This window comes from Pagrus major, chromosome 7, assembly GCF_040436345.1.
Source record: "Pagrus major chromosome 7, Pma_NU_1.0".
Taxonomy (NCBI): domain Eukaryota; kingdom Metazoa; phylum Chordata; class Actinopteri; order Spariformes; family Sparidae; genus Pagrus; species Pagrus major.
In genome coordinates, this window is record NC_133221.1 from 17,364,811 (window position 1) to 17,436,899 (window position 72,089).

The 72,089-nt window shown below is 43.7% G+C and overlaps 1 protein-coding gene across 1 annotated transcript; it reads right to left on the reverse strand.

Moving 5' to 3' along the window:
- Positions 1–3,096: 3,096 nt before the first annotated feature.
- Positions 3,097–30,109, reverse strand: znf385a (zinc finger protein 385A). Its single transcript, XM_073470641.1, has 7 exons — positions 30,011–30,109; positions 22,678–22,788; positions 16,632–16,806; positions 9,422–9,781; positions 5,068–5,252; positions 3,839–3,931; positions 3,097–3,507 (listed from the first exon to the last, which is right to left on the reverse strand). Exons 1-7 carry the CDS (start codon positions 30,107–30,109, stop codon positions 3,259–3,261), a joined length of 1,272 nt encoding a protein of 423 aa, XP_073326742.1. The 3' UTR covers positions 3,097–3,258.
- Between the last annotated feature and the right edge of the window lie 41,980 nt (positions 30,110–72,089).

Here is a 72,089-nt window from a genome sequence, read left to right on the forward strand (position 1 = left end):
TGATAGAATGTGTTTTGCAACAAATTTCAAAATAAAAACTCTGAAGACATTTTTTTTTCATTTAATGATTTATTGACATTTACTTTTTTCCCACCATGGTTTCTCTTGATACCAATAGTATTTACCATAAAGTTTCTTTTCATTTAAATTACATTTATAATGTTTTACTCACATACACATTTATTGTTTAATTTTCTTATTGCAATAAACAAGAGTAGCCAGAATGAGTCAGGTATTGCTACAATTCGCCATACAAACTCGTTGTCCCCATCAGACAATGAAATTCAAAAATAACTTTATTGGCAAGACAAAATTACACCATAGCCTCTCCGTCTCTCTCTGCTCCGGGAGAGGCTGAGGGCAGAATAAGGCTAAGGCTAGTAGCCTAAACACAGCTAAAATGAAATACCTGCCCAGAAAGTAGGAATCTAACATTTATTTCCCATATGTGTGAATAATGAGGATGAATCAGTGGGGATTACCACAGTATGAACACATGGAAGACAATATGAACATATCTGTGGTGCTGCTACTTGGCTGACCTACCAGGGACAATATTGCAGTACTTTGATGCGGTTGGTCATTGATCAAGTCCCTGAAAGAATCCAGGGTGATTGATCAATCTTCCCACACCAAACGTGCAGGCTTTTGTCTCCATTATTACTGTGTTAGGCCACTTTATAGCTCCAGGTTGCATCTGTCTCCAATTGGTGGAAAGTGGGGAGAGAGCGGGTCCCAATACACACTCGAATACATATGGTACACACACCAACAGGAAGAGCAGGGATCCTGGAATAGTATCTCACTCACAAAATGAACTTCTGCAGAGAAGTTTTTTTCGTTCTGCAACAAAAAGAGCACGACGGTGGAAGCCGACACCGAGCCAGCTTCTTCTTTAAGTAATGGCATTGAAAATGTTCCTCAGGATTTTCACTTAAACTCTCACACACAGAAAAAAAATAACGCAACTCAGTAAGTCCAACTAAAAAATAAGCCTGTTGAACAAATCTAGCTTTAATCCCTTGATACCTGGCGTTGTACCCTGTTCCCCAAGCAGAGATTACCATAGTAAAAAGGCCCTTTAATATGAAGGGTCGGTCCCTAAGCCCAGCTACACCTCAGTCTTTCTCTGTCCCTCTCTCAATCCCTTCAAGGGCTTGTACTCCACATGGAAGAACAGAAAAGTCCGTCAGCTGGCGTGCTCCCGGTTTACACATGACTCCAGACAACATGTCACAACATGTCACAATGATAACAAGTCACTCTGATAAAAATTGCTCATTGCATTGCAATATTCAGACAAAGGTAAGACATTAGAGCTCATTGCTTCTCAATGAAAGGGCACAGTGTACATCTCGTTCAGAAAAGGGTGATAGTTTCAAGCTGTCGAGCAAGATAGGTCTGCTGCTGCTGCTATTTAGCTAGCTTCTGTAGTTCCCCTGCTGCCTGTATGTCACTCTGTCTGAGTCAACACTTATATAATACCACTATCCAGTAGTTATACCCCATTCTTCTTTCCCCCTCATGGATGCAGTTATTAACATTTTCTACCTACAAAAATATTTTTATTGTCTTTTCTATTTTGCCATTTTTTATGTGTGATACAAATGCAAACCAACAGTCCAAATCAAACAGAACAAAGTGCTCACCAGTCTTTGTAAAAGAAAACAAATCATGGTGCGTTTCATGGCTTTCAGTTGTAAGACAGGAAATATCGATAGATGCCTCGAGCTGGACGTCTCGGCTCCCGCTCTGGGCGACCTCACTATAGGCCTCCGGCTCGGTTGTCACTCCAGCTAAAGATCATTTCTCCGAGAATGTATTTGGCTTTCATCTTCCTCTCTATAATTTGTTCCCTTTGAGCATTATGGTTGCCAGTGTGGATGTGCCCTTCACTATAGACTCATGTGAACCTTTGGAGATTGTGGGGAGGCGAGGAAAAGGAGGAGGGTAAGGCAAGAATGGAGGAGTTCAACCCAGTGATGCAGAAGCCTGACCCTGCAGGATCTTGTTGCGAGGCTGCATGCAGAAACAACTTGAATACATCGGTACACAGGGTCACACTGAGGCCACACCTCCCCACCTACACGGTGAATCAGCCTGCTCATGAAGACCAGGGTAATGTAAGGATGTCGATAACCTTTTTGATGGCTTAATGTATCACCAAGTACATGTGACTTATGGCCTCTACCTTACAGTATTTCTCATTACTGTAAGTCAGAGGGCAGATTGTTGCATCACACATAATCACAGCTAAAGATGGGGATCAGATAAAGCAGTACAGTATGTACCAATGCGTGACTTCTGCTTGTTTCTCCCACCCTCTCTCCCCTTTAGTGAGGCCCTTGTCTGATTGTAATGGAGGTTGGCAGATGTGCCCTGCAGCGATTTCTGTCGGTCCAGTCTATTTTAAAAACACAGATTCGTTTGGGCCTGTGTGTGTCTGCATGCTGCCTGGGGTCAATCCATCCACTGACCCGTGCCAGCCCTCCTCTCACCTCACCCTCTCAGGAAATGACAATCCCCCACAGTCACTTTTCTGCTCTCTTAACCCCCCCACCCACAACCATCAGACATGTTCAGATGTGGCTACCACCTGCCTGTCAGCCGAAGTCATGTTGTTTCTAGCGAGGACCTAGTGTCACAAACTGAAGAGTTACTGGCCTGCGGCGGCAGAAGGGGACATGTACAGTACCGTGGAGGCCGCCACAGCTACATGTGGCGCATACAGCGAAGACCGATGGAAGCAGCTACCCTACTGACATAACATTATTGTCTTGGTTTTTGAGGTGCATAGGATGAGAAGAACACGTTGAGCCGTGATGACAAGAGAAAACCAACCTGGCCCAGAATAATTATGTAACACTACATGTGGTTTAATGTTTCTAGAAAGGTCTGTTTCTTCTGTAGCTATCGAGGCGGCCATGACAGGGCCACAGTGCAAGGGAAAGGGACCAGGGGAGGTGAGAGATGTACAAGGGAGTTCAATGCATAATGAAAATCTCTCCTCTGCTCATTCCGTCTGCGGATCACTTGGGAGTCTTTGAAATGAAGGGAGAGTTTCAGGTAAAGGGAAGAAAGAGACACATACTTCTACTTCTTTCAGCGGCTCCATTCCCTTCTGTTCTCTCAGTTCGATATTTAAATGGTTGGATTTTTTTTCCCACTATCAATTGCTGTTTGTTGATCATGTTTGTATCTTCACAGTGTGCTTTTTGAGTGGCTGTTCCTGACTGGCCGAAGTCAGACGGTGATGTGTCAGTACGGTGAGAAGAGGATTGGCCCGTGGGTGGTGCGGATGGGCCCGGGGGCGGGTCTCAGGATGGCGTGGCTGAGAGGCGGGCCTTGCAATAGGTGATGGTGCGGGTGGGGTGCGGGAGCTGCTGCGCGGAGTGCCAGCTGGTTCGAGGATGCCGCAGCGGCCATTGCTGCAGCAACAGCCAAGGGGCTGGGCAAGAGCCCTGCACCCAAAGCTTTGGTGAGATCCTTGGAGAAGGTCAAAGAAGACTAAACGCAGATAGGGTGCACAAACAGACACAAGAGAAAGGGGAGAGAGGGATAAAAAGATTAGTTCCAGAAGGTCAACACATGGAGGGGAAACAGATATAGACCTTCAAACTGTATTCACATGTTTCAGTTCAATCGAGTTAATATTTTCAGAAGGAGGACACAGCCAAAAACTGAACAACTGGCAGGCTTTTGCAGGGATCAGAGCAACACGCTCTAACCACTCCAAGACCTTGCAGACCTCATCTAAATCATCAATGTCTGTGGAGCTCAGGTTTGCTGACTGTGTCACAGGAGGAATCAGAATTCAACAGTGAAACTTGAAGGTTACCGTCAGATCAGCTCCCCTGTGCTTCTTGTGTCGGCTGAGGAGGGGGTTAGGCTTGCCCGCCATGCCGTCCCGGTGCCTTCGACTTGATATGTGCTGAAAGGAAAGACAGCAACACATATTATTCCTGCTTTCTCTAAGTTAAAATATTTCCCATGTTAGACAAAAATGGACAAAGAAATCCAGCCATGTGAAAAAGCAGAGTTATGTACACTTGCGGTACTGATTATATCTTGAGACTATTTTTGAGAAACCGGATTCTAAAATGTGCAAAACATGAGAACAAATTCTGATCCATAAGTCATTATTTATAGCAAATGATTACAAATTCCCTCACAAATTATTGATAGAATGAAAAAAACATTTTAAGACTTATTTCCGAAGAGCCAGCTACGTTATGTTGTATATTAAAGGCCCAGTGTGTAAGATTTAGTAGCATCTAGTGGTGAGGCTGCAGATTGCAACTGGCTGGACACCCTTTGTCTCACACTCCATAACAGTGGCTGCTAGAAATGCAAAAAAAAGGCAAGACACTCTTGAGAGTCAGTATTTCATTTGTCTATTCTGTACTACTGTAGAAACATGGTGGAGTCCGTGAAAGATCACCTGCTGCCACTGTAGAACAAAAGGCTAATTGTAAGGTCATGAAAACACAGTTACTCTTAGTTTAAGGTGTTTATGCATGCATATGAATGAAAACTTTCTTTTTTTGAACATTATATTCAATTTCTGCCAATAGATCCTACTCCGTACTGGATCTTTAAAGGAGACATTATGCTCATTTTCAGGTTCATAATCTTATTTTGGGTTTACTACTAGAATAGATTTACATGTTTTAATGCTCTTAAAACACATCACTTTTCTCATTCTGCCCATTGCTGCAGCACTGTCTGAAACACTCTGTTTTGGCTCCTGTCTCTTCAAGGCCCCTCCTCCTGAATAACTCTCCTCTGATTGGTCATCTCACACATGCCTGACCCAGCACCACTAACAGAGCAGCTGTGCTAAATCGATTCTTACGTGCCAAACTAGCCACTCTGCATAAATTATGTAAATGTGTGACATGTGTCACAAAATAACAGAATTACGGGCGGGACTACCGACGAGGTGTTTCAGAAGCAGTGTTTTCTGTGGGAGAGAGGAGCTTCTTCTTCTACATAAAACTATTAAATACAATTGAGTCATAACGTTTTGGCTAAAATTACATACAGAGCATGACTTCTTCCTCCTACCTGTTTGAGTTGCAGTTCAGAGTTGACCCGCACATTGCAGATCTCACAGTGGAAGGTTCGTTCCTGAGTGTTGGGGTCCACCGGCCCCCCTCCCTGCTCTCCACTGGGCTTGGGGCCCAGGCGAGGATACGCCTTGATGGGGCCCAGCCCGCTCCGTGCCTCCAGGATAGTTTTGTGTTTGGTACCTGCAGGCAGACACACACACACATAAAAGCAAAAACTCAGGTCAGTAATGCCATTAACCAAGATGAAATTACATATTTAGAAGCTAATAGAATCAAATCTCTATAATATATGAGTCATACTGTTTCCGTCCATCTGAAGTAAAATGAGTCTAGACAGCAACTCAAAGCACTGATGGAGAAACAGTGACAGTGACAAATATTGGGCTCTGGCTTGACTCTCCAGTAAATTACCACATACTGTATGCACAACACACAGAATATGTCACTGGATGAAGTTGTAATGCTGAAGTTTTACCACTAGAGGGCTGCAGTCAGACATCTCTTCACATGATGATGTGGAGGATGGTCTCAAAGCCCTCTCTCATTATAAAACGTTGATCACTTTTGATTCAGAGGAGTGTGTGAGGTGAGGTCACACAGTTTGGCCTGTAGTAAATTATATCACCACATGTGCCGGTGGTGGACCACTGAACCCTCACTGTCAAGATCCATAATTCTGACTGTAAATGTCAACGTCTGGAAATTTATGGGCGGATTATTATGAGAAGCAGGTTTGAATGGTCTTAGGATGGATCTGCAGTCGAACACTTGCTACGCTGAACATGACACCGTTACTTTTTTAATGGTTCACTAAATATTTATGCGATCAAAGAGCATTATTTTAAGGGCATAGCTTAGTGTGTCGTCGTACTGGGAACAAATTAAAATATCATTCTGTAGATGTGTTTCTTGGCAATACCAAGTAGTACATTACGTTTGAACTCAGGTCTCTTAATGGGCTGATCCCCTATATTTCACCTTACACTGTGCTATTAATCATGATTTCAGCAAGTAACGCAAATATTCAGCAATTCAAAAAAGGTATTCTGTTGTCCATAAGAGATGTCCACTCACCAAAAGGAATTTACAAGAGATTTTTAGCTGTGGGGATGTATGTTTTATAGAATAGACAACTATAACTTTTTGGTGTTGGAGAGCAATTAATTGATAAACTACAATTATTTCAGAAGTCTGTTGGCTTTTAACAAGAATGACACAGCATATCACCCCAGATTAAGTTAACCTGCACTGTCTCCCTCTAAAATTTCTATTAATCTTTAATGAGGCTCTTAATGGTTTGGGACCAGCCTACATTACTAATTCTTTTTCATTTGCCAAATAAATAATAAATAATAACAAAATTGGCAGCTCAGCCTTTTCTGACTTCACAACAAACCATGGAATTCCCGACCTGCCTGTTTAAAAGACATCTGAAAACATATTCAACATTACCTTTACTGTTGCTCTTCCTTTGTTTTATTTTTATCTTTTACATATTTTATCGTTCCTACCACACCTCGTCTTATATTTGTAGTTCATTTGATTGCTTGGTTTTATCGTGCAGTTTGTGCTCTTATTTTGAATATGTGTAGCATTTCTATATGCTGATATATGATCCCTCAAATGAAGTTATCACACACTCACAATTGTGCTGAAACAGTAAACTTACTGGGGATTTAATAAATATAAATAATCACAAGCATCTTTTTTTTCTGCCTTATAATCTCTAAAAAAAGATTTTTTCACACCAGAGCATATCAGGCTACATTTATGCTGCTACCAATATAGGCCGATATCATCGATCATTTTACCGATATATCAGTCGGACTTACACAATATTTTTCCTTTTTCCTTGTGCTCGATTATTTTTGGCCCCATCAGCCCTCCACCCCCTTTACTGCTACATGTGGATGTCTTGAAGTAAAGCATCATACTGTCATTGGCTCTGACTTTTTTCTGAATTTCTAGTCACTCTCTAAAATCCCTTTGAACAAAGTTAAGGTTACAGAAGAGATAGACATCAGCGGGACGGGGTGGCTGGTGGGGAACATGGAGGCTGTGGGCTCCAGTGGGGAAGAAGTGGCTGGAGTGACGGATTTCGCTTGTGGCCAGAAATGTGCTCTTGGGGTGTCTGTTTGTGCTTTTGTTCTATTTTTGTCTGACAATGGATGGCCCAGTGGATTTAGTTGTCTTTGTTAGGTTGACTCATGGCGTAAACCAACACACAAGCAGACAAGGCACATTTGAAAACACAAAAATAGCCATTGTGTAGACAGGAAATAACATTACGTACATAACATACTTTCTCTCATTCTTTTCTTTTCTGCTGCCACGCACACTGCTCATGTCTGCACGACATATGCTTTTATTTTCAAACCAGGCTAATATGCACAGTTTTGATTTGAGGGTGATTGCTTCCAGATCGTTTCCCTCTTCGAGTTTCAACTGTTTCAACTTAGTCATCCAGGGGTTGAACTTTGGAGCCAACTAGCTGACAGCAGGCTGTGACCTCGGTGTGATTGATCTCTTTTTATACTGACATGTATGATGTAAGACAAATGTACTGTGTGTAGTCGTTAGACTGATAAACAATTAATCAGTGCATGGATTCCGAAAGCCCTATGGAGCTTAATCTTACCATTATGGTGGCAGTGATTGCAGCTTTATTGATTAATACTTTATCCAACATTAAGAGGTATTTATTGGCTGCTTTCATGGCTGAGCTGGCCGCACCAAACATTACTCAAAGCTAGGGGGATACAGTTACACTGAGACTGTGCCTCATTGTCTGTTGTGTCTCTGAAGTTTTCCTTTATGTGAAGGAGAGTGCAGAACTCCCCAGAATAAAGAGTGGAGGTCAGCACATAGAAAATGTCCCCAGAGGGAAGCGAGGTCAAAGGGAGAGCTAAGTTGGTAGGGCATGAAGGATTAAAGCAGGCAGCGGGCACCTGAGGGGTATTTGGAGCCCTGAGAAAGTGTTGTATTGTGTGAAAGCTGTCTGGCTGAATGAAGCTGGTACTGTGGTGAGCTCACCCACATAACAACCTATTTTTCTCCTATTTCCCTGCTTAAATCCCTCCTGCAGTGGTTACCCGCCTTCACCATCCTCCTCTGCAGCTTTTTTCAAAGTGGAAGCCTTCAGGCTGTGGGGAAACAGTTTTTATGCTGCATGCTGCAAATGACAAGACAAATCATGAATGTTTGATTGAGGGAGAGTTTTTTTTTTTCTTCTTCAGTAAGTGTGGTTGAAGAAAGTGTCTGTTAGCAGAGTGCTGTCTGAGAGAACAGCATAGGAGAGGCACCTTGAGAGATCAGTGCTCGGTTACACAGGTCTAGCCTGTCACTGTTCAACAGATCAGTTATCTGCTGATCAGTGTTCTTCTCAGTACCCTCTGCAGGGTCACAGTCAAGTCATCAACTCAGATGGTAGCAGTTACAGTATGAGAGGACAGTAATAGACTGTGTGTTTGTGTTTCTTTGTGCAACTGGGAGGTGCCAAAAAAAAAGACCTCCACGTTATATTGTGTTTGTTTTTGTTACACTTGGTGTCATAACTGTAAAATATGAATTATCCTTTTAATCTATCATGTTCTGAAATTGTCTGAAAAGCAGCAGTAATCCCTGGTGCACATAAATAACCAGACACTATTGATATTAAAAGGAGTGTAAAATGTCATAAAATATGTGAAAATATATGATATATGTGAAAATGTTGCCTCACAAATATTATTTAAAGATGCAATATGTAAGGATCTTAGATGAAAACATTCAAAAAATGAACTAAAGTTATCAAGTGTGAAGAAGAAACATCAACATTATGACATCTATGTTTTTTGTTGCAGAGATATCTACTGAAGTTAGCATGCTAATCAGCTAGCCCCAGCCTGTCCGAGTACACACACCAACAGTAAACACCATCGGTCCCCTGGTGCTCCAAGCTCCCAGTCTGGACTGCTGGCACGGCTACACGGCTAACTGAGCTAACTAGCTAGTGAAAAATTCTGAATCTCACAAATGTTTTATTTGATACTGGATTAGACTTGACTGGGTTAAAGGGACCTTGGTGGAGGTATGCACTACACTGAGTGCCGTTTAGAAAGTCATAACAACATATAACAAGTTGCTGAGTTGTCTTGGTAAGATTCCTCTGACTCACAAGTTGTAATACATTCCGTTTGCAGCAACAACAACAGCTGTGCGGTTTGAGTTAACAGAGAGGAATCCAACCTTCCTTCTCCAGAAATTCATCAACAGTAGATCCAAGGATAACACAAGTTAATCCGCCATGGTTTCATTACCAGCTACGTCCTGCAAAGTTTCAGCCTATCAGAGCTCACAGATTAACCCACCTTTGTTGTGGGCCTCAAGCTGTGACAAGGAATTGACTGCAACCTTGCACAGTGAGCAGTACAGCAGCTTCTTGGCCTTGTCCTCCTCTGTCTCTGGATTGGACGGGCTGCTGGAGGCCGTGGTGCCGACGGCCCCTGAGACCGGGGGTCCAGACCCGGGCTGCTCTGAGCTGGAGCTGCCACTACCGCAGCCTGGGGAGGAGGAGGACGGGGGGATCAGGGGAGGAGTGGTGGTGGGCAGGAGGGGGCACACTGAGGGCACCGGTGAGTCCATGGGTGGGGTTGGTGGGGTGGTAAGAGGGGGAAGGGGCCCCGGGGCCAGCAGGGGCCCGTTTAACTGTGACAGAGGCCGTGGTTCATCTAGAAAATCAAAGAGAAACACAGAAAGTAGGAATAAATGTCAAAAGCAATGCAGAGGAAAATAAAAGAACTCATTTTGCAGTCAAAAAGTGCATAACTCAAACAATAAAGTGTTATACTGTTGACTTCGTTGTCTTTAAACTCTGCGGTGAGGCAAAGTTCCCATGAAAAAAACACTCTGCTATGTCAAACCACACCGCTTACCACTCCCAGTCGAATGTTGACGGCTCGGTCTGGTGCATAGATCAGACAAACCAACATAAAGCGCTTGCAGACGGAAGTGCTTTTTATTTCCTACTGTACAGGCCGTAATTGGTTAAAAAGAGTGCCTTTTAATTTAAGATACATCTTAAGTGGAGCCCAGAGGGGGTGGGCGCGTGTTTAATATGTTTTGAGGCTTTTTGAAGCTTTCAAGCCGATCTTTCACTGATGTGGTCTCATCTTATTGAAATGTTTCCTGTCGGGAGAAATAGGAAACAGATACCTCTGCCTTTGCATGTTTTGATTCTTTTCCACACACCTGTTGTTTCTGGCAGGGGCTGAATCAATATGGCATTTGCTTTGTCATAGGGTGAAGACATAAGGTCCAAAGAAAATAACATTAAGTGAGCTCTCCTCTCACTTTTTCCTCTGCTCACTCCCTCTGTAGGTTTAATGTGTTTGATCGTGTGACAGTTAATTTTTCTTTTCTTTCCATCACAGAACATGTTTATACGTACATTTCCAGACACATGGTTCTGGTCAGCCACTCCCATACGCAATCATTTTGGTATTCACTAAGCAGTGGGTGTTGGCTGAAAAAAGACCCCCTAAATTTGGGTGGGGTATTCAGAACTCCCCCCATCCTCTCCAACTCTCCAAACTCCACAGGATGTAGCACCGAGTGCAGGGAATGGAAAAGCCCCGATGGATTAAGGTATTAAAGGGATAACATGTAGTATTCCAGGCAAGAAAACAAATGTTGACTTTAACTGCTCAATTTCCTTTTAAGGATTCCCATGAGCTTTGTCATGTCGTAACAAGTCCATAGGGGCTGTGATATATTCATGATTTCATTCCATCCTGTCACTCTTATGTGACTATGATGATATAGTATAACTATATATAACCATTGCATCATCTCTGATGAAGATGCCATTGTGAGTGCTTTCCATTCCTCTGCTGTCCAAGATCAAAATTCTCTCTCTTTCCGTATTGGAAGTTTCCAGCTGCAGAGCTGCTGGCTGCACAGAGCGTTTGTCAAACAGATGTTTCATTGAAAAGAAAAAAAAAAAAAACCTGAATATTTCTTACTCTGACTCTATGTGGCATTGAGGAGTCAATAAACCCGGCCTGGATCAAAGTGCAGTGTGAGGGTAAAAGCTTTTCGGAGAGGTTTGTGACCCATAATGTGCTTATGCTACCACAGCGCTGACTGAGCTGGTTAAGTTGATTGCAGAGTTTCTACTTTACCTGCAAGTGCAGGAGGCCAAAATGACAGAGAAGTTAAAACAGTTCTCTCCAGCATTGTTGAAGTTTGCCCACACGCAGGCAGGCACGTACACGTGCACATGATTTCACCACAATACCGAGAAACACACCATCACTGCGTCCGTAACATGTGGTTTGAGTTAGAATCAAGTGTGGAGGAACAGAGGTGGTTGGCCAAATAGTAATGAGGGATTTCATGATCCATGATGGCCTGGAGGTCTGCCTACCAAACCCTCACATCCAGTCACTGTTTCGACTCATACCACAGTGAGCGTCACAACACTCATCCCCCTCAGAACAAGTTCAGCTTGAGGCTAAACCCTCGGGGCCTTCGTAGCCACAGTGATTCACTGTCTGTCTCAGCAACCCCAAATTATAAATCTCACGGAGCAGCAAAGTGTTTCTTTTTGTCATATTTACTGAGCAAAATGAAAAGTGTGAAAGATTTGCTACAAAGTAGAGAATTTTTTCCTTGAGAATTCAGAGGCACTTGATTCTCCAGAAACTGTGGATATGCTGCAAGTCTAATTAAACATTGATAAGGCTGTTAACTGACCTTCTTCCCGGCTCGCCAGCCACATAGCCAAACAGTAGAAGGCATTATTCACTGGAAGAGGTCAGCAGAGGGAGATAACTCAGTCCAGATGCTTTACACTATAGCCCGGTGTGTCTGCGTCGCCCTAATCCACTTCAGGAAATTAAAGCTATGTATAGTATGCAGTCCACGGGGAAAGGTTTTGTTGATAAAGCCGTGGGATTTAATACAGATTTATTCAAATTCAGACCAAAAGCACTTCCGTTGATTGTCGCGAGAGTGAAAGTTCAACTCGATCCCTGAAGACTTGGCTTCTTGGAAAAAAAGGTTCTGATTGTGAAATTAGTGTGGAAGGCATTATAATAAGGAGTGCCTGTGTGAGCAAATGCTCCTCATTGTACAAGGAATGTAAGTGATCCCAACACACAACGAGTAAGCCTTTTTGTTTGTTCATAAGATGTAAAGTTGAAGGCAGAACAGCAGAGTTATTGCTGTAATCAATCCTGTGTGTAGGTGGAACATTATGCCGTGATGAATACACTTTGTTTATCGTAAGTGCTGCAATTTAAACCAGCGTAAAGAGATTACAGAGGCTTGCATTATGGTGAGTTACAAGTCATCAACAAACTGTCCCAGCAACAAATCCAGCAGGTTTAACACACAGTGACCGACTGACTGTGTGCACATGATAGCTAGCAGCAGCAAGAGTTACTTAGGGAGGATGACTCCGTCTACCACCAGTGCCCCCCATTCTTAATGATTAACGAGCTACGAAACCCAACCCTGGCCCTACGAGAGCCGGACCACATTCATAATGCAGTTGGGTGCTTTTTTCACAGTCTGGCCTGCATCCGAACTCTGAGTCACACACCAATGCTCGCACACATTGCCACACACATTCGCGGACATGCAAATTATGTTTTTTCATTCCTCAAGTTTATTATTTCAGGTAGATTTCATCAAATACGCCGAACAAACAGGCGAATTCCCCGAAACTTCAACTCCAAGACCAACAACAAATACAGACAGAGCGTGAAAAGCGTATCAGCGCCGTGTAACCCGACACTATAGTCGCCTCATAGCCACGCAACCCTAGCCCGCACATGAAAGTCATCTGTTTAATTGACCTTGGGTGTGTGTGTGTGTGCACTTGTGAGTGGTTGTGTGGACTATAGAGTGCTATAATGTCAGGGTGGTTTTAAGCGGGCCCTTCATTAGAGTGGGAGTGTCAGAGGGATAAAGAGAAGGGGGAGGAGGGAGGAGGGAGCTTCTCTTCAAGTAAACAGCTGCCTCTGCATCAACCCGCAGGCCCAGCCAAACCCTCAGCTCACTGGGCCAAATCCCCCAAAGCCAAGGGCCTCCTCTTTGGGGGCAGCTCTGACCACAAACCCTTTGAGGACTGACAAATGCGTGACGGCTGCAAGGGTTAAGCATTCAGCGTTCAAACAGTACTGACCTTTTGTTGTTTTAGCCTTCAGCAAGGTCCTGTTTATGGCCATCACTGTTGATTTTATTTGATATGTTAATGAGAAATGATGCCGTATTAAAGAGAAGGTCACAACAATGCTAGACAGGACTGTACTTGTAATTCATCGTGTCTGAATGTCTCAGAAGAACGTGATATTGCGTGAAATTGTAGATCAACAAACAGACCACTGAGAAGAAAAATCTCCCAACGTCGACAACAACAAATGCTGCTCTGTGTTTAAGGGATGTGCACTGTGGGAAATCTTCCTCTTGCCTGACCACACTGTTTGTGTACGTGTGTGCATGCATTATGTGTATAGCCTATGTATCTATGTGTCAGTTTCAGTCTAACTGCCCCATAGTGACCCACGTTAGTCTCCACAGGACAAACCACAGTGTCCGTCCTCCTGACTGCTTTCCCAGTCGTAGCCAGGCACAGCTGCCTGCTCCCAGAGATCTGTCCCAAGGGACCGTGGAGCAGAGGGACAGGATCACACTGAGGACACACACACACACACACACACACACACACACACACACACACACACACACACACACAATCACACAATCACACACTCACACACTCACAAGAAAGCAGGCATGCAGGCAGGCCAGGAAGAGACAAGGCTCCAGGGTCACGAGACAGAGGCTTGGATGGAAAAAGGCATTCTTTCACATGTTGCTACTTTCAGATCTCGATCATGGCAGGATTGTTTTGGCTCCTCAAGCTCTTGGAGTCTCGCTAATGGCAAGTGGCCTGGAGCTGATCTCAGATCCCCCATGAGGGAAGGGGAGTGAAAAGGACTGGCCCTCTTACTACTCTGGGATGGGCTAAAAGAATTTTAGCTTTAGTGTTATTTTACTGGATAAAATAAAAAGTCAAAGATAGTAAAAGGGATTTGCTCTGCTGTTTTGGCCTTTACCTGCCCTGAATTTCATCTTTCCATTCATCGTGTTTGCTCATGTGCCCTCTCGTCAATAAGCTGGAAATGTCTGGTAAACAGTGAGCTACAGGAACTTTTGTAAATGTCAACAAAACATGGCTGGTGTATTCGTTGCCTCATGTGTGATCCAAGGACAAAGTGGTGACACTGAGGGAATGGAAAATTCTGGGTGGAGGAAGGAGAAGGGCAGAGACACACAGAGAAACACCCAGACTCCGAATTATAGCTAGAAATAGGAAGATGAGCAAGACAGAGCGAAAATAAGACTGAGACAACACAGACTAAAGAGCTAAAGAGAAAGAGCTAAAGAAAGAGTTTGCCACACCTTACCAATTAACAAAATAAATCTGCCAACAGTAAATTGCTTTTCATTAAAGTCACATCAGCTGCTCTGTATCAGATATTGGCTTAGACCCTGCCCTGTCAGACTCTTCCATGGAGTCATCTTTATTTTTTTTCAATCAGTCTTAGCACTCATTACCAACACCCTGGGCTCAGGCAGGCAACATGGTCTATTTTGACTCTGTGGCAAATGTTGTTGCACATCAATATCTCACTCAGGAGTGGGCAAACACATATGCAAGCCACAGTGGGGTTCCCTGACAAGATGCCAAGAAACTGCCGCGTGTTTGCCAACTCACTTGCTCACAGTCTAAATGGATGGACACAAAACTAGATTTGCATTGCTGTGGTTAGACTGGGCTAATACAGAGGATTGTCCGTGGTGCAGTAATGATGCATCGACTTTGATCAGCCTGTCACTCAAGCAGGAAACCAGACGTGTTGGTTAGTCGACTCCGCTTTTTGCAACTCAGCTGTTGGACGCACAACTAAACACTTTTATCTCCATATTAAACAAGAAATGGCCTGTGACAAAGGTCTGCGAAAGTTAATCTATTAATTGATTGATTGTAATCGAATAGATAAACTTTTCTAATAATCAATTAATCTGTTAGAGTCATTTTTAAGGAACAAAAGTCAAAATTATCTGATTCCAGGGTTGTGGATTGTGGGTTGTGGACAAAACAAGACATTTGAGGATGTCATCTTGGTCTTTGGGAAACACTGATGAACATTTTTCACCATTTTATAGATCAAACAACTAATTGAGTAAAGCAATATTATGTAGAAATTGTCATTTTGTGCGATTTGGCACCCCCCATAGTTTCTGAGTGCAACACCACTGTCGTAAATACAAAAAATTGAAAAATTATGAAAATATGAATTTCAGATTACTCAGCAATGAAAATAAACGTTAGTTTCGGCCCAACTGTGATGTAAACTAATGAAGAAAGAGCATAAGCATTTATTTATTTGTCCAGTCACTAGCTGATACAGTTGATACACATACTGAATATTATACATTCAATCAGGTTTGTGCTATGATTTCAATTTAGGCTTCTCAACCTTCTTGGAAAATCTGGCCAGACTCCTTCAGTTTTCACTTAATTTTCTACCCGCTTGCCTTCCTCCATCTGATCATCGGCTGTTTTCATCGAGCCTTTGCCAGAACTCACTAACTGTAGCTGCATTCACTCTGACTTGCTTTGAAGTTAAGGCTTAATTGAATTTCTTAATATAATTTAACGTGTCCAGAGCCACAGAAAGGAACTTATTCATCTGCGTCCCACTTTTAAACTAACTTCCTCAGTATTCAGAATTTAAATACACTTTAACAGCCATTAAAAATAGTTATCTCAGAATGAAGCAGACTGTTAAACTATCTAAAGTCCGGGAAGCAAAAAAACTTATTCAGCTACTTATCTTTCATGAAAGAAACATCTCTGAATGTGAGTGAATCTGTGAGACACAACTGTCACTTCAAATAGTTTCTTGAGGTTTGTGGGACTGTGTTGTTGACCATAAGTTCTGCTGCAGCCACATCAGACCACACAGAGAGCTGAGATGTTCACAAGAGGAACAAAACACAGCAAAGCTGCCGTGATAAGCTGTTTTTCTTGCATATTCTCCATTAAATTCTTTCAACAAAACGATAAGCCTCTGAACGACCTGCACAGATTGAAATGATTATTTCTACAATAAACTCACAGAAGTCACTTTTCTGTTTCTACTGAATACCCAGTCTGCTCTCATTGGTCAGCTCACACATGCCTGAGCCAGCACCGTAACAGAGCAGCTGTGCTAAATCAGTTCTTATGTGCCAAATTGGCCACTAGGCATAAATTATGCAAATGTATGACATGGTGATGTAGTGTGTCACATATGTAGTGTGATGTCACAAAGTCTCAGTTGTAAAGGAGAGACTACTGACGAGGCATTCAGGACCAGTGTTTTCTGTGGGAGAGAGGAGCGTCTGTTGGTGCCGACCCTAACCCTTTTTACTGTTTTAACGTAGAACCTATATAAAACACTGAAGGAAAGGAAACAAAGAAAAAGCATTATAGCTCTTCCTTAATATTTTCTGCTCTCTCACCTGCTTTGCTGGACTCGCTGTCTGGGGCAGTACCAGGGGCTCCGGGCGGAGACGGGGAGGAGGTGGGCGGCACAGTCTGAGGCTTGTCCCCCTCCTGTGGACGACTCTTAGAGGTCTCTATGCCTTTGACTCTCCTGGCATGGCGGTTTCCTTTGTAATGGGCTTCTGCCTGGCTCTAGAGGAGAACAAGTGAAAAACAACATGTTAACGTTGCCAATCTGGTGCCAACAGGTGAATAAAACATTGCAGGCTGGATTAGATTAACTGTCACATGCATGCATGTCATTATGATAGCATGTTATTCAATATACTCTGGGGACTGGAGCCACAGAGAGCAGGCAGGTTTACAGTGGGTAGACAGATGGATTACAAGCAAGGGAACAAAAAGATGCAGTGATGGACACAAAGACCTGTCGGTCCCTTTTGTCCCTCCATCTTATTATCAGGTTGTCAAATTAACAATACATTTTCATGCACTACATTCGGACTAACAGTTCATCTGTTTCTGGATCATCTGTTTGTTTTAACATACATCCCCTGCAGTCTAAACCTCTACATACACCCTGACAGTACTTGGCTCCAGTGTTCATTACTACAGCCATGCTGACAGACATGCCAAAGGGAGTTGAACTCTGGGTCACTGGGATGCCACATATCTGCCTGGAGGGCCCATAAGTCCTACCCTCGATGCTACAACACATGCACGCACATTTCTACAGTACACATTATCAACGGGAGGCTGGCATACATGGGTTTCTACGACAACAATTCTGTCAGCTGCTCACTGAAAAAACACCGGCTCTTGCACAATCCCAGACTTAATTGTTGCCTGTGGCGTGGTCTAAAATCTAAATATACATGCTAGCAGGCAGCAAAGCCCCTGTCTGTTATATCTTATAGGAAGATAACATAGGGATGTGGATTCTGAGTCTGGAGATCATCCTGCATTCCAGAGAAGAAAAAAAAGGTGCAGAGATCCATTACAGAAGCTAGAGTTGCTAATCTCCTGATGAAAGGCTAGCTACTAGCTAATGGGTTTGTTCAGACTGTAGACACCAGAGGTGAGTCATTCGTCAGGAGACTACTGGGACATCAGGGGAGTCTGTCTCTAGTCTGTGTGTGTTTGTGTGTCTGTTCAGAGGTATGTGAGCCAGGGACAACATGGCGGATGGGATGCAGGGTTGCTATACTGAGCTGTCGCCAGTGGTCTAGCTTCACAGCATGGTGGCTGTAGAAACAAAACACACACATGTACACAGACATGCCCAAAGGTGGGCAGGGGGTATTCATTCTATTTGCCATCTGTTCGCCTGCTCTTTATCGCCCCTCTATCGTGGTTTAAGTGTCTCTCAATTAAAAAAACAAACAGGCTCTGTGCTGATGCAGACACGTAATGCGATCGTTCCCTGCTATCTCCGCAAGTACGCAGACTGAGCAGATGTTTCATGGCCAAATAACATTCATATCAAGGGACCGATGATGAAGATGATTATTAAGTGGCTGGATTACATTTAGTTGCCAGGGAGAGACATGGTCTGAAGAGCGGCTGACAGCTGCCACAGGTGCTGAAAGGCTTGGAGGATTTGACTGACACTTTAGGACATCACAGTGACCACAGGCTCAGGCGTGGGGACAGACTGGATTGGAGAAGGAGGCAGGGGGTGATGAGTAATGTTTGCGAGCCTGTGTTTCGTGCCTGACGGCATCCAGGCAAGAGCTGGCACCGTAAACCAGGTGAGGTGGCAGTAGAGGTTTAGAAGATCACATGTTTCTTGTAAATCATGATGACAAACTGCGCTCTAGATATAGCTGACCCTTCTGTAACTGTAGCCTGTCAAAGGGGTCTTAAGGAGCTGCTTTAGCAAAGCCTGGAGATCAAGGAGAAGAGCAGAAAAGGGGTGGGTCGGTTGGCTGCTGAGAGAGACGTGATCTCTCAGATGAAAGGAGGAATGAGGGGAGATAGTAAGGTATATGTTGGTGCATGGCGAAGCAGCCACAGAGGCTCACTTATCCTCTAACGCCAAGCCAAGGGGATCAACAGCCAAGCAGCTGCAGTGTGAGGTCGCGGATGGAGAGACGGGAAAGAGAATGAAGGGAAGATGAAGGAGAAACGGCGCCCAAGACAAGGGAGGTGATGTTAAGAGCTGGACTCAGAATGTGAATGATAAAAGAGGAAAAGCTGCACCACATCAGCCTGTGATGCCTGTGTTTCATTATGCAGGGGGTTCAAACTGATCGAGCGCTTTCCAGCATGACTATCATTCTGAGGGGAAAGCTATGATGTTACAGCCACAGCTGCAGCTCCAAACGAGACAAAGAGGAAGAAGAAAAGGAGAGGAAGTTAACGTGAGAGAGAATAACAGATAGACTGGGACAATAAACAAGCAGGAAACAGTGAAGGAATGGTGAAGTAGCAGTGAAGCGGTGAAGTAGAATGCAGGAGAACAAGGGATGCATATCAGCCTGGTCTTGCTGCAGCAGCTGTGACGCTGGTCAATGCAGCGCGACGGAGCCTGTGATGTCACTAATGCAGCACGCCACCAAGGTTATTCTGCATAAACCACCGTTTAACACCTCACACCACCACACGATGCACGGACAGTAGGGCACAAACCCTCCCCCCATCCATCCTCTCCTCCCCCTCCTCTTCTTCCCCTCCAAGTCTCCTTCCTCTCTGCCTCTTTCCCATGATGCACCGGGGCTGTCAGAGCCAGACACTAATCCATGCCCTTGACGAATGCATCTTATAATAAGTAGTGGCAGGCAATTTTAGGCATTTCCACACTGTAAATAATGCAGCACGAGAAAGGGGGACAGATAGAAAAAGGGGGAGAAGGTTGCAGAGAGAGACAGAGCGAGATGCACAGAGGGAAAGATCAAATGGGACGAATGAATGATGGCAAAATGATGCGTGAAATGGGGGAGCACGGGGTGGGAGCAGGGAGACAGAACTGGATCCTTTGAAGACAAGTACATTGATCATGACAGAACATGGTAAGCCCCAGTCGCTCTCTCTGACCCAAGCAGCCCAATCAGCTCACAGATCGCAGATAAAGACGGAGAAATGTCAACATCAAGGGCAAAATAATCTTCTTTTTCTTTCTCTGGCGAAATGAGGCAGAGAATGCAGCACAAGATTCTTCGAAAGTCTTAAACCACTGTAAAATTTTTATCCATGAAATATTCATTCCGACTTGACGACTTATGTAAAAAAGAACGCCGTGGGTGGGGAGTCATTCTATGGCAAAATGGAGGACAGTTTTTCTCCAGTCGAGCTTAGTGGGACAGCACAAACTACACACAGTTTGACATTGCTGATGTAGTGCAGCGTGTGCTTTTTTCTCTTGTGCACGCTTGGAGGTGAAAGTGACAATGACAGCAGAGTGTGTATATGTATGTCTTTTATCTGTCTGGAGCCAGGACATAAGCCATGATGGCTGTAGGTGTCACTATTGTTACCTCTCACACACGTGCACAAATAAACCTGACGTGAGCTTCAGTGGGGAAACCAAATTCTCATAAAAAGCAAACCTGTGCTTTCATATTGCTTTATTTTAGATTGTTTGGAAAATCATACCTTTTTATGAATCCTACAGTAAATGGATTTTGTCTTCAGTCTTTTATTGCATGTTAACTGGATGTATTGTATTATATCGGGTGGCTGTGGCTCAGGAGGTAGAGCGGCTGTCCTCTAATCGGAGGGTATGTGGTTGGTTTTCTGGCTCTGGCTGCATGTCGAATTATCCTTGGGTAAGATACCGAACCTGATGCATCAGTGAGTGAGTGCATGTGTGAATGGTTGAGCACAGAAATATCATGGGGTGCTTTGGAGTTAAGTTGCTGTATCACTCTTGATTAGCAGGGCAGCCTCTGCAATCAGTGTGTGAATGTGTGAGTGAAAGGGTGAATGTAGCATGTGTTGTAAAGCACTTTGAGTGGTGGGTAGACGAGAAAAGTGTTAACATAAAGGCAGTCCATTTATATACTCATTTGTGGTTTGCAGTTTATGTTGTTAGTGTTCATTTTCTTATTGTTCTCAACTGACTTGCTCAATTATTCATACTGTTGAAGGCACCGTGAGGAGAAGGACAGGAGCAGACTATAGCCCCTTCTACGCAGCCTGTTCAAGTCGGGAATTCGGCACCTTTATTCCGCCTGCAAACTGTCTGCAAAGTGGGGAGACAAAGAGGTCTGGGAGCTCCTTACCCTCCGAGCAGAGGGTGAGATCAACCATTATATAAAAGGGATGATGCGTGATTGTTATCGTCATGTTTTGCATTGTTCTGAAAGCGCATATGTAAAACATCACGCTAAATGCCAACGCTGTTGTGTTACACGTCATGCGTCTTCTGTTTGTGAAACGCTGACATGCTATCCAACTTCCCACGTTGGGGTGGCATTACGCCGCTGTTGTTTTGTTCGGTGCAAACAAACAAAGGCAGCGTAAAGAACAGTCTTGGTTGTGGTGGTATTGTGTGATCTCTTTTATCTGTCAGGAGCCAGGACATAAGCCAGGATGGCTGTAGGTGTCATCAAAACAACACACTCGATGCAGACCCCGTTGTGTTACACGTCATGTGTCTTGTGTTTGTGGAATGCTGGCATGCTATCCAAAGTCAAACACGGAGGTGGTATTATGCCGCCTTTTGTTTGTTCAGTGCATATAAACAAAGGCAGCGTAAAGAAGGGTCTTCGTTGGGGCGGTATTGTGAGATCTCTGTGTAAAGAGGGATTTTCGCCAGATATCACTCCCCATATAAACAGTATTGATCCCACAGTCAGAATTACTCTGCCTTGCATGACAACACATTTTTGTTGTGCTTGTATTGGTTATATTTTGGACAGATTGTCTTCTCTTGTAACTGTATCTCTTTTCTTTTGAGCCGTCACCATTAAAAACATTGTTTTAACCATTAAGTTAAATATTTAAATTCTTTAAATTCTTCACAGATTTACTGTATATGCCAACTTATCCAACAGGACATGTCTATACTGAAGAAGCCTCTATCTGAATGCTAGCAGAGGGGCTCAAAGTATTTCATCACATAAACATCTCTGTCTAACTGTTTCCTGTGCCTGTGAAGACATACAGCAGAGGCCTCTGCAGAGAGCAGGCTCAAGATTACAGGCCTGCAGCTCCCTGACCACACGGAAACCATGATTGTAGACCTGAAGAGTATATATAGCACCGGCCCTTTCCTTAATGTTATGTATTGTGGATGGATGCACGCCCTGGCCCTGATGTCCGCACCACTGAATAAGGAGAATCACAGCCAAATTATACACTGCACACATGACATTTGTCATGTGTCCATCCTGTTCATCCACAGAAAGGAGAAAAGACTGAGAACGGGTTGGCACCGCTTCACATAAAATACCTCCATATTGTTTTGTTTTTGTTCATTTGTCATCAGTCATGTGTGCAAGTTGCCCGTGGGTGCAACGTGCCATTAAACTCTCATTATGAGATTTTATACACCATATGGACAAGCAGATTAAACTGCTGTTAAAAATAATTGATAGAATTATACAAAAAGTATGAAAAAAAAAAAGGTTCTTACTTCATGACACGCAGATGTAAAATCAACGTTACACATGTTCAAGATCTGTCACTCTGGTCTCTGGTCTGCTCTGCAAGTGTTGTCAGTGTTGAGAAAGTGTGAAAATGCAAGCAAAAACATATATATATATATATATATTCTCCTATCCAGTTTCTGCAGCAGCTCTTGTGCCTCAGTGATTGTTGTTTCTTCTAACTCCACACTGTAACTGAAACAAATTAAATTCCAAAGGGGTCGCCACTGCCAAAACAAAGCCCAAACAAATGCACCACATCCTCCGTGTCAATACCCGCTCTCGGGAGAGAAAACAGGAAAAGAAAGCCTTCCAACATCCAACACATTCCTAAAGAAATACTGCATGAGGTGAAAGGTGTTTGTGTATAAACAGCGAGACACATGTGTGTCGCCACATGGGAAATGTGAAAGATGGAGCAAGCAAGAGCAATCCACGGTATGTGTTGTTTTGCTTTTTAATGTTTCTGTACCTCTGAGTTGAAGCGGATCTGGCAGACGTTACAGGAGATGACTGGCCGCTTGGTCTTGATCAGCGGTACCCCAAAGGTGTGGTTGATCACGGCCTTCTGCACTGGATCCATCTGACGGAGAAATGACAGAGAGAGAGAGAGAGAGAGATAGAAGAGCAGAAATCTGTTAGCTATAATTCATACTCAGCTACTACTACAAGGCTGCGCTCCAGACATCCCGGTGCTACAAGTTGACAGGTCAGTCCATCATCATGATGTAAGCGGTGAATAAGCTTTGCCCTCTGCCTCGGATGGTGGGTGGAGTAGAGAGGAGCAACAGGTTTTTCTGCTACAAAGACTAAACCTAATAGTCCAAATGACCACATGTAGTGGATTTTCACAGTGTGTTTATTGTACTGCATGTCTGTGTTTACTGTATGTTCTGCAAACTGTGGTCAGTGTTGACAGCGTGTTGCTACAACTGAAACACCTGTTGCATCCTACCAAAGCTCAGGCTTCTGATGCTCACCAGGTTGCTGCCTCATACCGTCCCTATGCTAATTATTTCAGCTGGGACGTTCCATCATCTATTAGCAGCTCTCCAGCGTGTTCTTTGCTAAGCTGTCCTTTTAAACACTGTTCCAGACACTAAAGACCCTGCCTGTACGGATCTAAAAGGGCTCCATTCCAATTATTTATCTATGTTTGAAGCTGAGTTTATCTAGCGATCTTTGTTAATTGACCTCTGGAGTCAATGACGGGTGTGGATTTCCACACCTAGCAATTGTCCGGCACTGTGTCTGCAGCTAACACAGGGAACATGTATAAGAAGATGATGTGGCACTGTATGGGTATGCAAAAGGAATGCAGGGAAAACAAAAGACCTGGCCTGAAGAAAAAAATGGATATAATGCCTTGAATTTGTACACCGGAGAGGGAATGTTCCAGCGAGTCCTCCAAGTCTGATGCAAGCCTGTTGGTTTGGAGAGCCCTGACAGACTCTAAATTACTCAATTTGGCTCGTCACTACAATTAATGTGGCTAATCACCAAGCTTTAAGCTATCTGTGCACCCAGAGCCACATCTGATATACAAATGGCTCAAGTGTCTGGCCTGAGGAGAGACAAAGAGAGAGAGAAAGCAGCTAAAATGAATATTCTCATAGCTCAAGCACGAGCAATTTGAATTCTGCACGGTTCTTGTTACTTGGCAACTCCAAAGAAACAGGGTAAACAGAGAAAAGAAAGAAATGGGGAGGAGGCCTGAGACATTTAGCTGGGTGACAGGACGGTGCAGAAACACACCATCTGGAGGAGCGAATGAGTGAGGGAGTGGGAGAGGAAGATGAATTGGGACAGATAGACGGAGAAGAAGGGGGGAGACATGGGAAAGAGCCCAGAAAGAGAAAGAGAGAAAGAGGCCCAGGCCGGACATCCTCGCATTGCACATTCTTATCTCATTTGGCTTTCATTCCCATACTCCACGATCCATGACTCCCTCTTTTTCTCCCCCCAGAAACAGCCTGAAGTAGGCAGGGCAGATATTGTGCAAAGACGTTGGTGGATGAATAACTCAGCAGTGACTATGCATTAGCCATCTGAAGATAACAAAGCAACTGACTCCTGCCTGATTGCACCCCGACTCCCACATTACAAGCAGACGTGACTAAAGAACTGCTCGTTAAATACTGTACGTGGGTGTCCATGCCCTGACCTACCATCACCCTTCTGAAGAAAGTTTAACAAGAACTGAGCAGCCATAGGTGGAGTAACTGTATAAACGGATCCTGGGCTTCTCCCCAGCCAGTCAGCTCATTGCTCTGGGTGTGGGTCAGCTATGATCCATCCAGTTGATTCAGCTGTTAAAAACACAGTCCAGCTGCCAACAAGCCTCTTTGGACGGCAGCTCTCATGGCCTCTTACGAACGCTCTCCAAAACATGTCCTCATGAAATAGGAGCAGAGCACTGTGATGTAACTGCACAGGGATTTTCCAAAACAGGCTCAGTCGCATTGACTGATTACACACAATCAGAGTTTATGATTAAATCAATATCATCTCTAAATCTGCTATGTAAATGACGAGTGATTTTTGAAGACTTTCATGTCAGTTTGGAGTTGTTTCAATATGGTGACAGCTCTGGCTGGACTTAAACCACAGAGACCAGCATCACTCAGCAGTTATGTCAACAGCCCCTCAGGGCCCGAAGACCCAAACACCCTCATGCCTTTTATTAACGCAGAGCACAAGCAAGCATCTCCCGGCACATGCACCCAAACATCCTCTTTTGTGGTCTTTTATTTCACGTTCCCTCCTCCCGACTCTTTATCTTTCAGTCTTTCATCCTTTCTTTGTTTCCGTTCCCTTTTTCTAACAGCGTTTGATCAATCCCCTGCAACAAAAAACTTTGGAAGGGTTGAATTCCAGCAATGAGGAATGCACTGCGCTGTGACTCTCACTGGGACCACTCAGCTGGCAGTCACAGTAAAGTCTGCACTGTGCCAGATAAAAAACAGCCTTTGAAGCTCTAACTTCTGCAGTGCTTTTGAGTTGTGCCCAGATTAAGACACGGTTGGCTTGAAAAAAAAAAAAAAAAAAGCGAGAAGCTCCAAGCATTAAGGTACTCACCTTCTTCTCCTCTGAGTCTGTAGTAGCTTGGAGCTGCATTGGTCCTCCAGTGTGTGTGCTGCTGCTGGCCGAGCTGTGTGTTTGGCTCTCAGCATGTGCAAGACTGAGAGTGTGTGGTGCACCTTCCTCACTCATTCAGCCTCTTGCTGGTTGTCAATGCTGAATACAAACTAACTCACACACACAAAGAAAAATCCCTAGTGATGCATTTCCAGCAAAGATTTCTTTGTTTCTCCTTATTGTGCACACTCTGTGCTTTCCCTTTGATATGCTGTGAGAGAAGAGGTAACTGTATGCTGTAAGGTTTTGCTCAAATCTCTGCCTCACTGTCTACTTTTTTTTTCCACTGACACATCACCTTACAAGTGCCTGTCCCTTTTGTTCAGCCTCCCTCTCCTCTCTTCTCAGCTGCTTTCTCTCTCGCTGCTTCACGCTTCCCTGTAGTGAGTTTCCTTCACTCTGCTCACCAGTTTTCTCCTCCCCTTCTCTCTCTCTCTCTCTCTCTCCCCTCTCTCTCTCTCGCCCGTCTTCATGCATCCTCGAACCATCCAGCTGCTAGTCCTGCTCGACCCCCCCTCCCTCTTCCCCAAAGTTCACACCATCTATCAAATGTCATCATCAGCCACTGGAGCTTTTCGGCCCGACCCACCAGCCCCCGAGCAAACCACACATGAACTCACATTCACCCACACAAAACTCCTCTCTGGTTTCTTGCTGTGTTGTAAAAAGTACCCAAAAGTCATACTTGATTAAAAGCAAAGATATCATGTTGAAATGTTACTTTCATAAAAGTCTTGAAGTATCTGATGTTAAATGTACTAAAGTATGAATAGTCACTAATGTAAAAGCAAAAGAGAATTATACAAATACCTAATGTTAAAGGTGTTACTGATAACACTCAGCCACTAAATATGGCATATATATATTTAGTATTATATTATATATATATTATATATATTCATATATATCTCCCCTCTACCTTTGCATTCACCTGACAACACCGCTGTTGTTCAAATCATCTGCCCCTATCAGTGACTGTCAGTTCGTTCTAGCTAATGTTATGGTATATGTAACAGTAGCTAGCTGATGCAAACTTAGCTAACAGTAGCTCAGGTTGCTAATGTTAACGTCGCTAACGGTAGGGCAGCACAGTATGCTGGGCGCATAATGTAGAACTCAGCCTTTTTAGGCTACTTTTTAGGTTTTTTTGTCCACAAACTGGCAACTACCAGGCATTTTGATGCTGACAAAACATGGATACCATGATACCAACAGAGCTATACTATTACCAGACCTTGTTAGACGCTAGAAGAAGAATTCTTACACAATGATGAACAAAACAATCATTTTGGACCAGAAGAGATACTTTTATTCTGCACCTTTCTGAAAGCTCTATCGATGTATTATTTTTTTAAAAAAAAAAGATTTGTCTACATTAAAATGTGCAACATGTAAGAACTGGCCACCTGTCACAGGTCACTTCAAACAAATCAGAGAGCAGCACATCGGCAGAGGAACCAACTGCTGCTCACTGTCCTCTTTTCTGATATATGTTTGTAGCTACAAGCTGTCGTTAACTAGTTAGCTCTATTAGCCATGCAGCTAGTGGCATTACCTAAGCTGACTTGAGTGTAGGTTGGAGCAGTGGGGGAGTCTTGTCGTTACACCGCTGGCAACAGAACGGGGGTCAGCAGCCTCCATCTTTGAGGCATACTTGAGTTAATTAACTTAGTTACACTACGTCAATGGTTTCTTGCTACAGTGATTTGAAGAAATGTGTGATGGCTTTCAGCCAGATATCAGTGCACATAATATCTGATAAATCCCCATGACCAAGACCTCGACAAAAGATATTCTTAATATATAAAAGATATTCCTTTTTTTTTGATTGATCAGTCTCGATCAGCAACAGGTGTGATGAAACATCAGTCAGTTAATCTAGTGCTGGAATAAAAGAGTTGAAGGAGCCTGCTGGAGAGTGAGTTGTTCAGGAGCGACAAAAGAGATGAAAGGAGCAAAGACAGCAGGTGAGATCCAACAAGTCTGCACGCGGCTTTGCATGATTAAACACCTTCATCGAAAATCCCTGACTGTGCAGCCTGAGCGAGTCCACATCGGGACGGGCAGGCTGCATGACTTGGAGTTGTGTGTGTGTGTGTGTGTGTGTGAGAGAGAGAGAGAGAGCACGCGTCTATATCAGGACCAGCTGCTGCAGATAAATAATTCAGTCTCGTCACTGTCTAGAGGCACATCGGGTGAGACAGGTAGGTAGAGGACAAATCACATCAGAGGACCATTAAAGCTGTATATGGCTTTAGGAGAGGCCATTCCTCTACTATGGAGCTAATAACCCTTGATGCGAGTCTCATTAAGACTGTACAAACTCAGCACAGATCACTTATTAAGAGAGAGCGAAAGAATAACTAGCTGCCAGCTGAGTGCGGGGACATTTCTCAGTGTTATTGCTGCTATAACGCTGTGTCTTCATTGAGGTATTGTGCATATCAGTGTGTCGGTGCAGACAGACACCAGAAGGCATTTAAAACATGAGGAAGGGTACCTCTTATGTGAAATAAACGGTGTTCATCCTCCATTGTTGCAGTTAAATGAAGGAGATGAGACATAAGCAGAGTCACTGGCTGATTGTTTAAACATCCTTCTGCCTAAAAGCCCAACAAGCTATAAAATATAGTCAGTGATGTAAACAGAGCAGCAAACACTTACTCTCTTACCCTCGGTCTTCCTGTATAAATTTACTCAACTGCACACTAATACTAAATTAAACATAAAAACATCTCCGGGAAAGCTGAGGGCCATGACTTCCTCCGTAGGAAAACATCAACACAGAGCCTTCATTAGCAGCAACCAAAGTTTATTTGGTTTTATTTTTGCATTTTTACGGCTTGAAAATGTTTTCTTCAGGCATTTCCCCTGGACTTTTCATTCAAATATCAACTGTACTATCATTAAGTGTCAGTCAGTGGTTTCTCCATTTAATGCGCTACTGTAAATGTGTATGTGCCAGAATGCAGTGGAGCTATAAGGTCAGAATAACCTCCGAGCCTCTCCTATGGCCCCATCTCCTGGCCACTGGGCTGTAAAACACCACTCAGGGCTGGCTCACAGTCATCACCGGCAACAGCTATTAACATTCACAGCGTCCCTCTGGACCTTCAAACGTAGTTAACGTTCTGAAGAAGGAGGACGGGAAGCAGAGGGATGTTACAGAATGAGTAAGAGAGAGAGAGAGAGATTCAGAGGGAGAGACAGAGGGAAGAAAGAGCAAGCAAGAGTGATTTCAGGGCTGTGCTACAGCAGACGCGAGGGTGGAAAGTGAGTGCCTGCATCATCTCAGTATCTCTATTAATCCATGTCTGCTGGGTGCACTGCAGTTATAACATCAGTGAGAATGCTTCCACTTATGTCATGGCCCATGGAGGGCTATTAAAATGACTGTATCATTAAAATGTGTTTAACAGCGTCTGGCCTCATGTTACTGTCGCTGTCGTGCCATACGTCGTTGAAACAGATGCCAGATGATATCTAATTAGTGGCAGGAGATTTCTGTGTCAACCCTTTGTAAACCGCAGCCAGACAAACCCAGAGACTAACTCTGTCACAGACATGGTCCAGGAATAGCACTGCCCCACATACAGTACATGCAAAGTTCACTGATTTTACATATTGCTGATGAGAAAACGTGTTGACATTCCCTAATGGAGTCTTGACGTGCAGTCGGCACATTATGCTGAGCTGGCGAAATGCTAAATGTCTCTCCGGTCTAATCTAAATGATAAGATGTTAGTCAGGGCCCGGGGAAACAGGAAGATCCCTCTCCGTTTAAATAAATATCACATCAAACAAACTGTGGTGTTTGAAGTGCACAGCTATAAAGATGGCCTGAGAGCTGCTCTTTATTACTGTGCTTTGAATTAAGGAATGGGGCCGAGTGTGTGTACATGAATCAATACAGTCTCAGTGATCTCAGTCTCTTCCTTTATAGTGAGGCCTGACAAAAACACAGCATGCTTTCTTGGTTGTGGTTGGCAGCACCTCAACAACTTAAAGGTACACTGAGACATGTTGTGCTTTTTTAGTTTTTATCCTTTCCTTCAGTGCGTCATATAGGTTTCCCACCTAAAACACTGCTCCATAAACGCCTCGTCAGTAGTCCCGCCTTCAATTCCTTCTTGACATCACACTACGTCACCACGTCACACATTCACATAATCCATGCCTATATTCACAGTAGGAGTGAAGCTAACTGGAAGCTGAAAACATGACCAAGCCAACTGGAGACATGGTGAGCGGTGCTGGCTCAGGCGTGTGAGGGCTGACCAATCGGAGCAGACTGGGTATCCAGGAGGGGGGTTTTAAAGAGACAGGAGCTAAAACAGAGGGGCAATACAGTGCTGCAGCATGGACAGCATGAGAAAACTAATGTGTTTTTCGAGCATTGAAGCATGTAACCTTATTCGAGTAGTAACCCAAAGCAAAATTACGAGCCTGAAAATTAGCACAATATGTCTCCTTTAAAGCCAGTTAAAGTATTAGAAAAATATATGTTACACACGGCAGCAATTAACACTTCATGTGGAAGCATCACAGAGGTAAATACACAGGCATCAATCAGTTGGTCAGCTCCCTCTTGTGTGTTTCCCTTATTGCACCGAGTGAGTCAAAAGACTGCAGTATGCGTATGTGTTTGTGTCTGCATCAACTCTCACCGTGTTGAAGTTGTGGAAAAGGTTCATGCTGTGTGGAGGAGGGGCGGTCTCTATGGGGAACTGCAGGAAGGGCTTCATGTCCAGGTGGGGCTGGATCATAGTGGGGGTCCGCAAGAACGTCGGCACCGCCGCTCCGGCCCGGTTTATGCCTCCTGCACAAAGAAAAAGACAGAGGTAGATAAATGTACATGCCATATTCTTGCAACTAATGCGTCTAAAATAAGAATGAAAAGAGTTAAGACAATTGCTGACATTGCATGTTTCTGGTAATGGACTTGAACAAAGTATAAAATAGGGAGATAAAGAGGAAAAATGAATTGAGTAGCTTATTACTGATTGCATGCTGTTGTTTCACAATGAGCCGTAATTGCACTGCAAAGCAATTATTTCTCTGCAGACAGAGCAAAGCTACGTGGCACCCCAGTGCAACACGCAATCTCCAAACTGAGAGAAAAAGCAGCATTTGGACCGTTAAGGACGCTCGAATGATTGCTGTGGACAGACGCTCTGGTTTTTCCTGACAAGTTGACAAGACTGAAGCACTAAAGTGCAGCGGCACTGCTGCGAACAAATGGTGTGATACCGAGGCTTTTGTGGGCTTTGTAGAATTCACGTCAGCGAAGCGTTTCATTACACTGAAAACATTCACATCAAATGAAGCAGGAATGCCACGGAGGCGGTGGGGGATTCCTCTTATCCACCTGCCCGTCTCCTCTCTTCTCCTCTCCTCTCCTGGGAGATATCTGCAGCTTGACGATAATGAGTTTCATCTCAGCGTGTGTTGCTTTGTGTCATCCTGACTCGTGCATGAGAGTTGGATCACTTGTTTGTGTCTAATTACGGAATGACTGAATCATAGACTCTGATTCCTCTGCTCAAATCTGACACATGCTCCCTGGATTTGACTGTATCCAACATGCTGTCTGAGTGGATTTCCACAGGAGCTGATAAACACAGTCACTTCTGAACACCACTGCAAGGGTACCCTCACACACACACAGAGAGAGACACACACACGCACCTGTGCGCTATGTCAATGTTTAATTCTCCTACAAAAGCATGCAAGGCTGTCATAATGATACACGGCTCCCTATTCTCGTCATTGCTCCCATCTGCCTTCTCCTCCTCTCCTCCTTATCCCCCCTCGTCTCCTCTTTAACCTCTGTCAAGGATGATAGTGATGGGGCCCACACAGCAAAACTCAGCCTCAGCAAGCTCTTAGATTAAGCCTCTTAATATCCGCAACTGGATTTCTGTGGCTTTTAAATTCCCCCGAGACTTAAAGCTCTGCTGCTCTCCTTTTTGGGATTGCTCTAAGCTACTCTCTCGCTCTGTTACTTGCTGTCCCTCGCTCTGCTTCCTACTGCTATTCGTTTCTACCTGCCTCCACACTTTCACATGGTAATTTTGTGCATTATTTGACACCTCTGTGTTTTCATCAAGCTTTATGTCACCCGAATGTGATCAGGGAAAATAATATGGCTGCCGCATTATGGGGGGGTTTGGTGTTAGCAGATGCAGTCACCAAAGTTTGGATTAGAGGGAGCTGGAGAGAAAGAGATAGAGAGAGAGAGGCACTGACTTTGTCAGACTGAGTGAAAGTGCTGTCTCAGCTGAAGCCCAGCTGCCTTCTGCTGCGCATCTGTGGGCCTCGAGGTAGAGAGGACTGCATCATTACATCTAGTTGGGCATGAAAGTGTCTTATGCCGAAACAAACCACAAATATATATACACACTTGTATGAAGGCAGACTCATCGCTCACACACAGATCACATTCTCACAGTAGTTTGTGTTTGTGAGCTTGGGCCTCTTGGTTTTCTTGCTGGTGGATTGTCTCAGGCTGACTCAGCACTCATCAAAAGCATACAAAAACATTTTTGCAACGTTTCAGTACAAAGACTGAAAAGTAATTGTGTGTTGTTCAATCTCACACTTTTTAAGCATGCACAATCAAAAATTTCTCAGAACTACAAACATCCTCAGTTAGCCTGTTAAGCTGAGCTCCTCCTGGATGCTGTTTGTTGTGATGAGAGAGGATGGGAGGTCCTGTAGCTGCTCTCTCCTCCACCTCTACCTGCATGACTGATGAAAGCAGCTCCTCCTCCGGGGCTGCACCACTAACAACGTGACTAATGCACTGAATCTTGAATGCATTTATCATGACACTATACCACATGTTGATACATGGCCTGCGTTTGTGTCTGTGGCGCTTTGTGCAAGCATGTACGCTCGTGCGTGCTTCGCTTGGAATGAACGACACAGTGTTAGCTGAAGTTGCACAGTAGTAATGTTTGCGGCTCCCCAGTGAGTCTGCACTTGAACATGAAGACTGTTTCTGGCAGTGGGTCAGCCAGCCTCTGGCAGGCAGACAAACAGAGAGATTGGCTGACCTGGGAACAGAACGTGTCTCTGCAGCAGCAGCAGTTGGAGCTGAAATCTGAAGAGCTGAGGCCCAGAAAACGGAGAGAGGAGCAGCCGTCCTTGGAGCAAAGACAGAGCTTGATCCACCAGGGACACTATCTGCATATGTGTGTGTGTGTGTGTGTGTGTGTGTGTGTGTGTGTGTGTGTGTGTGTGTGTGTGTGTGTGTAGGCATGTGTTTGTCAGTGTGCATAAATCAGAGTCTGGTTGCTTTCTTCTCTCACTGTATAATTACCCCATTAATTTTAACCTCTCTTTTGGGACCTCCTCACAGTGTAAATCAAACAAATCACTGTATGGCGAAGGAGTGTGCCTGCAACCTGTGCGAGTTTTTGTGCATACAGTGTGTGTGTTTGTGGAGTGTGTGTGCATAAGTGAACACTTGTATGTCGTCCCACCAGGCTCTACTGTGCACATTGACAAAATCTTGCATTAGAGCCAGAGCTAATTAAGTGATAAGTTGTGAGTGTTCCTTATTAAACAACAGAACAAGAGAGCATGACACAATAAAACCCCAGCCAATGTTTACACTTCATCAATTCAGTGCATAAACTACATATACAGATGTAACACTAATGCTGGGTGGACTTTTGATTAAACAGGGAATTAAATGAATTAACAATAGTTTTGATTTGGTGAGGTTGTTACCATTAATAGTAGTTTTATTCAGATACCATGTAATACCAGGGCCAGAATCGCCCAAATCAAGAAAGATATTGATACTTTTATTGTTAAAAGCAGCCAATGTACTATAATTTAAGGGAGCCAAAAATTTCATAATTCACTACTGTTCTACTTAAAAAAATATTACCACCAAATTTAATTTAATAACTTGCCAAACTTGAGGCATTTCTGTTTGTGCTTGAATAGCTGTTCTTTTTTATTGTGGATTATCATGTTTACATTTCTATTTGTTTTATATTTTAATTTTTTTTTTTTTGGATGGCTGCTATGTTGGACAGAATGGGACTTTTGGGTAAAGTAAAGGTGAAATACATACAAAAAATATATACATACTGCTCTCTTTTAATTACTTAATTAGACACATGCTTACACAAAAGACAGTTTTTAATGGTAAATAAAGAAATATTTATTATGTGAATGATCACTCCGCATGCAGCAACAGAGAGCACTAAGGAGAATGTTCATGTGGCCAGGATGTCAACATATGAAGGATTTATTTTTTGGTGTCAGTCCAACTTACCTTTTTTTTTTGGTATCAATTCTAACTTACGCTATCAATACTCAAATCAAGACTTCGTATCAGTAGCATCGATACTTTGGGGAATTTTGATAAGCGATTAAAAAGTTAAATGCCAATTATTCACTTGTTGAAAATGTGAGGGTTTGCTGCTTTTCTCATTTTGATATGATGGTGAAATATAATATTTTTTTTATAGACTTCAGGTCATTGTGATGGCTAATTTACACAATTATCTGGCATGTGCACGATTACTGTTTAACTGAGAAAACTATGGACAGAAATGATCAAAAATCAATAATAAAAATAGCTGCAGCCCCGAAAAAAGCTAAAGCTAAATACTGCATGTAGAGTGTCTGTCACATGTATTGCCATATTCCCTCCCTCTGCTCTCCCTACTGGCTTTTGGAGGCTGATCTGTGTGAATGTCAGAGTGAGGCAGAGTGACAGACAGGCCAGTCTGGAAGAGCTGAGAGGACTCGGACAGTGATGTGGATGTTGTTAAACCCTCTGACACGCCAGGAATCCTACCAGGCTTGCGGGGGCCATAATCGGAGCTCTTAAACGGCCTGCGGGACACCGCCAGAGGGCTTGGGTGTTGCAGCCAGACGCTTTAACGGGTCTATCTTTATGAGGACCGTTTTGAGTTTTGGACCCTGGGGTTAGAATTTTGATTGAGGTTCAAATTACGGTTAGACTAATGGTTTGGGTTACACATTTAGTTGTAATGGTCTGCGTTGAGGGCCAGGAAATGCATGTTAATAAGAGCCCTACCACTTAGAGACGTATTTGTGTGTGTGTGTGTGTGTAAGAAGACCACACTTGCACAAAAATGAGATGCCCACACTGCCCTTACTCAAAGATTACAGTAAGAGAGGCAAAGGACAAAACAGGCTATGTGCAGGTGGAGGCAGAGGAGACAGAGTTAAAGATAGGAAGTGGTGCAGTATACAGCAGATATACAGAGAGTAGGGAGGGAAGGAAGGAGGGTTAAAATTAGAGAGCAGGCAGAAGACAGATCAAAGGCTGGAGCAGATGATTCTCCTATTTGGAATAATTCGCCAGCCTGCGTGGCCCTGATAAATCTGCTATTGGCCACATCCCCGCCTCCACTGGGGAAATACATATATACAGTACACACACACACACACGCAAGTCAGTGCTCCCCGAGTCTATTTCCTCATGTGAGTCATTTTAATTCCTTAACTTTATATATGTGTGTGCGTGTTTGTGTGTGTGTGTGTGAGTGACTGTGTTTGGGTTTGAATAAGTGGAGGAAAAACAGAAGTAAAGTGCAAAGAACAGATGGAGGATCGCAGCGTTTTCATACGGTTACTGCGTGTGTTTTGTGTTTTCTGTGCCTGTTTCCCACCTAATGCAATATTTATGCTTGATGGTGAACAGAGTAGCTCAGAAACTTTTCCAAAATAAGAGACAGGCACATAATGAATACATCAAAATCAACGAAAGTCAGAAAACATTATGTTTTAAAGGGGTTTCACATGATTTTCACATTAAAAGCAAAAATATATTTCATCAATACTGTGTGAGGTTAGGGAATGAAGGATTATGTTCACTCCAGTGACTGTCTAGAAACTGGAGCTGATGGAGGAAGAATCCTATAAAAATCACCATCGGGTGTTTTCCTTGTCTCTGCTGCAAGACAAAAAGCTGTTTCCAGAATCTAGGCTAAGAGAATCTTTTCATGTCTTGAGATTATCTAACAGGCTGTGTAGGTTGTGCCACACTGTGTTCAGCCTTCGTTCCCATGGGCGTTGGGTGCATTCAGGAGAGAACAATGGGAGCAGGGTAGTTGGCACCAGGCACGCTGGACGGCCACAGATGTGCCAGGGTCCTTGGCAGCGCAGGCAGGGAGAAGGAGGTGGTAACAGTCAGGCTGCCAACTTGCCTTTCTGCCGTGAAGCGGGCACCTGTCCTCCACATGGCCCGGAAAGGAGGGAGACATTAGGACTACATTCTTAGTTATAATCAGTGCTGTTGGTGTGTTGGAATATTACAAACAGGAACCCTAATGAGATTCACTACATTTGATAAAACAGGACCCGACTGGGATTAACATAACACGGTGACAGCTAAGAAATATTTTTTGGCATCTCAAAGTTTTGTGCCACGCAGCAGCTTTAGTGATTATCTGCACAGCGTTCATAATTTACTTTATCGACCTAGTGTGTGCGGCACATTGAGACTTCAGACTAACTGCTGGCTCTAAATCTTGAGAAAACCTGCCCTCGGCTTATGTATGCATTATTAAGAGAACTCTGAGTCAGTGAGATGATTTAAAGAGACCGGGGGCTGCACTGGGAGCTTCCTAAACATAACCCCCAACATAGTCTCCCTCATCAAACCTCTTTTTTCACTCTCTCTCTCTCTCTCTCTCTCTCTCTCTCTCTCTCTCACACACACACACACACAACTGAGTACACCAGCCTTGTACTGTAGAAACACCATTAGCAGCTCCTCAGACCATGTCTGACAGTTCAGAGGATGGTGGCTGACTAACTCATGGAGGAGATAAAAAGTGGGGTTGCCAGATTATTTCACAACCACTGAGGAGGAGAGTTCTCATGACCTAGAATAACTGGCTTATTATTATTACAGTGTTTGTGGTCAGGCGAAGCTGCTAGATTTTTCTGTTATGTCCCTACTGGTCTACTGTTTCATATGGGCTGTAGTGTGAAGCGGATGGCTGGCCATCTGTCTGTCTGTCCCCGCTTCTCTTACCATCGCTCCCTCTCATCTGTCACTCTCATTCGCCCGTTCCCTCCCTCATGATGAGCTCAGTGTGTATTCTGTGCTGTACACAGCTGTGCCCGGGCCTACAGGAATAGCCAATTCATTTCAGCGGTGGAGGCAGCGTGATAGAGCACGGACACACCGGGTACAATAGGGAGAGAAAGAATGAAAATTTGGCCGTCTTCCACTCAGTATTCCCTTCCAGTCTCAGGCCCAGCAGGACAGTGTGCCTCCCTTTCACCTGACCACAAGGGCAATCAACAGAATCACAGGCCCGGCCAAACGTCCCGCTCAAATGCACAGAGAAAAAGGCACTCACACACTAGGGCTGGCATGAGCACACATATCAAAGAAACACACAGGGTGTTCCAGAAGATTTAATTCACTTTTTCTCTAACTTACACTTACACATCAGTGCACCCACTTTCACACATATAGGGGATTATCCAGCCAGGCTCATGAAAGGCAACATTCCTCTGACTCACATGTCTCCCTGCCTTTAAAACTGTGCCCATCATGAAGCAGCTGACTCTGTTTTAAGCTCACATCCACGTACACACACTCCCTCGCAACTCATTTAAAGCACAGGATCGGCCTGAAACCTCACCTGTCACCTCGAGATCCTGCAGCAAGGAGGGCTGCGCAGGTCATTAGCCCTGAGTGTTTGTCTGGCGGCTGCATCCTGAGCTGCTTACCTTCCTGGATGCTCCCTACACAGACAGCTGTGGCAGCAGCAGCCCTCCTCCAGATAGCTGCCTCAGCCTCTGCTACGAATGAATTATGTACTCACAGCCTCTGACTCACAGGTAGTGATGCGCTTCAACGGAGAGAGCACTGAGTGCAACAAGGCCCACATAGTGCTGGGAGACACACGGTGAAGATTTCTACCTTCATGACAAGTGTGCAAACCCCCCCTCCCCCCCAGAAAAGAAAAGAAATAAAAACCCTGAGCAGGTTTGACTGTGAGTGACCACAAGAGTGTGCTGCTGAGCTCCTCTCAACTTCAAAGCAGCCACAGTTCTTTTTTTAGCGGCTGAAAATGATTATGAATGTAAAAATAAAAAACCACATACTCTTATCGAACTTTATCTTCCCCATCTATTCTAATCATGGCATGCTAATTTCTAGCTTCCTGTGAAGGTTAATACATGCACACAAGGTAGGTGGATGCAGATAAAGATCTGTTTGATTTGCTGCCTGGAACTGCTGGTGTTATGCTACGCTTTAATGGGAGGATTATGCAGGGGAAAGCGAGTTGGCTTCTCTGTGTATTCATGTTGCATGTAAGGTATTTGTGTGTGTGTGTGTGTGTGTGTGTGTGTGTGTGTGTGTGTGTGTGACAGGTAGGGTAAGGTTATGAGGGCTTGGTTACTGTGAAATGATGCAGCGGCCGCAAACTCAAGGGTTCAGCACAGTGCTGAGTATTAGTCAGAACATGTCTCAGTCCTTAATCCCAATATATACGCACTGCAGTGAGTCTCATGAAAACACACACACACACACAAAACTGCAAACTACCCTATATAATGCAGTGCCAGTAGTGAAATATGATGGGTTATATAAATGGCTTACACATGAATGTCGGCTTTGTTTCCGAGGGTTTCTATCTGCATAGGCAATGTGTTTGTGTCTGTGTACATTTTTCTGCATCAGTGGGAGGGTGTTAAACTTTCCCCTCTAATTGTAGGGCTTTTAGATTTTACCCAACCTACCAATTTGAAGAACAGCAATTTTGCTAATTTCATTGTACTGTAAGGTACCAGTAAAGTACAGACTGCAGCATGTGTGGTATCACGCTCTGAAAAAATGCCCAGGCGGCAACAACAGGAAGATCAAACGAGGCAAAACCAGCTTCCATTGAGTGATCAAAGCTTACGACACGGCGCGTCTCACACGCATAGTTTACATTTTTAGGTGAAAGGACAACAGAGCGTGAGTTCATCATCCCCCTCCCATCCTTTCACAACACACACGCAATCACACACACACACGCACACACACCAGAAACTCAATCTGTTGCCCTTTGCAATCTTAATTCCTCACAAGGCCATTTCAAGAGCAGCTTCACATCCAAAATATTATCACATGTAAGAAATAACTCCAGACACACACCCGCTCTTCAAAAACACACACACACACTAGAAAGATAACACAGGGTAAACCTTCAGTCTCTCCCAAAGGGGAGTATTGTGCATAATGACAGAGTGGAAGGGGTGGTAATGACACCCTAGTGAGATAATATGACAGTGGCAGGCCCCAAAAAGCCCCCCCAAAAGATCCTACCTTGATCTCTCCTAAGTAGCTGAATCAAGGCTGGGAGGATTTAATTGCCAGTCTGCCTCTTTGGTAGACTCAGAGGAGTTCACTGGGGATTCCAAGAGAGACGGAGAGAGGAAAGATGGGAGCTAAGGGAGGAGGTATGATGCAAAAATAATGGGATGGAATGAGGGTGCAGACAGCCCGCCTCTGATAACCCCGGCCTACTTTGTCTGTCAACTCTCAACTCCATAACACACAGCGTCTAGGATACACACCAGGACCAATGCACGTGCTTGAGCCATAGAAGCAGATGCACACCCCCTTTAATCCTTCAGATAAATCTCCTGCTGGCTCCTCGTACGGCAGCAACTGAACTTTTGGAGGCTGTTTGCTTTTGTTACTTGTGGGGTTGAAGGGATTGTGTGGCGGTACGGCACACAAACACAGAGGCGCGCCCGCACACTGGCTTGCACATACATGCACACACGGATCGCGTAGGCTGATCTCTCCAGAGTAGGCTGCAACCTTCCTGATTCATGCTGTAGATATGCTGCTCTGTTATCAGCTTTGCAAAGCTAAATCCTTTGACTCAGTAATTTTCCCTGTCTTTTTTTACACTGGATCTGTATTATCTATCCATCCAAGGGCAGTAAAGGTGGGCCAGTAAAATGATATATCTCTATTCCTTCCCACATGACTGATATCCTGTTTGTCTCTGGTTCCACCTTAAATCAATGACAGCTCTTGATAATGATGCTGCTCAGGGAGAGTAGCCGTATGTTGGTCTTCGTGTTGCAACTTGCGCAAAACCCATTCAGGACAAGATTAAACGACTTAATGAAAATATGTCTGGATTGGCCCCAGTCACATTACATTCCAATGTGATATTTATCTCTATAGCACCTCATGTGATGAAAGCATGTAATTATATTTGAACTATGGTGCAGGCACCAAATGATTTTGCCGTGCAAGGCTCGGCTAGTCTGCATTCTCTGTGTGTGCGCTTGGTGACGGAGAGTGTTTGTGCTGTTTTGAGGTCAGTAATGACAGACAAATAGCTGTCAGGGCTAATGGGAGGGGACAGCCAGGGATGATGGGAACACAGAGAGAACAGCGCAGCTCAATGCAGTCCGACTGTGGTGACAGAGCGCTGTTACAGTGTTCACACAGAGAGAGGGTCACAATGAGAGCACAAAACAAACACACACCCCTGTGCGGTTACCCTTGTCAGGGCACAGGCTTACATCTATTCCCTATCTTATCACTAATCACTAACCATGTAACCCACATGGTTACATAGCAAAACCTTCTAAGTCATCTTAATTCAATCATAAAACGCAGGTCATTACAGAAACTTCCTGTCTGACACCTTATCTTATCTCAGTTTAGGATGATTTTTGGTATTGTAGAAACATGTTTCCTTACTGCAATTAGGACATTATAAACTCTGTCCTATAATCAAAATAAGCACCAATAACGCTGTTAGGTCTGTATGGCAAGGGCAATGAGTATGGGGAACATTATAAACACTGAAATATTATGATTGAAAGGCTCAAATGTTAACTGTTGGAGAATCTAATGTTAGCCTGTTGGTGAAGCTAACACTAATGTTAGCCAGTTGGTGAAGTTAACATTGATTTAAGCCTGTTGAAGAAACTAACACTGGTCTTAGCCTGTTGGTGAAGCATTGACATTAGCCTGTTGCAGAAGCTAATATTAATGTTAGGCTTTTGGAGAAGCTAACTCTGACTTTAGCCTTTTAGCTTTAAATTTCCCAGACCATGTAATAATGGGTAGGCAATATATCCTCTCATCGAATGACACGATTAAAGCCTCAGACTCGTTTAAGCTAAAACGTAATGCCGTAATTTGCCGTAAACGTAATTTTGCTGTTACTCACTGTTGGAATACACTGTAACTGTGAATTTAAGATGGCAAAATAAGCACAGAAAAGAAACAAGTGGCTGAATTACTCTCAACAGATTTTCAGAGGCATATTCGCTTAATAGGGAATAAACTGATTGACTGTATCATCCAGCAGCTTCACCTCAGACTCCATATCGTTGTGTCCATCTCCCACGTCCTCTTTTAAATTCCCTGCTGTCTGCTCTCTTTCATTCTCAGGTTTCTATCTTTTTTATGTATTTTCCTTTTGTAATGAATGCTCCTCCCTTGGCTGTGGGCCAGTCAGGTTTGTAAGATGATCACAGGGTTGTCCAGAGGAGATGTGTCTGAATGTCTCTGGCTGTGGGCAATGTCTGCGTCAGTGATGGATGGACCATTGGAATGCTATGAAGGAAGAACCCGAGCACTGCTTTGTTGTGTCTGTTGAAAGACAGTGATCCACTGCAGCGGAGGGAGATTAGACTTATGGCACTGGTAGAAAGGGGAGGGAAAATGCTGTCTGTGTATCAGTGTGCTGCAACAGGGAACAGAGGGATAACCAGAAAAAAAGAGGGAGAGAGGGAAAGAAAGAGGACAAGGTGACATTCTTAGTCTGAGAAGGCAGCATGTCCCCTCTCTGCCTCAACTCTCCTCCACCTGTCCTCTGTTGTCCGTTGTTTTCCTCCATGCAGCCTGTTCAAATCCGCTCCCACTTGTTCCCTGTCACCCAGCCCCCACCCAAAGCCACATTTTCCTCTCCCATCTCCTCCCCTTCTTCCCTTGTTCCAGGCAGTGGTGATCACACACCCAGGTGGAACAATAGCCAGCGACTTTATTCCCATGCACCTCCCAGAAACCTGTGCCCTCAGGTATGGAATTCTATCACTCAGCCACAAACAGGTGGATCAACCCAAATACACTCCGGAGGACGGCAACAAAGGCACCAGATTCTCTCTGAGATTAGACCCCCAGCTTTAAGAGGAGGGAAAAGGAGGGGGCATGATGTGGTGGTGAGAGAGGGATGTGAGGATTTAAAAAACATATATACCTGTGCTCTTTGAACAACCATAATATACCCCCGCCCAATGTTTGCAAGTCCATTTCATTGACTTCCATTCCCCAAGGGAGGGTAGAGGGCAATATGCTATCAGCCTAATAGAGTGGGGGATGAGACTTTATGTGGTTGACAGCCACTGCTTTCATTTCAGCCCTGCAGTGTATTGTCTATGAATATGGAGTAGCCTAACAAACGAGCATGTCCTCTAACACGTTGCTCTCTGTTCATCCCTGGGCAATCCAACCACAGCACCAATCTCTTTAAGTGCTGCGGGGTCTCATCTCTAATGTCACTTGTCATTGGTGTGACCAGAAATGACACTTTTGTTTAAATCAGCATCCATCACCTCCCCGCTGTAAAGAATTGCAGGCAGCTGGGGAGGTGTGCGTACTCCGAAAGTCAGGGCAAGCCACCAGGAATTTTTAAAGGTTAAAGCAACATCTGAAATTTAAAACACTGAGCTGAAATTGTGCACCATCAAAAAGTCCACCCCACCCCACCCCTTCCCCTGATCATTATATAGAAGAGGGAATCCTCCTTGAACTAGACTTGAGCTCATTTGTCAAAGTAGAGAGCAGTGTTTTCCCTCTCTTGTCTCATACATAGGAGCTAAGTCGAGAGCAAGCTTTATGCTTTTTCATGCCACCCCCAAAACTTCCAAGTTCAGCTGAGGCGTATTCAGCATATTTTCCATGATAGCAGGTGATGCATTATTCAGCAAGCTCTGGTTGATCTTGGCTGTAATAAATCTCTGGTCTATAGACACGTGGACTTAAACCTGCACACACTTCTTACACACACTCACAAGAGTTGCATTCTCCAGTGTTTATGCATCATGAATAAAGAGGAAGTGAGCATCTCTGAATCACACCCCCGTGGAGAGATCTTAAACAAAGAGTAGCATGGATGAAAGGAGCGCTGGGCTTTTGAAAAGCTATCCGAAGCAGCATGGTAATGAGAGTAATGAGGATATCAGACGCTGAACGTGGTGCAATATGCTTGTTAAATGTGACAGCTGAATTACATCAGAGGTTCACCCCTGTGAAGCAAAACACTACTGAAGCAAATATTCTGTCCCGTAGCTGAATGTTTCCTCAGTTCACACTGACATTTAGGAAACCTTACTGCAGACATGGCAGCAGTGTTTACACCTGTAACCTACAAAAAGGGTAACAGGGACACCTGGTGATGGGCAACACTGGTCCCCAACTGGAGGGTCATAGGGTCAGACAGCCCCAGAGAGAGTTAAAACAGCCTGTGAAGACAGTTGCATAATGTCTTCTGTGGCTCTGGAGGAAGTCATTTTGGGTGTTGAGAGCACTTTAAACAAAAGTCTAGCATTAGAGACTGGAGCCTGGTATTTGAAAGATAAGGGTGCATACCAGGCTGGTCAGATCTAATGAAAGGATGATTGAGTTGCATTACAGGATAAATAGGTTTTGGACCCATACTAAGAAGTAAAAGTCAGTACACCTGTGCTACATCAATTCTGACCGTTCTTTTTTAATCTGTCTCTGGCATGAGTCACTACTTCGTGGAATTGAAATAGTAAATCACTGATGCACTGTTTTAAACACGATATTGAACTCAAAGCAATAGGATGTCATTGTGGAAAATGTGCTTATTTCCTCTCCGGCAGAGAGATGGATGAGAAAGAGGATGCCACTCACATATCTGTCTGGTCAATACAAGGCTCTATTCAGCGGCCCATTTAGCTTAGCTTAGCTCAGAGACTGAAAACAGGGGGAACACCTAGAGTAGTAACCAGCAGAGGTTCCAGTAAGGTTACCGATTGAAGATTGTTGTTTTTTGTAGCAATTAAATAAATGAAAAATAATGCGTTATTCATCATTTGTTTACAGAGATGGATAACATGACAGCTCCCCAAAAGTTAAAGGTCACATTGAAGACATTTTTATGTAGACAAATCATTAAAAAAAACATCTATAGAGCTAGTAGAAAGGTGGAGAATTAAAGTATATTTTTTTCCACGAAAGCATCATGATGATTGTAAATCATTAATTTTACAATGTTTGTCGGGTCCTAAAGAGCTTTGTGTAAGAAGTCTGAGCCAATTTGTGAGCCAGTAGTATAGCGCCATTGGTATTATGTGGTTTTTGTGTTTCATCAGCAATCAGCAGTCTTGGCAGTTGCCAGTTTGTGGAAATAAACGAAAGAATGGCTGAGTTCTACAGTACGCGCCCAGCATACTGTACTGTCCTAATGTTGGCCTGCTAGCGTTAGCAACATTAGCTCGCGCTGGCAATGTTAGCTAGTGCACAAACCGGCAACCACTTGAGGGAGCCCATGATTTGAACAACAGCAGTGTTATAACATGAATGCAATGGAAGGGGGAGATCAAATGCAACATTTAGTGACTGAATGCGATCAATAACAACTTCAAAACATCTTGATCGATCTCTGTTGGACGGCTGCAGTATAGGTCATAAAACCTGCCCCCTCCGTGTAACTAAAGACTCAAAGTACACATCAAATACATTTTTCCTAAAGATCATTTCTGTCACTGTAAGTGTTGATTGATTGATTGATTGATTAATTTGCAGCGCCGGATCACTACTGTGCACTCTGGTTCCAAATTACGTCACCAGGTCAATATCGCAGCACTAGTATCTAAGATTGAAGCTAGGATAACTTAATTTTTGAACAGGTAGAGGACGTAATCTTTATGGTGTTGAAAAGAGTTGAACTTGTTGGTAAGTGGACAGAGCCAGGCTAACTACTTCCCCCTGTTTTTAGTCTTTGTGCCAAGCTAAGCTAACCACCTGCTGTCTGTGCCCTGCTGGACTGCATGCAAGTATTATCAATCTTCTCAACTTATTCTCATGTGAATTTCCCAAACTATTCTTTCAACTTTGAACAACTTGCTACCACTGAGTTCGGCACCCTGTGATTAACTGTTTACAGACTCACAGTAAATATAGTATTTACAGTAAGTGTCTGTCTGTGGTTGACAAATTCCTGCTATTAAATCCCAAAATCCTTATGCAGGAGCGCATCATGGTTTGGACCTTATGTAAGACCTTGAGACGACCTTGTGCTCTAATTGGTGGACTGAAGAAGAATTAACTATGTAGATTGTGTATGTTCATAGAGGAGGGCTGTTGGACAGAAGCCTTCCTGGAGAGTAACAACAGAGGGACAAAGATTGAGAAAGGCGAAAAGGACAGTGCTGACTTGACATAATCTCTTTTTGTTTGTCAGATAATTCAGGGAGTCTGCACCCTCACGCACCCTGCCTGTTCTCCTCCTCCTTCTCCTCCTCCACCACCCACACCACCAGTGCCAGTATTCTGAGGTTTGCATCAGAAGGAAATGGGCGGACGGGAAGAAGAGAGAGGGACGGCGGACCAGCAGTGTTTGAGAGCAGAGAGGAAGAGAGAGTTCGACGCCGCGGCTTAGGTGCTGCCTGCCTTTGCAGCCCGGGCCTCATTGTTATTATGATTTATTTTTTAATGAGCAGCGCTGCCCTCCCCTCTGCCATACAAAGGCCTGATTGAATCTGGCGTTCCATTAGCATGTTAAAGAGGCCAGGCTTCATCTGTGAGCCGCTGACTGACAGTGGATATCATCTCTGTAATTGCTCCGTATACTGGAGCCAGAGACTGAGAGAGAGACTGTAGAGGAAGGGGAGAGTTGAAGAAAGATACAGAGGGAGGGATTAGGATTTAAAAACAGGGGGGGGACGCAAGAAAGAGGGGGAAAACTGATGAGAGGAGCTGGTGGATCGAGCTGCATCTCTGTATATCTCAATTTGGTACGGTTGGGACCCCATGCAGAGAGCTGGGAATAGTCAGCTTGAGTAAGGTTTTTTTTTTAAAAGCTACACTCGCAGTCTATGACACTTATCAAAGCAGAGACAGTGGCAGTGTTTCATAACAGAAGCCCTGCATGTACAGAGCTGTTATACAAGGAAATAATGTTGCACAGGTTTTATGTTTATTAAGCCTAAGCGTGGCATGCACGAGGTTCTGCTGGTGTTTTTTGTTTTTTTCTTTCGCAGAGCTCGTCACGCACTGTGAGGACATGACACTGTACCTGACACCTTTGTGTGACAGTGTGTGTGTTTGCTCTCCTCCTTGTCAGCTCTGCACCACATCTCACCCCGTGTCCTCTGCTCCCTCCTCTGTATACAGAATGTTTTTGCTTTCCTCCCCCTGTTCTCATACTCACTCTCAACTCTTTCACATCTACTTCCTCATCCCCTGCATCACTGAGCACCCTCACCACCGCCACCACCATCTCCTCCTCCTCCTCCTCTCCCTCTTCCCCCGTCGCCCTTGCTCTTCTCTTCCTCCATTCCCCTTCTCTCTCCCCCCCCCCCTCTTCCTCTCTCTCTCTGCAGTAAATGGTAATTGAACAAACAGTGTGGTGGTGGAGGAGAGCTGCAGAAAAGATGGTTATCCTAACTCCACATGCCATGCATCCAAAATTAGCCCCCTTCCCCTGCCGCTCTCTCACTCTGCTCTTCTCTCCTCTGCTCTGCTGTGACAGTGTGACATGCATGCCATCCCACAGCATCGTCAGCTCCGTGTACTAACATTGGAGGACAGCCCAGTGGTAGCATGAGTGCGTGTGCCTGTGTCAATGTGGGAAACTGGGATATGCAGCGCCAGCTTATTTCCAATCCTAAAGAGACCAGGTGACGATGAAGGATGTCAAGCACATAGAAGTACTCACATCCCAAATCTGAATAACATTGCAAAAGGGAGTTCATGAGAGTTCGTGCTGCATGAAGTGTCCAGATATTGTTTTTGCTGTCTAACATCTCATCGGGATTCGTTTGAATAATATGTAGTATCGTGCAGAGGAATAAAATATGTGGGAGTAATGGGGCTTCCACATCAGAAACGACAATGCACAAAGCCTATTATGTCACAAAGTCTGCTTCAAACAGACTGGATAGATTTACTAATGACATAATTAATGTGCCAGGTTAATGCTTTCAGGTCTTACTGTCACACAAAGCAGCTTAATCCATCAACTACAGGCTGCAATCAGAGATTTATTTGAATCAGACCGCGGTTTACGTAAACACAGACAGCTCGCATTTTCTGGATGAGAATGCAGTTATGTAATTTTGGATTCTCTGACACACATACAGACAAACTTTCAATTACTGTAACTTGTACTTCTCTCTTCTTTGGAGTTAAAAATATCTGCGTGCTTTCAGTGCCAGAGATCCATTTGACATGCATCGTAAAAGTAAATATGGGAGTTTAATTTAAAAAGTGCCGAAGCCAAGTGCTAAATGCAGTAAACCCCAGAAACCTTACATACTCAGAAATAGTCATGAACAAGAAAATAATCTTCAAGGACAAAGCAAGAAGAAAAGGCATATTTAGTCATTGGATACCGTTTCATCATGGCAGAGATGATAAAATCCTGGTTATAAAGACAATTCAGGACCATTATGGAAAATATTTACTTTGACTTTTAGTGTTTTTATTCAATATCATTCCCCCCAACACCTTTTTTGTTTTAGACCCCTAACTACTGCTAACTGTAGCTCACGTTAGCTAGTTAGCTTGGCAAGTCATTCATCTAGCGGCTCGAACTGGGAGCTCGGAGCACCAGGGGAGTGTTGTTGTTTACACTGCTCGCACAGGAGCTTTCCTTTGCTAACTGGTTAGCATGCCAACTTTAGTAGATATCCCTGCAACACAATTGACCATCTTCACATGGCAGCCATTTTCCCTCAATGTCATGCTCAGAGTGGGAAGCTTGAATGCTATGATAATGTTATTTTGCTGTTTTCCAGGCTGAAAGTCATATAAACAAAGGGAATCTGACAAATTGTTAACTTTTAACAGTTTCCCCATTGATCAGCAACTGATAGGATGATAGAAAGTGAAATCTGGAGGGACATTGGGCCATATTTTGAGGTAAAACAACATATTTGACACCTGTAAGCTATCGTTAGCATTCAACTACTTCCTAGCTAACATTATTATTTGATTACATCCAGCGTGTTTCACTTCCTGACTCACATAAATGTATCCACGATGTGTGTTGAATGATCACAATTAGTCCAACTGCCTATACGTTTATAGGCAGCAGTACAAGATTTGCGCTTCCCACAAGAAGCGTGATGTCAGAGGAAGATGGCCGCCATGTGAATATGGTCTATACATAGACACCATAACTTCAAAACTGTCATTTCTTCACAAGCTGTTGATAATTTTAGTAGATAGGAGCTTTAGTACCAATTGCACTTTTAACCTTTACCATCACTGATTTAGATTAACTCTTGGAATATCAAGTCAATATCAATATCTGTCTCACACAAGAGGAATGCAGGAGCATCCTTCATTAAGAACAATGACCTTCCTCTGCACAATCAGGTAGAATGGCAGCCAGGTATAGCAACACATTATTTCATGGGCACACTGCCATTTCACATTAAACTCTAGTTCAAACCACGTCCATAAAAATTCCTGCAAACATCTGCAGAAAAACCACCACGCATCTCTCTTTTCTCTTTTTCCCACATTCATATATGCATCCACTATAACCATCATCTATTATGATAACATTTTGAAAAACACTATCTACCCAGCACACTCACAAACACACATTCATGCACACACACTCGCACGATAGTTGTACCCTGCAGGCATTCCCTCCTCCACTAACACACCATGAAATCTCTAATGCTCACAACACATTTACATGACATTACTGCTGAAGTACTATAAAATTGGTGGCTGAAAAGCAACTGCAGAGATGCATTGTTCACATGGACGTGTACGTGTGACAGCAAAGAACAACATCTTGCAAGCATTTACATTGTGCTGAATGTGAAAAACATCATTTCACCAATGGCCTGTAAAATGGTGAATTTTAGTGTGTGTGTGTGTGTGTGTGTGTGTGTGTGTGTGTGTGTGTGTGTGTGTGTGTGTGTGTGTGTGTGTGTTTGAAAATTAATTCTACATCTGAGTTAGGACAGTTTGTCTGATTGCAATGATCTCCTGTGGTCTCCAGTGTGCTGCTCAGGGATTAGCATGGTAATCATGGAGCATGTTGACACACACTGTTAGTCAGATTGATGTGTTTGTTTCAGTGGTGTGGGGCTACGCAGCTTTACACACTGACTGACTGCATTAGCCACTTGCTACTAATCTGAGACTTAATGACTTTCCCCAACAATGCTGTTCCCGTGCACAATGTTTTATTCAAATGCTCGCTGGGTCCGTTGGTAAAGTGTTGAGATCTATCACTGCTACTTCCCCTTACACAAACGCTCCATCCAAATCAATGTATCCGCGTCTGAAGAGGTAGTTCATCACCAGCAATTATCCTCTGAGTAATACCCCCATCCTGTCCGTCTCAGACCAAGAAAATGGGACAAGTCAGAGTTTCACATTCAATGAATATTGATGCAGCCCCTCAGGCCAATGTTGACATATGTATCTGTTTGTGCGCTTGTTGGTGAATGTGTCCAAAGATGAGGACAAAGAGGATCAGCTGGGTTTGTATCTTCAACAAACAGCCACAGGAAACAAGCAGAGCGCTGTCATCATTTACATTTCACTCCCCAAGCTTTTGCCCAAGTTGTTTCTATTTTGAAAATGTGTACCGTGCTAAAATGTCACGCACATACCAAAGCCTGTAATTAAAGCTCTTGGAGGGATTTTGACCACAGCTTTATGGCATCTGAGTTAAAGATATGTTCATGCTTGGATAAAATTTATATCTTTTGACTTTACTCTTGATGTTCTAATTCTGGGTATCTGTGGCAGCCAAATAACCAAAGGCACGGTGGCAGCAACTCTAAGCATCTCCACTCGCAACCCAGTCGCCAGATGAGTTAAAACCAAGCATTTATTTGTTTATTTAGGTTGAATTTTCTATTCCTCTCTTGTCACGATACTGTGCTTATGCTCTGCTTGGGTTTAACTTAAAATACCGGTTTTGGTTGCCACGATCACACAAGGAGATGGTCTGACTTCCCGTGAAAATAGCCGGTTTTGTCGGCACAAAAAAGGATAGAAATATCTCCAGGTGTCCTTAAAAATATCCAGTATCCCCACGCGATATGCAGTGTTCGGTACAAATGTCAACCTTGGACATGTCAACCTTGAAACCAGTGTGCTAACATATATATCCTGGCTACTGGGCTGCAACTCAGTATAGGGGTGATGTAGTATGTATACGCACTTGGCATGCCTGCACATGTCACTATTCTTGTACATGCGAGGCCACTTACACCTTGGAGGAATCCTTGACGATGATACCGATGGTGTGTGCTAGCTGCTGCTCCACTGCTGCTAAAAGGATAGACAGATGTGACACTACAGTGACGACGACAACAAAACCATTATGTCGCCTTTCTTGTTTCTGCCCTGCGTGCTGCACACATCCCACACCCACCCCCTTTACTCTCATCTTTCTCCTTCTCTTCTCCGTCCTGCTATCAGAGTCTCAGACTGCGGCAGCGCAGGGCAGTGAGACGGAAAATACAGTGATTGTTTCTGACGAAAATAGAGGGGCTCAGCGAGAGGGAGACGCTAAGAGAGAGCCGGGGAAAGAGAGAGGGAGTCAAAAGATGAAGGAGAGAATGGAGGGAAGGTAGAAAAAGAGAGAGGGAGAGCATTATGGCGGGCCATTTTTAAGGTCACTATGTGGCTACGGAGGCTCAGGGGAGACTTGTAGAGAGTAACAGCTCCACTGAGAACTCCTGATTTTGTGTATATTTGTCAGTGAGTGCATACGAGAAGGGAAAGGAGGGAAGGAGAAGCAAGAGAGAGAGAGAGAGAGCCGTACCAGGAAGACTCTCACCTTGTTCTGCACCATGCACACACAGCACCCCAGCTGTCATCCAGCTTCGCCCTCTTTCTCCATCAGGGCCGGTGGGGACATGCATCATTCATGAGCAGGGACTTATTTGGCTGCGTCATCTCCTCACATAACTGTCAATAACTTTTTCTGGCTCTGGCTTCACTTTTACCCAGGCAGCGGGGCGCACTGGATGCACAGCTAACATTACGGGATAAATAGCTATTTTTCTCCCCGAGACACAGAGCCAACTGCAGGAAGCTGCTTTAACATTGAGTGGTTGGTGACAGATTTCCTTCCGAGATGAGACTAGATTGCGCTGCACTCCATTAAGAGTCTTTGCACAGACAAAAGGATTGATGTAGAGTACTTTTCAAGGGAAAGAAGAGGCATTAAATGGATGCAGATTATGTGTTTTTATTATGTGTTCTTTTTTTAAAATCAGAACTTAGCATTTTGGAAAAGAACACTTTCATATTCATCATAGCTGTTGCATGAGACAGGGGGAGCAACCTCATGCAGAGAGAGTAATATGAAAGGGTAATTATCAAAAACTGCCGTATCCTGCCCCCAGTCCCCTGTTTGCCCAGCCTGTCCTCTTCCCTGAGTGCCCGTGTCGCAGCCTGCTGTGAGGCTGCCTGCTGTGAAGGTCACCCTCCCTGCAGCTATGGATTACACAGGCGCGCACAGTCAGGCAGAATACGATATTGCCCTTGAGGGGAGGTCTGAGGCTCAGGCTGGCAGAGACAAGCCCTCTGGAACTTCTGGACCCCACCGGGACCGTGTGATAACATAGCTACCTCTAGTCAGGTGCTGAAAGGTAGACGGCAGGAGCAAACTCGACACAGAAACAGGACATATAAACATGTAAAAGTATGCAGTGTCAGGGAGTAACTACTTGCATTTAATTAAGCTACAAAATAAATGTTGGTTGATCTTCATCTAGTGGATTTAAATAGGTTTTTATTTGACATTGGATTAGGCTTGATTGAATTAAAGGGGACTGCTGGGAGTTGCCGGGGGTATGCGCTCTAGTGTCACTGAAAAAGAAATGCAACTGACATCTTGACATTGACGCATTTAAAAAGTTATAACTTGTAGTTTTGCATTTCTTGGTTGTGCAGGAATGCCTGCATTTGGTATATTTCTGGACAACAACGGATAGCAAAACTGTGACACTGCGACAAATTTTAGTCCAACACCATCAAGGGTCGGATGGCATAAGAATCATTTATGCTTAATTTACGTATGAAAATAGATACGTACGCTTCAAACATCCAGACAGGTTCCATTCATTGCGCAGTATGCGCTGAGATTTAGCATTGCTCTGGATTGGTTCTGTTGTTTGAATTTGCACCGTCTCTTATCTGTGCATTGATCTGATGATTGGATGATTTGATTGATATTTATTTGTGTTCAGAAGTAATTTAGGTCTATATTTTGTTAGTGCCCATCCAGTATGCTGCATTTTAATGTTTTATGAAGTTTTGTTGAGCAGTTTAAAAACTTTGTTCAGAAAGTAATCAAAAATTAAAAGGGTAACTCTTATTCTGTATCCTACTACATTTCAAAACCACCTTCACAACATTATCTGTCTGTCTCTGTGGCTGCTGTATGCTCATCGCCAAAGTGTGTGAAAAGAAACCCTCAGGTATCGGAAATGCATTGATGGACCAACAACAGCCCTAGATGAGTCACAACACTCCCAGCAGGCACAAGAGGGAATTGAATCCCATAGTCTTCATCGGGGAATATCAAAGAGCGTCCAAAAGAGCATTCATCACTCTGTTTTCTTGCCTGATTTCAAAGGGAGGGGATCGCACCTTTTGTCCTACAAAAATGGTGCAATGAGGGTCAGTTTTCCTTTGAGTGGGCCAGGAGCCATTTGACAACGGCTCTCTCTGGAGTCGTGCCACTGTTTAGAGGTCGGAAGAGACAAAAAAAACCCCATAAATAAGTACGCACATACACACAGATACACTTGGCAGATCGTGTTGTCCTTTGCTGGCTCGACTCTCCCCACTGTGACCTTAATTTGTTCTGTCTTGAGTATGAGTGCCCAGTGGGCAGCTGATGCACCTCAAGGGTACAAACTGACAGTATGTGTGAGCATTATGTACATGGGGGTTTGAGCATATGTGGGAGAAAGACAGAGGAAGAATGGGATGGCAAGAAGAGGAGGGTGAAGACCGAGACAAACAAAGACAGAGCTCGTGTGTAGGTGTGTATGTGTTTCGTGTGATTCTCAGGTGAGCTGCGGCCATGTTCACAGGTTTAAGTAGAGGAGACAGGAAGGGGAGACGCTGAGGCTGAAAGCACTGGACGCAGGGCCACCAATAAAAGCAAAAGAACACAAGCTGTCTCCCTGCCGGCTAATCCCCTAATGAAGATTTGTGGCAGTGGCTAGCTGGTCATTATTGGCCCAGTGCAGACACAAAAACCATCTCGGGTGCTACTGTAAATACAATCTCTCACATTTACACAAGCCATCACAGGCACAAATGAGAAAATTTGGGATGGAGGCAGAAACGCTGCTGTTACAATGTACTATGGGCTGGCTACTGCTGTGCTCTGACACGCTGTCAAACCCCTGATGCTAAATTAATAAGCATTACAAGCCCAGACATTAACCAACATTATTCAGATGTGAAGAATGCAATGTGAAGTCGCTTATGTTTATGCTGTTATTCCTGTCTCATCGGGCCAATTGCACCGATCCTGACTATGCTAATGTTATGGAAATGCTTGTTTCCATCCTCCCTCTCTGACTCCCATTTGTTACATTTCATCAGTGCTCTTCTGAACCACAACAGCCACTGTCTGAGTTTCACTGTTAGCTGAGAGCTGTGGCGAACATACAAGCAGGAGCTCATCCATCCGTGGATCCCATAATAGAGTGACTGCATGAGGAGATTCAGTCCAGGCTAGAGTCTGCAATGATCTGCGGCTGGATCCTCAAGCACAAAATTCTTTCCAGTAAAAGTGTAACAAACAGAAGCAACGAGGTAAACAAACACAGTAACACACTGTAAATGAATGACCTCAGACACCACATTACCCGTGTGTCCCTTACAGCCTTCTAATCCACACCTCTGGCACCCTCTTGATCCTCCCTCCCCTCCTGCCCCCTCAGGCAGGGGCAGGGAGCTATGGTGCAGGTCCTGGCAGAGTCCTCTCTCCTCCCCCTCTCTCCCTCTCCCTCTCTCTCTGAGGGGTAGGGCCGCTTGTTCAGGGAAGTGGAGACAGGTGTGCATACCAGACGCCAGCGCTAAGCCCTGTGCCACGCGGATCCCATAACTACCTGCTAGCAAGGCTTCCCCGGCTCCCATCCAACCTTTTCCAAAGAGGCCTTCTTCTAGCTGTAGCTACAGTAGCTGTCAATGGGAAATAAGCCACAGAGGGCAGGTTGGAGCTCGACCTATTGCTACCTTTTTATCACCAGACCTATCTGCATCCCATTATCATTAAAACGCATTGAAGCAGACTTACTTGGCAGAGGGAAGGCGTTAGGGGTGGAGGAGATTTAGGCTATTTTGAGCTGTTCATGTAACATTAAGGATTAAAAGCTAGCTCAAGGCTTCTTGGAAGCAAAAGCTAGTACTATTCATTCAGTCTGTGTGTTTGGCTAACCCCGTGGTGAAGTGAGAGCTGTTTAGATGGATGAGGTCACAGAGTGAGGACATGTCCTTGTGGCAACGAGTGAAGTTCATGCAGGGCTGTAGGATGACATCCCCAACAGTGTGTCAGATACACTGCTCATATTTCCTCTTAGCATGAGTCAGATGATACAGAGAGACAACAGCTCTGTGCATGTTGTCGGAGGGCGGCATCTATTTCTCCCCGTGGGCCAGATTTAACCAAAAAAACTGTCACCCCACCCCGAAATCCAGTCTTTCTCATCTTCGCTGTTCGCTCATTTCCTCTCTGCCTTTGTCCCTCCAATGCTCCCTTAAATCTCTCTCCTCCTACACTACTCGCTCAATCCCGCTCTCCCATTCTTTAGTTGCCTCATCAACTTCCTCCTCCTCCTCCCCTTTAGCTTCCCCTTCTCTAGCCATGCCCCCATGAATTGACCTTGCTGCATCTCAAGGAGAATTGATTTCTCTTTTGGTCTTTGTGTGAAACCCTATCTCAACAGCACTCTGAGGAATTTCCTCTTCCCCCAGAGCTGGATGGAGCTAATTCTCTTTCATGAGGACACTTTTCACTCCATTTTATCTATATGCCTTTCTCTCTCTCTCTCTCTCTCTCTCTCTCTCTCTCTCTCTCTCTCTCTGTCTCTTCCCCCTCCCCTTCTACCCCTCTTCTCCTCTGAGCACACAGAAATAGAGCAGGCATGATTAATGCAACATCTATTGCCGCCAAACGTTAGCTTTGCTCAACCTTTTTATGCCTGGCTGCTGTTTGGGAAATTGTTATTCATGCACCTTCCAACGTCGCTACTGAATTATCACATCAGTGGATCTATAAAACAGTTTGACTTCTTACATTTGATGAGCGGGATTGGTAAAAAGAAAACATGAGGGCTGGATTAGGCTTTGATCGAACATGCACCGCGTCTGATTTCATAAATGTGACATGTGGCTTTGTGAAACATTCTGCTGTTTCCAGCAGTGCAGCAGCAGATTGTTGTGTCTAATAATAATCAAAAAAAATGTGAAATGCAACTGGAAAAACTACCACAGTGTGAAACTTTTAAAGGTGGTCTTGCATGGCTGCTTTGAAGCTATATTCTTTTTGTCTGTTTGTTTGTTTTTCAAAATGTTAACCCAACAACATTAACTTCACCTGATTATATCAATACACATTGTTGGTCTCCGGTATATAGTTGAGTCAAGATCTGAATGGTATTTTCAGTCCAGTAACCAGAAGAAAATGTTGGTATTTACATTTCTGCAAACCACGGATAGGTTAGATTTTGTATGTATCATACATAGTGGCGGATTCAGGATGTTTGAGGGTTAGGGGCGAAAAAAAGAGGGTAAGTATGCAGGGAGGGGGCACCAGTGCGCAGAAAGTCATAATGTAGGCCTATTTACAGTAAAGAGAGGGCACTTTGTCACATTTTGTCCACCATAGGGGCGTCCAAGAGGGCATTTTCGCTGTGTTCTTTTGAACATGGGGCCACCAGTGGTCATATGTATCATACCAACATTTCATATTACATTCATAGGAGCTGACTTTCATGTCAGGAGTTGGAGGGGATGGTGGTGGTGTTACCACTGGGTGTGATGGCTGAACCTGATGCTTGTACAAAAAATTGTATTGTATCCCACACATTAAATTCACCTCTGCCATGCTTTTTGATTATTTTATCAAGACATTTCTCATGTTACACTTATACATTTCAAGCAATTGGTTTGCACGTTACACATTTTATTGTAAGTGTGTCATGCAGTGTAGGACTCGCACACGCAAATCTGTTTTATAACACAGTTTTGTCACTGCACTGTCCTAACTGTCCAACTTTCTAAAATGCCTTTCTGTCATAGTGACGAGAAGTACAATGTAAGCATTCAATAATAAATCCAGTCTTTTGGTCTCCAGACATTCATCAGGACAAATGTTTGACATGAATTCAGCACATGTACTATGTAATGCAAGAACCAATTTATCACAGCACATGAATATTAATCCAACCAAAAGGCGATCAAGATATCAGTAAGATATATCAGAATTAAAGTGTAGATTGAACTGTAAGAATTGTAACGACATGAGGAAAGTACAATAAAAGTTCAACATGATAAAGGCAACAGTGCCTCTTTGTAGACACTAGAGAGCTGCAGTGTGAAGAATCATCTGTGCCTCTTTCCACTTTGTGATCAGAGTGTCTGTTGAAGCATACAGAACATTTTCCAGGCTTCAACTCCCAGGTGTCTTGTAGCCCCAGGATTCCCAGTAAGTACTCAGCCGGGCTGCCTTGGTGAATGCACTAATGTGACACCATAATCACGCACAGGTGCATTTTTGTGCTTCACAGAGCAACAGTGCCCGGCTGCTGCTGCTGCTGGTGGTGGCAGGTGCTCGCACTGGTGTGTGTTGCTGTGAACTGTGCGTTTTATTCAAGAGTATGCGAGCGCAGGAAAGCTGCATCATGTTTACATTCGGTGAGTGAAAAAAGACCGACCTCATCACTCTTAATTCACAGAATGAAACCACGCATGCCTTTGCGCCGTTCTGGCCTTTACTCCTAGTGAATGATCTTCGTCAGAAGGCACTGCAGTGAGGCCAGTGAAGCAGTGGGAGTCAGAGGAGCAGACACCTCCACCTCCACCTCCCTCTGCTCTGCAGTGCTACACACTCTGATGGGCCACACACACACGCGCACGCACGCACAGATGCACTCACAGACACAATGGGTTGCCTTCCCACCCGTCCAATAACAGGCCTATTCATTAGAGTCTCTTACAGACAGTATTGACAACCTGCTGACACACAGTCACTCCAGCATAAACAAATGGAGCAATAGAGAAGAGCAGGGGAGGGAGGGAGGGGAGGAAGGGAAGAGACCTGTTATAGTGGCTTTTTGACTGAGGAGTCCTCCACAAAGCAGGAGGGAGCCAGACTTTTAGAGGAGGAAGAGAAAGAGTGCAGCCACTTCTATCCATCCACTCACACAACGCAGTCACCCTTCAGACGAGTGTCACATTAATCTCGCATCCTAGGTAACTCCTGAGATATGTGGCCTATTCTTATTATGGGAATAAGTCTTCTTGATGAGTGCCTCGCTACATGGATGAGCTATTGAAAGGTGAACTGGGTCAAGTGCAGTGGACTACTCATCATCACAGGGCACCATGTCACAGCCATCCGTCCACTGAAAGGAAACAGGATATTCTGCAAAACAACGTAAAGAGTGCACATTGAGTTTTAACTAAAACAACCAAACAGCCAATTAAACTGTGGGTTTGCAGAGTGATTTAGTGAGATTCAGTATTCAAAGGTGCTAATATTGTGGCATGAAGAAGTAGTCATGCATAGTTTGTTCAGCATGTTTCGCTGCAGAATTCTCAAGTTTCAGTTGCACTGAAGTGTTCCAGTTATATCTTGGATATGCAAAGAAGCCTAAAGGGACAAACTGTGCCATGCATACCAAATATCTGGCTCATTAAGGAGTTATAATTACTGTGTCACTTTGACATAAACAAAGAGAGCAGAGCAGTCATGGAGAAAATGGGCGGAAAAAAACTGCTGATCAGCTCAAAGACATATCCTCTGGTGTCTCTTTGAGTTGATCTCTGCAACCAGGTGAGTGTGTGCAGGCTGGTAGAGGTAGGGGGGCTGAATGGAATGAGCAATAGCTATGCAGACAGGACAACAGAGAGAGACAGATTTTATGAAGACAGATGAGGCCGGAGTGGGCACACAAAACACAAAGACAAAGAGACAGATAGACTGCGTGGCCCTGAGCTCAGGGGGTCAGCTCTGACTCAAACAGACAAGACAGATGAGACATAAAACGACATCCAAACATGAACTGAGGCTCCCTTCCCAAAAAAACTTTTAGCTGAAGCTAACAAAGTGCAATGTCCCAGGAAAGCTTGTCAGACAGTCTTCATGCAGCATTTCGGGTGACAGCAAGAGGACGTGATAGACATTTCTTATCTAAAAGCAAATTCCATACCAGGAGCTCCCTCCAGGCACCAGCGGGCTGAAAGTGTAGGAGGTTCTTTTAGACAACATGGCGGCTGATCACAATGACACCACAGTCAATCGAGAGGCTCTACGTCAACAAGAGCCCGGTGATCATGTTCTCTATTAGCTTGCTATTGTTCCGCCGCCGTGTCGCTCTGTTCTCTGCCAAGATAATACAGACGCACTTTAATACGCAAACACACACGGCACCAGCAGCAGCCCCATACCCCTAACTTGGTGCAGAGCCCATGTCAGGCAGAGAGCTAAGCTGGCTTTGTGTAGAGCACACTGTACAGCACAACCACACGTCCACGGCCATTATCAGCATCGGGACTGTCATCGCTATCACAGCAGCCAAAGACCTCTGCTGCCAGGGCCCCAGATTGCCTATGACGATAGTTATCATGGACTTGTGAATACAACGTCAAGGACAGAGCAGCACTGGGAAAGGTTGTTTGCTCAAGGTCATAGAAAAGCAATGGATAGAAATAGACCCACTCAGACATAGCTGGGGATGCATGCGGTTTACACACACACCGTGCACATATCACACACACATTTAAAAAAAAAAAAAAAAAAAAAAAATGATATGTGTATTGCCATTTGTTGGAGATATGTTATCACAACCTTGCAGATTTATATCGAGGAGCTGAATCAGGAAATTTGCTGATTGGAGGTCCAGATCAGCCAGCACCAGAATTGTAAAGGTCATTACAATGACATTACCCTTTTCAGAGGAGGAAAGCCAGAAATGTCAAATCGCTCAGCAGCCACATCATCACGCAAATGGAGCAGAATGTTAGACACTGGAAAATCTCAACGTTCAGACAGAAATAATTGAAGATAGTTATCTGATGGACGACTTAATTGGGAGATGTCGGCTTTTTTGGCAGCAGTGATGGGAGAAGATTTTACATATTATTGTTGATGTGACTAAAAGCAAAGATTTGGTACATTATCATTGTTTAAACGCTGTTCATTCTGCTGTAAAAATCTGCTGCACTGATACTGAGAGCAGTCAGTTTTCCTGCAAAGGCAAACAGAAGTCACATTCCATGTTTTATTACTGCTACCACCACAACTGTAGCGCTAAACAGTTAAAAAATACGCACTGTAATAACTACCTTCACTTCTCTTAAGAGCGAGTTTACCGACTGCTTGTTTCAGCGAGACAGCTGTGGATGAAGGTTAACATCCTGGCCAAAAAATCATTTACGGGAGCTGCTACCACCTGCAACCTGATCAAGACAGTGCTTGTCAAATTGTTAAATGAGGTGTAAATCAGGTAATCGTTCAATTTGACCAGCAGCAGAACCTGGAAATGTAGCCCAAAATGCAAAAACTAAAATGCCACAAATCTCCATGAAAAACTGAAGAGAGTGGGAAAGTTTCATTCTCATAGACATGAACTTTACAGACTTGCTCGGAGGAATACATTCTCTGCAATGTGCACACTCCAAACTCGCACACCTCAGACTACATGACTCCCTATAATCATTAGAGATGTCTGCTCGAAAAACATGCCTGCCGGGAGTGCAGAGGAGCAGAGCTGCGCCTGAATCAGCCCAGGCATGCGTTAAAACAAAGTGGCCTCTCCGGCAGAGAACATCGCACGCACACACACACACACACACACACACACACACACATAAATGCACGCACAATGACCTCACACAGACGCGACCATACAGAAAAAATAGAAGACTCTAGAACACCTTCACAAGCTGACACGCACACACACACACACACACACACACACACGTTCTTACTATGCCATCCACACAGCAGCAGGGTCAGGATCAGTCATATCACTGGACTTACAGTGGCAAGCTCCCATCCTCTGTACGAAGCTGACTATGTAGAGCACAGAGACCACACAGAATCCCCTCTCTCAGACGTGGCCACTATGAGACCAGAATACTAAAACAGAAAGCACTGGCTGACACAGAACAGAACAACCCTGTAGCCTATAATGATGACTAAAAGCTACACTGTGCTGCAAACTAAGGACTGAATCTTTAATGTTTTTCTTGGTTGCACGTGTGATGACCCATGTGCTCATTATTGGTAAGGAAAGGTGAGGAAGAAACTAGGTGGTAATTATCTGGATGAATATTTGTATAAATTTACATTTCATCAGTTAACAGCAGGTCAGTGTGAACCTGTCTTTGTCAGTTCACCTCTCTTGGCAGGACAGGAGAATGGTGGAGCCTAGTCATGTGACCAAACAGTCCAGCTCCAAACACTTTGACCTTCCTCTTCATCACTCACACCTGCCACATTAATGGCACACTGTTATCGTAATTACAAGCACTAACCATGATTTAAAGGTTCATCCCACAGCTCGATATTGACAGATGTCTGTGTGGCGTTGAAGCCGAGCAGAGTGCGCTGTTAGTTAAGAGCTGCTGGTGGCCAAGTTTAAGTAGGGATTAATGATCAGACAACATGATTGACCTCTCCAAAAATCCCCATGCACCAAAAAGCGACAACTCACCCAAAATCATGCTGTGTGTTGCCTTTGGTGTATCCCTGGCTTGACAAGTGCTCCCTCACTGCCCCCCGTCTCTCCTGCTTTCGCCAGGGGACAATGGCTCCAAAATCTCTTTTCAGAGTTCCTCTCCACTCTCCAGAAAGAGGCAAGTCAGAGAGGCAGCGCTAGATGTGAGGAGAGACTGCTGCTGCTGCTGCTGTTGTTGCTGCTGCTGCTGCTGCACATGCCGTCCCTTGCGCCTGCCCTCTCCAGGTGAAAAGCTGAGTATGTGTGTGAGAGAGAGAGAGAGAGAAAGAGAGAGAGACAGAGAGGGAGAGAGAGAGTGTGTCTGTATGTGTGTGTGAGTGGAGGAGGGGGTCCAGCGTTTCTGCAGTTGTGGCTCAGGTAAGCCTGAGGACAGTATGGAGGGGGAGAGAGAGAGAGAAGAGGGGAGTGAGAGAGAGGGGGAGCCTAAAGTGTGACAGCCAATCACAGGGGGAGGGCTACACAGCCAAGATCTTCTTCTCCACAGCAGCCAGGAGGAATTGCAGTGGTCTCCAACAAACAGCTGACAAGCAATTTCTTCTAGACTGTATCATTTCACAGGAAGGTCTTCTCCGCACTGACGTGAAGGTCGGAGTCTGCTGTGGTGTCTCTCTGTAAAACACACACTTCCTTTCCACACTCTGGCTTTCTATCCCTCTCTCTGCTTCTTGTTTTTGGGGTTGGGTATAACCTAAAGGCACCTTACATGCCTCTGCTCCGATTGGTGGCAGCCTCGACCAATGGGAACAGCGGCACCGATGCCTGTCATCATGCAGAGTGGAAGTCATGAAGGAGAGACGGAGCTTGACTAAAAATGCCGTCTCCCCCAACTACTGTTTCTCCCTCTCATTTCACATGTTCTCCTCACTCATCTCCCCCTCATGGAGAGCTTGATTGTCAGATCTCTTTATTGTGTTTCTTGTTTATTACCCCTCCTCCCTCCTCCCTCCGTCCTTTGACTCCATGTGTGTGTGGACTTGTTAGAGGATTAACCTTTTATCTGTGTGGCTCTGTCCTTCTGCCTTTCTTTCCCTCCAACTCTTAACCTGCCCAGGCGAGGTTACGCCTTTTATCAACCTCTGTGATTTCGTCAAAAGGTTGGAATTTAGACTGGGAGACGGGGGGGTGGCAAGCAAAAAAGGGGAGATGAAATAGAAAGCGACAGAGCGGAGGAAGCAGAAGAAGGAGGGGCAGCGACTAAACTAAATACAAACTGACAGAGGGATGAAGAGATGTGGAGTGACAAGAAGAGAGACAACCGGGAGGATGGAACACAGAGACAAAGACAGACACAGTCGGACACAGGAGAAGGGCTGCGGAGAATTCAACTGTGTGGACCACAGCAATGCAGTCACTAATTGAAGAGGCGCTTCACAGCCAGCTTCTTATGGTCCACTTCCTTCTCACCGAGAAGCCACTCAAACAACGTCTGGTCTCATGTCCGAGCACTACTCTCTGTCCCTCTCTCTCATCCAGGATAACTGGGGAGAGACTTTTGAAAATCACACAACCACGATGCTATTGAATAGCTCAGCGCTTAAGAGAAGGCTTAACAAAGCTGTCAAAAAATTAATCCCCTTGGGCAGGCATGCTTGCAAACACACAGACACAAACACGTGAGCCGGGGGCTACAGAAAATGCTGCCTGATGTTCATAGTGCCTCCTCTTGTCCTGCTCTCTCTTCCTCTTTTCCTTTTCCCTTTCTATCTCTACCCCCCCACCCTTCTCACGCTCTCAGGCTGAGGCTGTGAGTCACAGGGTGTCGGAGTGAATACTAAGGAGGGTGGCTGACACCTCCAATACCTCTCCGCACAGCAGCTTCACTGCACACATTTAAGCCTTTGTATGTAAACACTGGCAGACTGAGGGGCCACAAACACCCACACAAATTCTTACAGATTGTAAGTTTGGCGAACATCCACCGACTAAAAGCTGTTGGTATTACCGAACATATGGTAGCTCTTGAGAAAGGTGCACAAAAATCTCGCTTTCACAGTCGTCACTAAGATGTAACACCTGCAACAGCAATGAATATGAGCAGTTACACACACACACACACGATGAGCTTACAGATGTGGAACAAACATTTATGGTGCAAAAGGATGAACTTTTACTATAAAAGGAAGAATGTGAGCCTGTGGGTCCTCGGATCAAACACATAAACACACATCATGTCTGCAGGAAATGGACTGAGCACTGAGAATATTAGTTTTTGAAAGTGGGACACCAACAGCTGGAACAATAGTTTTTATCGATAAAGCTATGCGAGCAAGTCCTTCCATGAGCATTTGTGTGTGTGTCAGTAAAAGAGCTGAGATAGGGTTTCCTCATTAGTTGTGTTGGTATCAATAATTCAGAGCCGGCCCTTGTTGGCGTTCAATGGGCCGAGTGCTAATGTGCTGTCGGGCCAACGGGGGCCCAGGGCCCAGCGCCACTTTAATGGATGTCATGATGAGAGGGTGAAATCGGAGCATGGAGATCCTGTATCATCCATAGGTAAGGAGAGGGAGGGAGGACAGGGCAAAGGGGAGGCGTGAAGAGCCAGGCATGGGGTGAAGGCCACTGGGGGAGGACAGATGGCGTTATTGGACAGGTATGAGAGCAGAGGGGAGACAGGGAGGAACGAGGAAGAAAACGAAGGAAAGAGGGGAGAAAATTGGGCTATTAGGTCCCTTCATTTGCCACTGGCGACAGATCAATCATTCTGAAGATGATGTGCTGACCTCTGTCGCCTTCACCATGGGACACATGTTCAGTGGCCACTAGTGGAATATTTTAAATGAATAATGAACAGACATTAGTCACTTGAGTTGCTAGAAGTACTTCACTCACAAATGCCTCTTCAGAGAGAGATGGGAGAAATAGAATATATGGCACTTTATTTTACAGGTCCATAATTTCCAAATCACTTCCCAGGAAAAGTTTTACGAACTATGTAATTTAATTTGATACTACTAGTATGAGGAAATGAAAAAAAATGCAAATTATTATTAATATATGTTGAATTGTATGCTTAATAGGGACTGATTTTTTTTTTTCATTTTAGCGTGTTCAGCTGAATTGCTGTGCCCTGACCAAAAACTCTATTGGTTACACTATCAGTTCATTGAAATGAAGTAATTGGATGTGTACAAAAATTGTCTCTACTTTCCATATAAAAGTAGCAATTTACATAATTACTTTCAGAAAATGTTCTGATGATCCACAGGAAACTCCATGCTAAATAAATATGTAAACTAAACTAAAAGAAATTATTCTACTTTGTAGTGAAAGGTTCCTGGGAGGCAAAAGCGAAAGAGAGTCAAATAGATCTACATGATGATAAATATACGGTGGCCCTGAGGTGAAAAAGTATGGAAGCCCTAAAGGGCCATGCATTCATACATTTTATTTCTTCCGTTTTCCCGTGATAACGAGTTAATTTCATTTGTTTTCTCGAGATCTCGAGTTATTATCTCGAAATAACAACTGCCGTTTTCCCAAGATAACGGGATAATTTTCTCAAGATCTCAAGATAACGAAACTTTGTTTTCCCGAGATAACGATATAATTTATTCGAGATCTTGAGCTGTTGTAACATTCATTCATCCCTTCATCAAAAACTAATTTAGTATAGAAAGCATAAACGCACAAAACAAACGGAGAAATAGACTTACCTACAGTAGTGTTCAAGAAACCCATCGGTCAGCATGCCATGCCACTTGTGTGATGGAAATCTCAGGCCTATCATATCACAGTCATTATCTCGAGATCTCGAATTAATTATATCGTCATCTCGGGAAAATAAAGTTTCATTATCTCGAGATCTCGAGAAAATTATCCCGTTATCTTGGGAAAACGGCAGTTGTTATTTCGAGATAATAACTCGAGATCTCGAGAAAACAAATGAAATTAACTCGTTATCACGGGAAAACGGAGAAAATAAATGTATGAATGCATGGCCCTTTAGGGCTTCCGTAAAAAAGACAACAACACTGGACAAACCATTATAACAGAACTGAATGAAGTAGAGTTTCATGCTGTTAAAGTGCGCCAACTAGGAATCTTGAAACATTGTCTATGGGTAGAAATGAACAGGACTTATACTTTGTTTATGTCCTATGTAATATATGAATGTTTTTTTTATCTACTTTTAATGTTGACGTGCTTTCTGTTTTGTTGTGTTTTCAGTAATGTTGTTTTCTGTTTAGTTGTTTCTTCTATTCTAAAATGCTGTTTTCTAAAATGTGTTTCTGAAATATTATGCTTTCTGTTTTGATGTGTTTTCTAAAATATCGATGTGTTATATTTTGTTGTTGTGTTGTCTAAAATGTTGTTTGAAATGTTTTTTTCTTCAATGATGTTTTGTTTTCTAAAATCTATTTTCAAAATATTGTTGTTTTATGTTTTGATGTGTTTTCTATAATGTTGTTTTTTGTGAAATGCTGTGTTTTGTGAAATGTAGTATTTTCTGTAATGTTTTAGTATTTTCTGCAATGTTGTTGTGTTATGTCCAATATTGTTACGTTTTGCACCCCAGGGCCAGATGATGGTGAGATTGAGGAAGATCCATGGATTCAATCAACATACTTGACTTTCTCACTCTGCGGCAGGAGCATTATGTTACCCGTCAGCCACCTTTCCACCTGCCCACCCACACACACACACGCACCAACTTGTTTTTGTTACTTGTGAGGGCACTGTATCAACTCACACTTATCCCCTGGAAGCTAATCCCAGCCATGACCTTAAGTACCATATGCCAGACCTTTATCCCACCTTTGACCTTAACCTAATTCTAATCCTGAAACTGAAAACACGTCTAAACCCTAAAATAAATGGCTAATGGCCTGTGAGGACCGCCTTTTGTTAGTCTACACACCGACACACACACATAGATACTGCACATACACATAATAAAATGACAGAAAGAGAGAGACAGGACTCAATATTCTTGACATCACAGCTCACCCTGGATGGAGATCAGTAGTTAATCTATGCTGCCCTCTAATGGTGTAAACCTGTCAACTCAGGCTTAAGACCATGTAAACAGACCCTAGGAATCTGTCAAAGTATTCCAGCTTTAGCAACTCCGGTACGAGACAACACTCTGGAAAAGTCCTGTAATGAAAAACGATCCCATGTAAACTGAGAAGCTTATATGTTCTGAGAGTCATGTCAACACACGGGGGTAGATAAGGGAACCAAACAGACATGAGGCACAGCTGGTACAGCACTGATGGCCTGTCAGACTGAATCAGAAATACCTCTGTCAAGCAGAAAACTATTTACACAACTGTCTTGACAAAGCTGCTCTGACCAGTAATCTTACTGGAGCTGTTTTTAATAGCAGGATGGTGAATTAGGTAAAGTGCACAGTGGCTGAATGCAGCAGGTCAAGTGTGGAAGGAATGACTGCTGACTGTGAGGGACTTATAAGGAGTTAGCAGCCTGTGAGAGAAATATAAAAACCCAGGGGAGAGAACATCAAACTACTCCATTCAGACAATCCTATGATCTGTCTTCCTCATTCTTTCCTGCAGAGGAAAAACCACAGTAAATCTACACTCACTGAAATCTGCCAGACAGACTCTAACTCACTTCGTTACATCACCTCAAACGCAGCGTCAAAATGCAACTTCTGTTGATCATAAATTCTGGTCATATTTCATGAGCCGGGCCTGCAGGCACTGTGTGACTTTCCAGAAACATTAGTTCGCCCTTTTACTCCTTCTAGTGTTTGCTTGCGGGGTGTAATGAAAAGGATTTTTGTTGATACAGAGTCCACACCTAGCTCATATATCATGCTTCGGGTGTCTCCTGGCACTGTGGTGGTGAATTTAGAGTCTGCCTATGAAGGTCAAAGGTGAGGAGGCCAGGCAAGCACCAGGCATCTGCATACTTGCACTTCCCCTCATAATATGAGCTAAAACTACCCGGCAATAAATCATTATTAGACTATAACGTCTTAGGTAACTTTAAAGGAAATGAATCATCTCTCTCTCCAAAAATTGAGCCCTCACACTCACAAGCCAGCTCAGTATGAACTAAAGGACCTCTGCATTCCCCTTGAACTGGGCCTGAGCCTGCAAGTCTGACAGTTGAGCATATCAGTTTGCAACTGTGAGGGATAATCATCTCACTAAATTTAGACTATTGATCAGGTGTGGATATGTGCAGGAAATGTAGCCAGCCGTACAATGTGTTTCCTGTGCGTTCAATTTTCTCCCAAATACAATAACAAGTACTTTAATAAATCAATACACGTTTGATTGATAAAAAATGAAGCAGGATTATTGTTGCCTTCTATGACAACTGATGACATTTCAAGCCTTTAGTTTTTGTAGCCCAAACACTGACATCTACTGTATGTGTGAGAGGGAGGAGTCAGTTCAAATTATGTTTTCAGTTAGTTCAAAGACACTTTTAACTTAAACAAATATATAATAAAATAATAATATAGTTAAAGTGGAAACAAACAACTTTCCCCCTTGACGTCTCTTAGAGGTCTAACTGTCACAGAGACAAACAAGATCGCTTTCTGTTTTCCTAAAAGACCAACAACACACGACAGAACGTGACTTCACTTATTCATTCTATCTTCAGTCTATAATGGAGACATGAAGGCAGGTATGAGTGGACTGGATCACCAGTCAGCCTTCATTTTCCTGAGAAATAAAGTTTATAGAGAACCAATCTAAATGCCGATGGTGTTATTGTGCTATAGCCATTAAACTGTGCAATTGACATTTACTTCATAGTGATACATTCAAGCAAAACAACTTGTCTATTGCTGGTTTTATGATAATAACAAACTGGCTATCCAAACGACAAATTAAATAAATAAAACATTCCCTGAATTAACAGGATAATATATAACTTGCCTTTATGTAAGGAAGTTTTTTTTTCTTTCTTAATGTTACAACAAAGAATTTGTTTATGTATTTATTGATTTATTTGCACAGGAAAACAGGGCAGCAGAAACACAACAACAACAAAAAGTGGCAGATTGTGCAGGTGAGATTCAGAAAACCCACAGAGGCTTGTAATGGGAATCTCACCTCAAAACATATAAGAAGCACGTACAAGAGTCCTAGAATATACAGAAATAAGTAAATAAATAAGCATAGGATCTAAAAGCAGGAATAAAAGAGCCTACGTGAGACTGCAAAAACATTAAATCAATCCTGATAAGATAAACTGGTCAATCAAGAAAATAATCAACAGCTTAATTGAGACATGAAAAGATTTATGAGTTGCAGCTCTGAATTTGTACGTATGAATTACTTCATGTGTGTGTCTACGTTTGTGTGTGTGCTTTAGCAACATTATTTTTGGTCAGACTTCGATGCCAATAGAGCTTCATGAGAGAAAAACACACTGTAGGTTTTTAAGGATTCATGTATGTGTGTACACAGGTGGGTGTGCCTGTGCTGTGGATCCCCGCCTGCTTACAGAGATGGAGAATGTTGATGTTGACTGTCACACTCTCACACGCCCCTGACATTTTTACACCAGCGCCAGAGAACAGGACGTCTTTCTTTCCAACCACATTCAGATCATTTGGCCCATGACTGCTTGCATTTGGTACTTGTTGAAACTTCACTACAATAATTCTTGTTATGCTGCCCTTACTAGACAAAATACTTTAGGCTGACACGTTCCAAGTCGTTGTTACGCAGCGCAGACAGCAATTTGAAGTAATTATCTTCTTCACAGACTATATTCTATTTCTAAAGCTCAGACATTCCTCAGCTAAGAGTGATGTGGCAGATGAAAAAAAATCTCCTTGGGAGTCGAGGGTCAACTACATCCCTGCTGCAGAATTCAGTCTCCTTCACACACTCATCACACATTACACATCTCATTTTTTATCTCATTTTTTTGTAGCCCAGTCGCCAGACTAAAATGTTGGCAGTTTATGTTGCGGATCACGTGCCATATTGACATTTCGATAAGATGCTGACATCAGTAATAGAATAACGATTGGATAGTAATATATATACAATGATATTGAGAAGTAATAAAAGGTAATATTGCACATGATATCAGAAATATTGCACCTGATGGATAGTGAAAAAAATAATATTGCACCTGATATTATAAAGGTAGTAATGAAAATGTTATTGAACAGTGAAAAGTAATATTGCACGTGACATGTCCAGTAATAACGCACAAGAAAGTAAGGTCATAAAAATGTTCCAGAGGGGGGAAGTATCAAAGTACAAATACTTTGTTACTGTACTTAGGTAGATTATTCAGGTATCTGTACTTTTTTAAGTCTTTATTTTCTTTGTGCTTTTTTTACTTTGAGTACATTTCAGAGCCTATACTTTTTTGAGTATCTGTACTTCTAATTGCGTAAATAATGTGTGTACTTTGACCTGACTTTCATATCCGAAGGGGAAGGGAATAGTGGTGGAGTTAGGCGACAATGCTGCCAAGGCCGTGACCGCAGTACGTAACTGCGTTTCAACGTTTTGAAGTGATACACTATTAAATATCCAGCACTGTGGTGAAACAAAACAGGTATTTTAAGTTTTCCTCACAAAAAACCTGGTGGTTTTTGTGCCTAAAGCTAACCAGACCATAAGCACAGCATTGTCACAACATAAAATTGAAAACTGAACTTAAAACCTTCAAGTTGCATCATCAAGATGATAATGAAAATGTAAAGTTTCTGGCGATTGTGTTGCATTTTGTTCTGAGACAAACTATAATTTGTGCACACAGTCACACACAGCAACTTTTCCTTAGCCATGCATAAAAACACACACACACATACAGCATGGAAGCCTACACACACACACACACACACACACACACAGGACGAGATCAGCTTCACCCGAATGTGTCTTGGTGTTAGGGCAGCAGAAAACAGGTGGAGCTGTCAGGACATTTGTCAGCTCCAAAGGGACATGTACTGTATATATTTGAGCCAAGAATGACGACTCAGCCCGAAGATCAATTGCTTACACACACACACACACACACAAGTTGTCCAGTTACTCATTGGATTTAATTTTTGTGCTCCATTTAACCATGTTTATAGCCCCAAAACTCACACAATAACGAGTATACACTAGATGGGAACACAATAGATGTATTTCTTGCTCCCCACAGAGACAGTACTGCATCATTTTAAATGGGAGCAGACAGACACAGAGGCAGTAGATGGTAATAGGCTCCTTTCTTACCTGTGCTCCACATTGATTGCACCTCTGGTCCTCCTGCTGCTCTCACTGAGTCAATCTCCAAACCTACACAGGCACACTGAGCAACAACTATTTCCCCTGCAAAATTCTTCCCAGCATGAAACCGGCCAGGGCTCTCCAGGTGGAAGAAAAATAACCGGAAAGATCCTCAACTGCAATTCGAAAAAGATTCCAACATATAGCCTTACGCCCACGACAGCAATGCAAAGGACATATGAGACATAAGACCACAAACACATTGGCTCTGTCACCTCCCCTCCACCTCTCTACATCCTACCTCCTCCCCCCCACCTTCTCTCTGCCACTCTCAACCCTGTGTGAAAACAAAGCTAGGGCAGGAGATTCCAGCAGCTAATCGTGGCAGACTTTAATAAGTGAGGGTGAGTTGTATCAGAGGAAGGAGGGTTGAAGTCAGGGAGGCTACGAGTGCAGGAAGAATCAAATGTCAGTGAAGGCACGAGGAGTAAAAATGAGATACAGTACACTGAGGGAGGAGAAATGTCAATGAATTTGTGGCAAACTCTAACAGTCAAAACAGTGAGAGACAGCAAAACTGTCTCTCATTAAAGGGTACCTCCCCAATTTTACATTTTAAAGTATTTACAAATCTTGGGGAGTACTACTGCATATGTGGAAAATGTAGTATTAAACCCTTTTTGGCTCCAGAGGAAGCTGCATGTAATCTAATAAATTGCCTCCAGTGATGTCACTAAGTGGTTAAGTTGCATTGTGGGTTCTGTAGGCACCAGATTTTGAAAAGGATGAATGCGTGGGAAAATAATAATATAATTAATGTATTGATTTTTGATCTTTTGTCCAACAGTGATTGAGGAGTGCAACAGACCAGTGGACTGCTTTTCAAAACCTGGTGCCTACATTACCCACAATGCATCTTGGCCACTGAGTGACATCCCTGGAGGAATTTATCAGATTACATGCAGCTTCCTCTGGAGCCACAAAAGGCTTTATATTACTTTTTTCACATCTGCAGTCGTACTCTCCAAGGACCTGTAAACACACTTTAAAGTGTAAAATGGTGGAATTACCCTTTAAGGACCACCCATTATCAGAGAGAAAGTAACAAATACAACATTTTAAACCTCTGTAAATAACCAATATGGACCTTTCTATCAACCACACCAACATTATTACTGGTGCTTCATGCTAGACAACCCATTTCAGCACAAAACGTGGGTATGAAGGTGTGCAAACTGATAAACTTTACACGTATGCTGCAGCATTGTTGACAGAAATAGCGTAAGATTTTAATCTATGGAGAAACGCCAAGCGACAACAGTAACACACACATGCGTAAATTCAGAGGTAGACGTTATTCTGCACTGTCTGCAGTAGGCAGCCACCCACCAAACAGCCCACTTGGAACAACAGTGACAAGACATCCAGTGTACAGTTAAATGTCCAATTCACTCAGGGCCTGCTCTTCAATAAGCCCTTACACAGCATCACCTTTCAAAGGACTGCCAACTATTAGAGTGGATAAAAATCACACAGTCTCAGCCTTATAAGCAGGCACACTGCGTCTCAGCGCTCCCTCAGGCACTCTGCTGGAAGATAAGGTTAGAGGGGGGAGAGGACAGCAGTTTACAGTTGTAAGCACATTTCAGCACCCAGGAGCCTGAGGGGTAGTGTTACAGGGACACACTGCACACCACGACTGTCACTGTCTCTCACAGTAATAAACAGGCCAGTAAAGTTTACATCATGAAAGCCATTAAATTGGACAGTTGACTTTGTAGCTACTATGTTTTTGTTTGCTTTTTAAAATGTCTTAAAATAACTCACCTGGAAATTGTATTTCAAAACTGAAAACTTACAATAACAATGCCTGTTCATTTTTGTGGTAGACAAACATTTGTGACTGACTGAAAAACACAGCATGTGATGCACAGCTTTGAATATGTGTTGTCTGTGAGATGTTTGGAAAAAAGCAGATTAAAAGAAATCAAGAAGTCATCACAGATTTAAACTGAACCTCTTGGGTAGTTCATCACATAACAAGACAGGAGAGGAGAAATGAGGATGTACTCATTACTACAATGGTATCCTTACATTTCTCTCAACAGCCACCAGGGGGAGGTAAGTTCCTCCACTTTCCAAGGTGTCTTTTGAGGACTGATGTGACTTAAAGCAGTTTCAAATAAATCTTTTAAAACACTACAATACATTTTTATAAGTATATTTAACCTTAATGTTTCAGGGGATTGATACATTGTCAATAGGTTCACACCTTTCAAGCCTGCCTTAAAACAACACCGACATGTCCATATTTTGAAAGAGTATTCAGTAGCTGTAGTTTTCTCTCTGAAAAGATACCAAACCAACAAGATTCAAATGTAAG

What these genes read in the sequence shown, in the direction of transcription:
- znf385a (XM_073470641.1), bottom strand. Translation starts at nt 30,109, where the DNA reads ATGATCCAGCCCCACCTGGACATGAAGCCCTTCCTGCAGTTCCCCATA. An exon ending in AGATCCGCTTCAACTCAGAG is followed by an intron (nt 16,807 to 22,677) that starts GTACAGAAACAT and finishes GTTCTCCTCTAG; the next exon opens with AGCCAGGCAGAAGCCCATTA. An exon ending in CAGCGAGTCCAGCAAAGCAG is followed by an intron (nt 9,782 to 16,631) that starts GTGAGAGAGCAG and finishes TTGATTTTCTAG; the next exon opens with ATGAACCACGGCCTCTGTCA.